Source organism: Zea mays, chromosome 6 (genome assembly GCF_902167145.1).
Source record: "Zea mays cultivar B73 chromosome 6, Zm-B73-REFERENCE-NAM-5.0, whole genome shotgun sequence".
In the NCBI taxonomy this organism is placed as follows: Eukaryota; Viridiplantae; Streptophyta; class Magnoliopsida; order Poales; family Poaceae; genus Zea; species Zea mays.
The window spans coordinates 174439597-174509590 of NC_050101.1; the positions used below are offsets into that span (position 1 = coordinate 174439597).

Sequence of the window (69994 nt, forward strand, 5' to 3'; positions counted from 1 at the left end):
TCATCACAATCAACAACTTGCTCTCTTGGAGAGCCATTAGTCTCATCAAATACAACGTCGCTAGAGACTTCAACCAAACCCGATGATTTGTTGAAGACTCTATACGCCTTTGTATTTGAGTCATAACCTAACAAAAACCCTTCTACAGCTTTGGGAGCAAATTTAGAATTTCTACCCTTCTTCACTAGAATGTAGCATTTACTCCCAAATACACGAAAGTACGATACATTGGGTTTGTTACCGGTTAGTAGCTCATACGAAGTCTTCTTGAGGAGGCGATGAAGGTAGACCCTGTTGATGGCGTGGCAAGCCGTGTTCACGGCTTCCGACCAAAAACGCTCGGGGATCTTGAATTCTCCAAGCATCGTCCTCGCCATATCGATTAGCGTCCTGTTCTTCCTCTCTACCACACCATTTTGCTGTGGTGTGTAGGGAGCGGAGAACTCGTGCTTGATCCCTTCTGAAAGGGAATTAGGCTTACACCTAGTCCCTAATTAATTTTGGTGGTTGAATTGCCCAACACAAATAATTAGACTAACTAGTTTGCCCAAGTGTATGGATTACACAGGTGTAAAAGGTTCACACTCAGCCAATAAAAAGACCAAGTGTTGGATTCATCAAAAGAGCAAAGGGCCAACCGAAGGCACCTCTGGTCTGGAGCACCAGACTGTCCGGTGCACCACCGGACATGTCCGGTGCACCAGAGGACTCCAACGCAAACTCGCTACCTTCGGGAATTTCCAGAGGCACTCGCGCTATAATTCACCGGACTATCCGGTGTACACTGGACAGTGTCCGGTGCGCCAAGGAGGAGCGGCCTCAGGAACTCGCCAGCTTCGGGAAACACCAACGGCTAGTCCGCTATAATTCACCGGACTGTCCGGTGTGCACCGGACTGTCCGGTGCGACTCCGGAGCAACGGTCGTCTCCGCGCCAACGGCTACCTGTGGCGCATTAAATGCGCGCGCAGCACGCGCAGGTGTCAGGCGCGCCCACTCCGGCACACCGGACAAGGAACAGTGCATGTCCGGTGTGCACCGGACACCCAGGCGGGCCCACAAGTCAGAAGCTCCAACGGTCAGAATCCAACGACAGTGATGACGTGGCAGGGGGCACCGGACTGTCCGGTGTGCACCGGACTGTCCGGTGCGCCATCGGGCAGACAGCCTCCCAACGGCCACTTTTGGTGGTTGGGGCTATAAATACCCCAACCACCCCACCATTCATTGCATCCAAGTTTTCCACTTCCCAACTACTACAAGAGCTCTAGCATTCAATTCTAGACACTCCAAAGAGATCAAATCCTCTCCAATTCCACTCAAGCCTTTAGTGACTAGCGAGAGAGATTTGCCGTGTTCTTTTGAGCTCTTGCGCTTGGATCGCTTTGTTTCTTTCTCACTTGTTCTTGTGATCAAAACTCAATTGTAACCAAGGCAAGAGGCACCAATTGTGTGGTGGCCCCTGCGGGGAAGTTTTGTTCCCGTTTGATTGAGAAGAAGAAAAGCTCACTCAGTCCGAGGGACCGTTTGAGAGAGGGAAGGGTTGAAAGATACCCGGCCTTTGTGGCCTCCTCAACGGGGAGTAGGTTTGCAAGAACCGAACCTCGGTAAAACAAATCTCCGTGCCTCACTTGCTTATTCGCTTGGGATTTGTTTCGCGCCCTCTCTCGCGGACTCATTTCTTTATTACTAACGCTAACCCCGGCTTGTAGTTGTGTTTATATTTGTAAATTTCAGTTTCGCCCTATTCACCCCCCCTCTAGGCGACTTTCAATTGGTATTAGAACCCGGTGCTTCATTAGAGCCTAACCGCTCGAAGTGATGTCGGGAGATCACGCCAAGAAGGAGATGGAGACCGGCGAAAAGCCCACTACAAGCCAAGGGAGCACTTCATCGGAAGAGTCCCGCACCAAGAGGAGGGAGAAGAAGAAGATCTCCTCCAACAAAGGAAAGGAGAAGAAATCTTCCTCTCACCACAAAGAGAAGAAGGAAAAATCTTCTTCCCACAAGCCGCATCGAAGTGGAGATAAGCAAAAGAGGATGAGGAAAGTGGTCTACTACGAGACCGACACTTCATCAACATCAACCTCCGGCTCCGATGCGCCCTCCGTAACTTCTAAACGCCAAGAGCGTAAGAAGTTTAGTAAGATCCCCTTACACTATCCTCGCATTTCTAAACATGCACTTCTACTTTCCGTCCCATTAGGCAAACCACCAACTTTTGATGGTGAAGATTATGCTAGGTGGAGTGATTTAATGCGATTTCATCTAACCTCACTCCACAAAAGTATATGGGATGTTGTTGAGTTTGGTGCACAGGTACCGTCGATAGGGGATAAGGATTATGATGAGGATGAGGTGGCCCAAATCGAGCACTTCAACTCTCAAGCAACAACAATACTCCTCGCCTCTCTAAGTAGAGAGGAGTACAACAAAGTACAAGGGTTGAAAAGTGCCAAGGAGGTTTGGGATGTGCTCAAAACCGCGCACGAGGGAGACGAGCTCACCAAGATCACCAAGCGGGAAACGATCGAGGGGGAGCTCGGTCGGTTCCGGCTTCGCAAAGGGGAGGAGCCACAACACATGTACAACCGGCTCAAGACCTTGGTGAACCAAGTGCGCAACCTCGGGAGCGTAAAGTGGGATGACCATAAGGTGGTTAAGGTTATTTTAAGATCTCTTATTTTCCTTAACCCCACTCAAGTTCAATTAATTCGTGGTAATCCAAGATATACTAAAATGACCCCCGAGGAAGTAATCGGGCATTTTGTAAGTTTTGAGTGCATGATCGAAGGCTCGAGGAAGATCAACGAGCTTGATGATCCATCTACATCCGAAGCTCAACCCGTCGCATTCAAGGCGATGGAAGAAAAGAAGGAGGAGTCTACACCAAGTCGGCAACCAATCGACGCCTCCAAACTTGACAATGAGGAAATGGCGCTCGTCATCAAGAGCTTCCGCCAAATCCTCAAGCAAAGGAGAGGGAAAGACTACAAGTCCCGCTCCAAGAAGGTTTGCTACAAATGTGGTAAGCCCGGTCATTTTATTGCTAAATGTCCTATATCAAGTGACAGTGACCGAGGCGACGACAAGAAGGAGAGAAGAAAGGAGAAGAAGAGGTACTACAAGAAGAAGGGCGGCGATGCCCATGTTTGTCGGGAGTGGGACTCCGACGAAAGCTCAAGCGACTCCTCCGACGACGAGGACGCCGCCAACATCGCCGTCACCAAGGGACTTCTCTTCCCCAACGTCGGCCACAAGTGCCTCATGGCAAAGGACGGCAAACGGAAGAAGGTTAAATCTAACTCCTCCACTAAATATGAGTCTTCTAGTGATGATAATGCTAGTGATGAGGAGGATAATTTGCGTACCCTTTTTGCCAACCTCAACATGCAACAAAAGGAGAAACTTAATGAATTGATTAGTGCCATCCATGAAAAGGATGATCTCTTGGACACCCAAGAGGACTTCCTTATTAAAGAAAATAAGAAGCATGTTAAGGTTAAAAAGGCTTATGCTCTAGAAGTAGAAAAATGTGAAAAATTATCTAGTGAGCTAAGCACTTGCCGTGAGATGATTGACAACCTTAGGAATGAAAATGCTAGTTTAAATACTAAGATTGATTCACATGTTTGCATTGTTTCAACTTCCAATCCTAGAGATAATGATGATGATTTGCTTGCTAGGATTGAAGAATTGAACATTTCTCTTGCTAGCCTTAGAGTAGAAAATGAAAATTTAATTGCTAAGGCTAAAGATTTTGATGTTTGCAAAATTACAATTTCCGATCTTAGAGATAAAAATGATATTCTTCATGCTAAGATTGTTGAACTTAATTCTTGCAAACCATCTACATCTACCATTGAGCATGTCACTATTTGTACTAGATGTAGAAATGTTGATGTTAATGCTATTCATGATCATGTGGCTTTAATTAAACAACAAAATGATCATATAGCAAAACTGGATGCTAAAATTGTCGAGCACAACTTAGAAAATGAGAAATTTAAATTTGCTCGTAGCATGCTTTATAATGGGAGACGCCCGGGCATCAAGGATGGCATTGGCTTCCAAAGGGGAGACAATGTCAAACTTAGTGCCCCTCTTAAAAGATTGTCTAACTTTGTTAAGGGCAAGACTCCCATGCCTCAGGATAACGAGGGTTACATTTTATACCCTGCCGGTTATCCCGAGGATAAAATTAGGAAAATTCATTCTAGGAAGTCTCACTCTGGTTCTAACCATGCTTTTATGTATAAGAGTGAGACATCTAGCTCTAGGCAACCAACCCGTGCCAAGTTGTCTAAGAAGAAAATTCCAATTGCATCAAATGAACATAGTATTTCATTTAAGACTTTTGATGCATCTTATGTTTTAACTAACAAATCCGGCAAAGTAGTTGCCAAATATGTTGGGGGCAAGCACAAGGGCTCCAAGACTTGTGTTTGGGTACCCAAAGTTCTTGTGTCTAATGCCAAAGGACCCAAAACCATTTGGGTACCTAAAGTCAAGAACTAAACTTGTTTTGTAGGTTTATGCATCCGGGGGCTCAAGTTGGATACTCGACAGCGGGTGCACAAACCACATGACTGGGGAGAAAAAGATGTTCTCCTCATATGAGAAAAACCAAGATCCCCAAAGAGCAATCACATTCGGGGATGGAAACCATGGTTTGGTCAAAGGATTGGGTAAAATTGCTATATCTCCTGACCATTCCATTTCAAATGTTTTTCTTGTAGATTCTCTTGATTACAATTTGCTTTCTGTATCTCAATTATGTCAAATGGGCTACAACTGTCTTTTTACTGATATTGGCGTCACTGTCTTTAGAAGAAGTGATGATTCAATAGCATTTAAGGGAGTGTTAGAAGGTCAGCTATACTTGGTAGATTTTGATAGAGCTGAACTCGACACTTGCTTAATTGCTAAGACTAACATGGGTTGGCTCTGGCACCGCCGACTAGCTCATGTTGGGATGAAGAATCTTCATAAGCTTCTAAAGGGAGAACACATTTTAGGACTAACAAATGTTCATTTTGAGAAAGACAGGATTTGTAGCGCATGCCAAGCAGGAAAGCAAGTTGGCACTCATCATCCGCATAAGAACATAATGACGACCGACAGGCCACTGGAGCTCCTACACATGGACCTATTCAGCCCGATTGCTTACATAAGCATCGGCGGGAGTAAGTACTGTCTAGTTATTGTGGATGATTATTCTCGCTTCACTTGGGTATTCTTTTTACAGGAAAAATCTCAAACCCAAGAGACCTTAAAGGGATTCTTGAGACGGGCTCAAAATGAGTTCGGCTTAAGGATCAAGAAAATAAGAAGCGACAACGGGACGGAGTTCAAGAACTCTCAAATCGAAAGCTTCCTTGAGGAGGAGGGCATCAAGCATGAGTTCTCTTCTCCCTACACACCTCAACAAAATGGTGTAGTGGAGAGGAAGAATCGAACTCTATTAGACATGGCAAGGACCATGCTTGATGAGTACAAGACTTCGGATCGGTTTTGGGCCGAGGCGGTCAACACCGCTTGCTACGCCATCAACCGGTTATATCTTCACCGAATCCTCAAGAAGACATCCTATGAACTCATAACCGGTAAAAAGCCCAACATTTCATATTTTAGAGTTTTTGGTAGCAAATGCTTTATTCTTGTTAAGAGAAGTAGAAAATCTAAATTTGCTCCTAAAACTGTAGAAGGCTTTTTACTTGGTTATGACTCAAACACAAGTGCATATAGGGTCTTTAACAAGTCCACTGGACTAGTTGAAGTCTCATGTGACGTTGTGTTTGATGAGACTAATGGCTCTCAAGTAGAGCAAGTTGATCTTGATGAGATAGGTGAAGAAGAGGCTCCATGCATCGCGCTAAGGAACATGTCCATTGGGGATGTGTGTCCTAAGGAATCCGAAGAGTCTCCAAATGCACAAGATCAACCATCCTCCTCCATACAAGCGTCTCCACCAACTCAAAATGAGGAAGAGGCTCAAGTTGATGAAGAAGAAGATCAATTAAATAAGCCACCTCAAGATGACGGCATAGATCAAGGGGGAGATGCAAATGATCAAGACAAGGAGGATGAAGAGCAAAGGCCGCCACACCCAAGAGTCCACCAAGCAATCCAACGAGATCACCCCGTCGACACCATCCTCGGCGACATTCATAAGGGGGTAACCACTAGATCTCGTGTTGCTCATTTTTGTGAACATTACTCTTTTGTTTCCTCTATTGAGCCACACAGGGTAGAGGAAGCACTTCAAGATTCGGATTGGGTGGTGGCGATGCAAGAGGAGCTCAACAACTTCACGAGGAATGAGGTATGGCATTTAGTTCCACGTCCTAATCAAAATGTTGTAGGAACCAAATGGGTCTTCCGCAACAAGCAAGACGAGCATGGTGTGGTGACAAGGAACAAAGCTCGACTTGTGGCCAAGGGATACTCCCAAGTCGAAGGTTTGGATTTCGGTGAAACCTATGCACCCGTAGCTAGGCTTGAGTCAATTCGCATATTATTGGCCTATGCTACTTACCATGGCTTTAAGCTTTATCAAATGGACGTGAAAAGTGCCTTCCTCAATGGACCAATCAAAGAAGAGGTCTATGTTGAGCAACCTCCCGGCTTTGAAGACAGTGAGTATCCTAACCATGTCTATAAGCTCTCTAAGGCGCTTTATGGGCTCAAGCAAGCCCCGAGAGCATGGTATGAATGCCTTAGGGATTTTCTTATTGCAAATGGATTCAAAGTCGGAAAAGCAGATCCTACACTCTTTACTAAAACTCTTGAAAATGACTTGTTTGTATGCCAAATTTATGTTGATGATATTATATTTGGGTCTACTAACGAGTCTACATGTGAAGAGTTTAGTAGGATTATGACACAGAAGTTCGAGATGTCTATGATGGGGGAGTTGAAGTATTTCTTAGGATTTCAAGTGAAGCAACTCCAAGAGGGCACCTTCATTAGCCAAACAAAGTACACTCAAGATATTCTAAGCAAGTTTGGGATGAAGGATGCCAAGCCCATCAAGACACCCATGGGAACTAATGGGCATCTCGACCTCGACACGGGAGGTAAGTCCGTGGATCAAAAGGTATACCGGTCGATGATAGGTTCTTTACTCTATTTATGTGCATCTCGACCGGATATTATGCTTTCCGTATGCATGTGTGCAAGATTCCAAGCCGACCCTAAGGAAGCTCACCTTACGACCGTAAAACGAATCTTGAGATATTTGGCTTATACTCCTAAGTTTGGGCTTTGGTATCCTAGGGGATCCACATTTGATTTGATTGGATATTCGGATGCTGATTGGGCGGGGTGTAAAATCAATAGGAAGAGCACATCGGGGACTTGCCAGTTCTTGGGAAGATCCTTGGTGTCTTGGGCTTCAAAGAAGCAAAATTCGGTTGCTCTTTCCACCGCCGAAGCCGAGTATATTGCCGCAGGCCATTGTTGCGCGCAATTGCTTTGGATGAGGCAAACCCTGCGGGACTACGGTTACAAATTAACCAAAGTCCCTTTGCTATGTGATAATGAGAGTGCAATCAAAATGGCCGACAATCCCGTCGAGCATAGCCGCACTAAGCACATAGCCATTCGGTATCACTTTCTTAGGGATCACCAACAAAAGGGAGATATCGAGATTTCTTACATTAACACTAAAGATCAATTAGCCGATATCTTTACCAAGCCTCTTGATGAACAATCCTTTAACAAACTTAGGCATGAGCTCAATATTCTTGATTCTAGGAACTTCTTTTAAAATTGCACACATTGCTCTTTTATATACCTTTGATCATGTCTCTTTTATATGCTATGACTAATGTGTTTTCAAGTCTATTTCCAACCAAGTCATAGGTATATTGAAAGGGAATTGGAGTCTTCGGCGAAGACAAAGGCTTCCACTCCGTAACTCATACTTCGCCATCACTCCAAGCAACTCTCTAATCCTTGGGGAGAAATGAGCATCAAGGAAAAGGACTTCGTCTTTGGTATACTCTTAACTCATTCATTTATGACCAAAGGGGAAGAAAGCACTTCGAGGGCTCTAATGGTTCCATTTTTGGCGATTCATGCCAAAAAGGGGGAGAAATGAGCCCAAAGCAAAAGGACCGCACCACCACCAATTTCAAAAACTTAGTGTTGAATATTTTTCAATTGGTATCCTATTGTGTTCAAAAGGGGGAGAAAGTAGTATTTCAAAAATGATATATCAAAACCCTCTTGAACACTAAGAGGTGGATCTCTTCTAGGGGGAGTTTTGTTTAGTCAAAGAAGAAGCATTTGAAACAGGGGGAGAAAAAGTCAAATCTTGAAAATGCTTTGCAAAAATCTTATTCATTTACCTTTGACTATTTGCAAAAGAACTTTGAAAAGGATTTACAAAGGAATTTGCAAAAACAAAACTCGTGGTGCAAATGTGGTCCAAAATATTATATAAGAAAGAAAACAATCCATGCATATCTTGTAAGTATTAATATTGGCTCAATTCTAAGCAACCTTTACACTTACATTATGCAAACTAGTTCAATTATGCACTTCTATATTTGCTTTGGTTTGTGTTGGCATCAATCACCAAAAAGGGGGAGATTGAAAGGGAATTAGGCTTACACCTAGTCCCTAATTAATTTTGGTGGTTGAATTGCCCAACACAAATAATTGGACTAACTAGTTTGCCCAAGTGTATGGATTACACAGGTGTAAAAGGTTCACACTCAGCCAATAAAAAGACCAAGTGTTGGATTCATCAAAAGAGCAAAGGGCCAACTGAAGGCACCTCTGGTCTGGAGCACCGGACTGTCCGGTGTGCCACCGGACAGTGTCCGGTGCACCACCGGACATGTCCGGTGCACCACCGGACATGTCCGGTGCACCAGAGGACTCCAACGCAAACTCGCTACCTTCGGGAATTTCCAGAGGCACTCGCGCTATAATTCACCGGACTGTCCGGTGTACACTGGACAGTGTCCGGTGCGCCAAGGAGGAGCGGCCTCAGGAACTCGCCAGCTTCGGGAAACGCCAACGGCTAGTCCGCTATAATTCACCGGACTGTCCGGTGTGCACCGGACTGTCCGGTGCGACTCCGGAGCAACGGTCGTCTCCGCGCCAACGGCTACCTGTGGCGCATTAAATGCGCGCGCAGCGCGCGCAGGTGTCAGGCGCGCCCACTCCGGCACACCGGACAAGGAACAGTGCATGTCTGGTGTGCACCGGACACCCAGGCGGGCCCACAAGTCAGAAGCTCTAACGGTCAGAATCCAACGGCAGTGATGACGTGGCAGGGGGCACCGGACTGTCCGGTGTGCACCGGACTGTCCGGTGCGCCATCGGGCAGACAGCCTCCCAACGACCACTTTTGGTGGTTGGGGCTATAAATACCCCAACCACCCCACCATTCATTGCATCCAAGTTTTCCACTTCCCAACTACTACAAGAGCTCTAGCATTCAATTCTAGACACTCCAAAGAGATCAAATCCTCTCCAATTCCACTCAAGCCTTTAGTGACTAGCGAGAGAGATTTGCCGTGTTCTTTTGAGCTCTTGCGCTTGGATCGCTTTGTTTCTTTCTCACTTGTTCTTGTGATCAAAACTCAATTGTAACCAAGGCAAGAGGCACCAATTGTGTGGTGGCCCCTGCGGGGAAGTTTTGTTCCCGTTTGATTGAGAAGAAGAAAAGCTCACTCGGTCCGAGGGACCGTTTGAGAGAGGGAAGGGTTGAAAGAGACCCGGCCTTTGTGGCCTCCTCAACGGGGAGTAGGTTTGCAAGAACCGAACCTCGGTAAAACAAATCTCCGTGCCTCACTTGCTTATTCGCTTGGGATTTGTTTCGCGCCCTCTCTCGCGGACTCGTTTCTTTATTACTAACGCTAACCCCGGCTTGTAGTTGTGTTTATATTTGTAAATTTCAGTTTCGCCCTATTCACCCCCCCTCTAGGCGACTTTCACCTTCCTCCTCAAGGAACTCCTCCACTTGAAGGTTCTTGAACTCGGACCCGTTGTCGCTCCTTATCTTCTTTACTTTGAGCTCAAACTCATTTTGAGCTCTCCTGAGGAAGCGCTTGAGGGTCCCTTGGGTTTCAGACTTATCCTGCAAAAAGAACACCCAAGTGAAGCGGGAAAAGTCATCAACAATAACTAAACCATACTTACTTCCTCCTATACTCAGATAGGCGACGGGTCCGAAGAGGTCCATATGCAGCAGTTCCAGAGGTCTTGAGGTGGTCATCATATTCTTGCTGTGATGTGCTCCTCCCACTTGTTTACCTGCTTGACAAGCTGCACAAGGTCTATCTTTTTCGAATTGCACGTTAGTCAAACCTATCACGTGTTCTCCCTTTAGAAGCTTGTGAAGGTTCTTCATCCCCACATGTGCTAAGCGGCGATGCCACAGCCAGCCCATGCTAGTCTTAGCTATTAAGCATGCATCTAGACCGGCCTCTTCTTTTGCAAAATCAACTAAATAAAGTTTGCCGTCTAATACACCCTTAAAAGCTAGTGAACCATCACTTCTTCTAAAGACAGACACATCTACATCTGTAAATAGACAGTTATATCCCATATTGCATAATTGACTAACCGATAGCAAATTATATCCAAGAGACTCTACTAAAAACACATTAGAGATAGAGTGCTCATTAGAAATTGTAATTTTACCTAACCCTTTTACCTTGCCTTGATTCCCATCACCGAATATAATTGAATCTTGGGAATCCTTATTCTTGACGTAGGAGGTGAACATCTTCTTCTCCCCCGTCATATGGTTTGTGCATCCGCTGTCGATAATCCAGCTTGAACCCCCGGATGCATAAACCTGCAAGGCAAATTTAGGCTTGGGACTTAGGTACCCAACTCTTGTTGGGTCCTACAAGGTTAGTCACAATTGTCTTAGGGACCCAAATGCAAGTTTTATCTCCCTTGCATTTTGCCCCTAATTTCCTAGCAATCACCTTTCTATCCTTTCTACAAATTGCAAAGGAAGCATTTAAAGCATGATATATTGTGGAAGGTTCAATAACTTTCCTAGGAACATTAACAACATTTTTCCTAGGCATATTATGAACAACATTTCTCCTACCAACATTTCTATCATGCACATAGAAGGAACTAGAAGCAAACATGTCATGAGAATCAAAATCATCATAAGCATTGTAACTCCTATAAGCATTTCTAGGTTGTCTCTTATCATGGTACATAAAAGCATGGTTCTTTTTAGCACTACTTGCCATAGGGGCCTTCCCTTTCTCCTTGGCGGAGATGGGAGCCTTATGGCTTGTTAAGTTCTTGGCTTCCCTCTTGAAGCCAAGTCCATCCTTAATTGAGGGGTGTCTACCAATCGTGTAGGCATCCCTTGCAAATTTTAGCTTATCGAAATCATTCTTGTTAGTCTTAAGTTGAGCATTAAGACTAGCCAATTCATCATTAAGCTTGGAAATTGAAACTAGGTGTTCACTACAAGCATCAATGTCAAAATCTTTACACCTAGTACAAATTGCAACATGTTCTACACAAGAATTAGATTTATTTGCTACTTCTAATTTAGCATTTAAATCATTGTTGTCACCTTCTAAAGTGGAAATGGTTTTATGACAAGTAGATAATTCACCTGAGAGCATTTCATTTCTCTTAATCTCTAATGCAAGTGATTTTTGTGCTTCTACAAATTTGTCATGTTCTTCATACAACAAATCCTCTTGCTTTTCTAAAAGCCTATTCTTGTCATTCAAGGCATCAATCAATTCATTAATTTTATCTATCTTAGATCTATCTAAGCCCTTGAATAAGCATGAATAGTCTATGTCATCATCATCACTAGATTCATTATCACTAGAAGAAGCATAAGTGGAGTCTCGAGTACTCACCTTCTTATCCCTTGCCATAAGGCATGTGTGACGCTCGTTTGGGAAGAGGGATGACTTGTTGAAGGCAGTGGCGGCGAGTCCTTCATTGTCGGAGTCGGAGGAGGAGCAGTCCGAGTCCCACTCCTTGCCTAGATGCGCCTCGCCCTTTGCCTTCTTATAGTGTTTCTTCTTCTCCCTCTTGTTCCCTTGATCCTGATCACTATCATTGTCGGGACAGTTAGCAATAAAATGACCAAGCTTACCACATTTGAAGCATGAGCGCTTCCCCTTTGTCTTGGTCTTGCTTGGCTGCCCCTTGCGGCCTTTTAGCGCCGTCTTGAATCTCTTGATGATGAGAGCCATCTCTTCATCATTAAGTCCGACCGCCTCAATTTGTGCCACCTTGCTAGGTAGCATCTCCTTGCTTCTTGTTGCCTTGAGAGCAAGAGGTTGAGGCTCATTAATTGGACCGTTTAGAGCGTCGTCGACGTATCTCGCCTCCTTGATCATCATCCGCCCGCTTACGAATTTTCCGAGTACCTCCTCGGGCGTCATCATCGTGTACCTGGGATTCTCACGAATATTGTTTACGAGATGAGGATCAAGAATGGTAAAGGACCTTAGCATTAGGCGGACGACGTCGTGGTCCGTCCATCGCGTGCTTCCGTAGCTCCTTATTTTGTTGATAAGGGTCTTGAGCCGGTTGTAAGTTTGGGTTGGCTCCTCTCCCCTTATCATTGCGAATCGTCCAAGCTCGCCCTCCACCAACTCCATTTTGGTGAGCATGGTGATGTCGTTCCCCTCGTGAGAGATCTTGAGGGTGTCCCATATCTGCTTGGCGTTGTCCAAGCCGCTCACCTTATTGTACTCTTCCCTGCACAAAGATGCTAATAGAACAGTAGTAGCTTGTGCATTTCTATGGATTTGTTCATTTATAAGCATAGGGCTATCCGAGCTATCAAATTTCATTCCATTCTCTACAATCTCCCATATGCTTGGATGGAGAGAGAATAAGTGACTACGCATTTTGTGACTCCAAAATCCATAGTCCTCCCCATCGAAGTGTGGAGGTTTGCCAAGAGGAATGGAAAGCAAATGCGAATTCGAACTATGTGGAATACGAGAATAATCAAATGAAAAGTTCGAATTGACCGTCTTCCTGTAGTCGTTGTCGTCGTCCTTTTGGGAAGAAGTAGACTCATCGCTATCGTCGTAGTAGACGATCTCCTTGATGCGCCTTGTCTTCTTCTTCTTCCCATCCTTGCGCTTGTGGCCCGAGCCCGAGTCAGTAGGCTTGTCATCCTTCGGCTCATTGACGAAGGACTCCTTCTCCTTGTCGTTGATCACGATTCCCTTCCCCTTAGGATCCATCTCTTCGGGCGATTAGTCCCTTCTTGAAGAGAACGGCTCTGATACCAATTGAGAGCACCTAGAGGGGGGGTGAATAGGTGATCCTGTGAAACTTAAACTTATAGCCACAAAAACTTGGTTAATCGTTAGCACAATAATTGCCAAGTGGCTAGAGAGGAGTCAAAACACAATAACCACAAGAAATCAATCACAGAGATGGCACGGTGGTTATCCCGTGGTTCGGCCAAGTACAAAACTTGCCTACTCCACGTTGTGGCGTCCCAACGGACGAGAGTTGCACTCAACTCCTCTCAAGTGATCCAATGATCAACTTGAATACCACGGTGTTCTTCTTTACTTTGATCTTTTCCCGTTTGCGAGGAATCTCCACAACTTGGAGTCTCTCGCCCTTACAATTGAATTTCACAAAGAAGTACGGAGTAAGGGAGGAAAGCAACACACACAAATCCACAGCAAAATGCGCACACACACGGCCAAGAATCGAGCTCAAAAGACTATCTCAAAGTTCTCACTAGAACGGAGCTCGAATCACTGAGAATGACAAACGAATGCGCAAAGACTGAGTGTGGATGATCAAGAATGCTCTAAGGTTGCTTGGTTTTCTTCTCCATGCGCCTAGGGGTCCCTTTTATAGCCCCAAGGCAGCTAGGAGCCGTTGAGAGCAAATCTGGAAGGCCAATCTTGCCTTCTGTCGTCGGGTGCACCGGACAGTCCGGTGCACACCGGACACTGTCCGGTGCCCGATTTCTTTCCTCAAACGGCGTAGCCGACCGTTGCAGATCTGGGAGCCGTTGGCGCACCGGACATGTCCGGTGCACACCGGACAGTCCGGTGCCCCCTTCCGACCGTTGGCTTGGCCACGTGTCTCGCGCAGATCGCGCGGCCGACCGTTGGCCCGGCCGACCGTTGGCTCACCGGACAGTCCGGTGCACACCGGACAGTCCGGTGAATTTTAGCCGTACGCCGTCGGCGAATTCCCGAGAGCGTCCACTTCACGCCGAGTCAGCCTGGCGCACCGGACACTGTCCGGTGCACCACCGGACAGTCCGGTGTGCCGGACTGAGCTGAGTCTTGGCTGTACACAGCCAAGCCTTTTTCACCTCTTTTCTTTTCTTCTTCTTTCTGTTTCTAACACTTAGACAAGTATATTAGTACACAAAACCAATGTACTAAGGCTTAGAAACATACCTTTACTCTTGATTTGCACTTTGTTCATCCATGGGCATAAATTCACATTTAAGCACTTGTGTTTGCACTCAATCACCAAAATACTTAGAAATGGCCCAAAGGCACATTTTCCTTTCAATCTCCCCCTTTTTGGTGATTTATGCCAACACAACATAAAGCATCTAGAACAAGTGCACTATCACTTCAAATTAAACTCAAATTTATTTTGATTCAATTTTGGCATATATGAATCATCCTTTGCCACCACTTGGTTTGTTTTTGCAAATCAAACTCACATCTCTATCTCTAAGTCAAACACACATGTTGAAGCATAAAGAGAGTCATTCCAAAAGAGATTGATCAAAGATTTCAAAAACTCCCCCTATTTCCCATAATCAACACTTCTCCCCACAAGAAACCAACTTTTTACAAAAGAGACATGAAAGAGTTTTGACAAACCAAAAGCTCTACTCTACTATTTTCAAATCTCAAGTGGTAGCTGATCCATTTATTGCTTTGGCCTTTATTTTCTCCCCCTTTGGCATCAAGCACCAAAACGGGATCAATCTTGGCCCTATAACCCCATTGCCTCACCAAAATCTTCAATTAAGAGCAAATGGCAATAAGAGTTCATGAGATGAACTTGGAATAAGTTACCCTTTCATCGGAGTGCAGTGGAAGTCTTTCTTGGTCCAAGTCCACCTTTTCCCTTTCGATTCTCCTTCGAGACTAAATCAAGCAAACTCAAGCATATGGTTAGTCTCAAAGGGTCAAGTTGTAACACAACTCCCCCTAAATATGTGCATCACTTACACAAGGACTTGTGAGGTCCGGGGAATGTTTGTACAACTTGAGCACCACAATAAGCAACAAAATTGCAAAAAGGAACATGATCAAAAGCATAAATACATATATGCTACAATTCAATCCAAGTTCCGCGAATCTAAGACATTTAGCTCACTACGCAGCCTGCAAAAGGTCTTCTCATCTAGAGGCTTGGTAAAGATATCGGCTAGCTGGTTCTCGGTGCTAACATGGAACACTTCGATATCTCCCTTTTGCTGGTGGTCTCTCAAAAAGTGATGCCGGATGTCTATGTGCTTTGTGCGGCTGTGCTCAACAGGATTTTCCGCCATGCGGATAGCACTCTCATTATTGAAAGTCGCCTAGAGGGGGGTGAATAGGCGAAACCTGAAAAATAAAACTTTATCCCCCAACTAGATCCCTTGATTAGAGGTTAGAACAAGATATACAAATATAGGAGTATACAAACTAAGTTCTTGCTTGAAAAGAGTATTGCTAAATAATGTGGGAGAGATAAATCAATACAACTAATAAGTTATAGAATAACAAAGCAAGAAGCCTTAGATGAGAAGAGCACTAGGACAAGTTCTTTCTTGCAACGTGTTGCTTCACTAAATGGGAATTTAGCTTGAAGCAACACCAAATGACATTAGCAAATAATGGTGCAAGAAAACTTAGAGCAAGGGAAAACAAACAAATCACAAGCAATAAACACAATGGACACGGGTGATTTGTTTTACCGAGGTTCGGCCCTCGAAGGCCTAGTCCCCGTTGAGGAGTCCACTTAAGGATGGGTCTTTTTCAACCCTTTCCCTCTCTCCCGATCACACAAGGATCGGCGAGCTCTTCTTCTTCTCAAGGATCACTCTCGATCCCACAAGGACCACCACACTCTTTGGTGTCTCTTGCTAGCTTTTACAAGCCTCCAAAACTTTGGAGGAAGTTCGATGGGAGTCAATACTCCACGCGCAAATGAACATAAAGATGTCGCACACACTATCTCTCAAGGAATCTCACAAGGCACTAGGGCTAAACTCAATTGAGTAGCTCTCAATTGCTTGCTCTCTCTTTTGTGGCACTTGTGTTGGTTGTAGTGGTCTAAATCTTGTGTATAGGATGGATCAATGAATATATGTGGTTGGGAGGGCTTGAGTATGTCAACTAGATGACTTGGAATGTTGCTTGGGCTCCCACACATTGAAGTGGCCGGTTGGAGTGGTATTTATAGCCCTCAACCACCCATATAGCCGTTGGGGCGTATCTGCCAGAAATTGCACTGGCGGACGGTCCGCGGCTGGGGCCCGGACGGTCCGCGACCCTCCAACGGTCGATTCTGACATCTTCAACGGATACTTCTGACAGATCAACGGTTAGATCAACGACTATCTGCCTCGGTGACACCACGCGGACGGTCCGCCCTTGGTCCCGGACGGTCCGCGCCAGCTATATAATTCCTTTTGATCAACTTGTCACCTTCGGGCTGAACCAGGTCTTCACCTGCGGACTGTCCGCGAATTATAGCCGGACGGTCCGCGCATTGTAGCTGGACGGTCCGCGGTTTAGTCGGACTGTCCCTGATTTGTAGTTCCTGGTCGAAGTCAACTCGGTGTCGCGGACTGTCCGCCGCAAGGGCCCGGACGGTCCGCGCTTGGTCTGATTTTCCAAAAAGCTTCTCCTGTCCGGAATAATCTACGGTATTCCGGACAGTCGATTTAGTATAGTTGTAGATGAACCTTTGACACCTGTAGAACATATAATCTAGAGCAAACTAGTTAGTCCAATTATTTGTGTTGGGCAATTCAACCACCAAAATCATTTAGGAAAAGGTTTGACCCTATTTCCCTTTCAATTATCACATAGGAGTGGGACTTCGCTCAAATTGTAGCCAAAGTCCCTGAGGGTTTGCCTCATCCAAGCCTTTTTCACCTCTTTTCTTTTCTTCTTCTTTCTGTTTCTAACACTTAGACAAGTATATTAGTACACAAAACCAATGTACTAAGGCTTAGAAACATACCTTTACTCTTGATTTGCACTTTGTTCATCCATGGGCATAAATTCACATTTAAGCACTTGTGTTTGCACTCAATCACCAAAATACTTAGAAATGGCCCAAAGGCACATTTTCCTTTCACAAAGTAGCATGTTAGGTTGAGTTAGGTGACTAAACGAGGCACGAGTGTGTGTGATATATCTCTTGGCATATGGTGCATATGTGTGAAGTCTCGAGGAGATCAACAATGAAGATAAAGGTTATGCAGATTCATATCGATAGTTTGAGAGCGGTGAAGGATGAACGTTTAGAATTGATCTAGAAACTAGAGAAACTAAATGTCTAGGTGCAGTGGCTATCGTCTAGGTCATCGACAGGTATGAGGACATGTCAGAGTGGATCATGTCACCGGCATGGTCAAGACTCAAGAATGGCAAGGCACGTGTCCCAAACGTGGCAGACACATATAGAGTATGCTACTTTCGATGTTTTGGTGGTTGAGCCTTAAAACCACCCACCGACTATTTCATGGGTTTGGGCTCAAAACCTGAGATGTGGTTTCAATGGAAATCAGAGACGGTACATGGAGCCATCGCGAAGGTTACATTGAGGCAAAGCAAACCATGTGTGAAGGGAGCGTAGCCGTCAGATCTACGATTTGGAAGTTGGGCCACTATGTCCTGGCTAAGTGGTTTAGTTATATAATATCCATGATTGTGTTTGAAATGTAATGACATCTCTAAATGAGAGAGTTTGTCGCTAACCAACGATCTCGCTGACATCTCTTTAGTGGTTTAGTTTTTAGCCTCTCTCTCATGTTTATAGGGATTTAACATCCAGATGTCCAACCCAAAGTATCCCGAAGGTCTCGAAGACCCCCTAGGTACTTATATTGTTAGGGCTACTGTGGGAACCCTAATTTTCCAAGGGATTTTCATTTTCCCAAGGGGAAATCAGTTCATTTTTTCATGGGAAAATAGAAATAGCTTGGGAAATTGGTGTTCTCAAACTAGCCCTTAATGTTTATTTCAATCAATAAAATATGAGTTGTGTTCATATCAAATATAACGTTACTGAGTAATTAATATGCTGATATAATGTTGTAATTGAGTTTTTTTGTTTGTTTTCGTTTTGATATTTCGAATCTCGAGTGATGCCTAATCGACCATCGTGGTCTTGCAGTCTGATGTCAGCCAAAACCAAGTGACGCTGTTCCGATAAAAAAAAAGCTATTACGAACCGAAAATTTGGGAAGGACAAACTTGACACTTGAGTGACGGAATTTTATTTTACTTTTTGCATCCGAGATGCAAAGAAACACTTTTATAGTCCCACACATAACATATCCACCACCTGGTGGTCTATATAAATAAAAAATAAATTATTAAAAGATTAAGTTGTAAAATTTGATCTATTTTTTTAGGTATTCAAATGTTAGATGTGTAAAAAAAGACGTTTGCATCGGAGATGTACAGAACGTAGCGACGTGATGGCAAGGAAGAGGAAGGGGAAAAGGAAAAAAGAAAAGTCAAGCCGGCACACTGCACCACACGAATCTACGATATAGTGGGCCTCAGCGAGCAAAGGGGCCGATGTCGAATGCATTTGAGCCGTTACGCAAATCAGCTACTGCGAACGAAGGCTGGCTGGCTGGCCAGAGAGGAGCAGCTGAGCTGAAACAGTGCGGCGGTAGGAATCCACGCACCCCGTGGCCACCCCGAGCGGATCGGATCGGTTCGGATCAGGATGACGAAGCAGCGCTCGAGGCACGGCAATCGGCAGACATGAGGGGGCGGCGACGGCGACGGGGACGGGGACACGGCGCGGCGGCTGTAGCGTCGCCACCTCGCGATGAATGCCAACAGCTAGCTGGGTGGGTAGGCCGCCGAGGCCTAGCGCCTAGCGCGGCGGAAACACACGCGGCCTCGTGCAGACGTGCAGCAGGCCCTCTCGATCGGCGACCTGAGGATCGCGACGGCGCGCGCTGCGGCCACCGGGCGTGTCGCTCGGGCCAGTCCGCGAGCCGTGGTGGGCGCGTAGTCATGTGCCGACGATGCACTTCATCAGTTGATTAGTAACGAAGATTCGTGTTTCTCTCGTCCTGATGTCGACCCGTGGCGTGTAGAGCTAAGCCTGACCTGATGTGAAGAGATAAAATATGAGTTCCACGTCCACGATACGGTCCACAGACAACAGGACCCATCCCACCCACGTCCGTCTCCTGAGATATTTTCCGCTCCCGATCGGCCGTACGCTCCCCATCCGACGACTACGCTGCCGCCACCGCGCTGCCGGCGCAACCGACGGCTGCCTTTTGAGGACGTGGCCGAGGCGGGTTCGCTTTTTCATGTTCCTCCTCTCCCTTCCCCTGGCTTCCCAAGTCCCGTCCCGTCTCCTGGGCTGGCTGACCAGTGACCAGCCCTCTCCCACGTCGCACGCCTGTGGCTCCTGACCTTTCCACCACCGGAGTTAATGCCTCCGCCTCTCCGTCAGCGCCGCCTGGCCTCGCCGTCTCGCTGTGCGCGGCGTGGGTGGTAGCAGTACCACGCGTGGTGGTTGATTGAGCCATTGGATGGGCGGAATTGCCGTTGGCGAGGTGAGGCGTGGAGACTGAGGGGGAGCTGTTGTGGCGCGTGTCTCCCTGTCGCTCACAGCTTCTTTTTATTCACTCCGCGCCCGGTTCCGTTCCGGGGAATGGGTTCTGCGGAAGGATTCTGAGCCGCGGAGTCGGGGGAGGGAGGAGGCGCGACGCTGGTGCGGCCGCTGCTGCCTCGATCTCTTGCCGCCTGGGCTCTCGTACGTACGTCCTCGTAGTCGTCGCCGCGGCGCAATTTGGGTGAGTCCATGCTTACCTGCTCCTGCCATTCCGGCTTCGGAATTTTGGCTGTTTCTTCCCGCGGTTTGGGAGCGATTGCTGCGTGGGAATGAGACCTTGGCTCCTGGTTGCTCCTTGTTCCTTTTTCCGTGCTTTTACGCGGCGGTAATTCTCTGTGTTCCGCAGCGGCGTGCGCGTTCCTTGCCTAGATTGGTGCGATCCAATTTCTGAGAGGCGTAGAGGTGCGGCGCCACAGAACACGAGCGCGCGCGCCTGGTGCTTGCTGAGGTAAATCTATGCTTCACCGTTTGCTCGCTGATGACTTGCTAATAGATCCATTTGATTGATGTAATGTAGTCATTCTGGCTGGGGGGCTCTGTCTGAAAATGGAAATCGGGTTAGCATCACGCTTTCCTGTTTTTCGAAGAGTTTGAATCTTAATGTCATGCCATGCGCATGCACCAAGCAGGATTACCCACTCTTTGTGATGGAAAGCTTCTTATTAGGTTCCACTCCTAATTTTGCTAATTCTAGTGAAATCTCCAGCGTGAATAATCAGCTGGATTTAAAAGTGCACTTGTATCTAGATAACTCTAATGGAACTTCTGAACCTTATCTGTTTTCCCCGTTTACCAGTTTCTGCATGGTTTCTTCTGCCACGAATTAAAAGATCTCGTTGTCTCTGATTTTGTTGTTCTTTGCATCCTTGACAGAAGCATCTGCAACCGTCATTCCAGGCTCACGAGGAAACTCATTTACTCGAATCATGTCGGACTTTGTCAGGAGTAGATATGATAAGCAAGAAGATTTCCAAGTTTTGTTGAGCAAGAAAGATCCTGGAGAACAACCTCAGCACAAGGATTACCTGTGGATGGCTCACTGGACCAAAGCAAGCAGCGCTGCAGAACCCCGAAACAATGACAGCAATCCTTTGGAGGATACCAACAATGGCACTACTACGAAAGATAGCGAGACCTTGCCTTATGAATTCATGAAATCTACAGTTGCTGAAAGGCTCATGGTAGGAGTACGCCATGGAAGTGCCTCCATGCAGCATGTCCGACAATTCAAGTCTAGTATGCGGGGTATGCCACGACTTTCCAATGAATTGGGACCAAAGAATAGTGAACAGGTTGATGAGTCTTTTGAAAAATCTTTGAAAAACGATGCTATGAACTTGAGAACTAGGCAAGTTGTGTCAGAAACATATTCTATTCACAAGCTTTCAGAGTTACCGTTGGATTTTCAGAACCTTGGGAGCTCAGATGATCCAAGTCCAGATTGGAGCCACTTTCCAATGTTCGAAATTAATCAAAAGATTGACAGTATTGTCAACCGTAAACGAAGGTCTCCACCTCTGGATCTAAATGTGTCTGCATCCCATGTGATGGCCCTATCGTCACAAGAATACATGATGCACTCACATCAAACAGCTGATGAGAACATGGATACGTGCAAACCTGCAGAAGGCTTTGCATCTCGTGTAGAAGATCATGCTGGCTTCAATTCAGATCCTCCAGGGCCAAAGTTAAAAGGGCAATTGTTGGATACCATGTCATGTTCTTGCAGCAAGGATGACAACAACTCAGCAGATTGTCCAATAGATGAGCAGCACACAAGCCACTATTTTGCAAACTCAAAGCATGAACTACCCTCTGTATCTAACAAAAAGAAGTTCAAGTTTGCAGGAAACAACCACAATCGAATTGTTGCAAGTGCGTCCCACGATCTGAAGACAAAAAGATCTGCTGTCCATAAACAACAAAGTGCTGCAGAGGCAGTGTTCTGTGCACCAGTACTTGATAGTGAGTTTCAGAATGAACCTATAACTATTTCCAACATCGACAAGAAGGATGGTGAAAATTTTCATGATATGTATAAATGTCTTGGCAAGGCTGTTTCATGTCCTTTGTTACCTTATGAGCATCGTCATCTGAATACACAGAGAACGGAATCTGCAGAAAATTTGAAAGTCTGCACGCTTCCTGATCATCAAACTGCAAATAAATTGACAGAAAAGAGTCATGGTGAGCTGCTGACATATGGACCAAAGTCAAAGGAAATGTATACAGGTTCTTGTAACCAAAGAAGGTCTTATTTCTTTGAAAAGTTAACGATTCCTTCCAAATCACAAAGTACATATCCTAAAAATTCTGCGTCTTCAGGAAAATCTAGCGACTTTGGAGTTTGTATGTATGGCACCAATATTGGCAGTCAGTTATTCAGAGCACAGAATCAATCTTCAGCTAAGACTGAAACATTGCACAGCGATACTCTCATTGGGTCCAAATCCCCAGCAGGTGAGGTCTACCATCTCTACAATACAGTATCAGCTAAGAGCGTGTTTAAGTATTGTTGTTAGTGTTAAAAGGTGCTTCTTAGTTATGCAAAACATATATGCTAACGGAGCAGCATCACTGGACTGTTTTGTCTAATACATATCCTTTTTTTTTCTGTTGCTGATGGTAGCAATATCATTCTCAGACTCACATGTTTTCCTTTTTCTGGATTGTTGTAGGCATCGCTTCATTGTCGGCACAAAAGGTATCAGTGTACCATAATCTGCAGCAATCTTATCTCCTGTCTTGTGCATAAAGAGTGTTCCTGGACTACTTATATTGCTCGATACTAAAAACTAAACAGCAGCATATGGTTTGGAACTGTTTTTCTATTGTTTGGATGGTTTTGAAAGAAAAAAATCCTGAAAAGACTTATAAATTTTATTGTCAGAACTGCATTTTGATGCATGGGTTTTTAGTGTTAGTAGATCTTTCGTGTTTACGCTCTTTAGTTAAAATCTTGGAATTTTATCATATTTAGGTTGGTTTGGATATATGTTCACTGGTTTCACATGATAATTATTTCAAGCTCTGCTCATAGTTATGGACCCGTATCAGTTGATAGATCTATGTACTGATTCTTTCATTACCAATAAATGTACTACAGGACTATGGTTGCACGGACGAAGCAAAAAGTGAGCAGCTCGTAGCTCCGTCCAGGAGAGGAGATTCAGGATACGGTAAAGAAGATGGATTTCATAATGTCAATGAAGGTCATGATGTTTGGTCCAAAGCAACTATTGGTAGTAAGCAATCATGCATGCCCGGAACGGGAATCACGAACCTAGATCTGATACTTTCCCAGATGAGCAGAATGAGAAATCAAATTTCCATTGGTAGAATTCAACCACCAATAGGTGCCGAGCCAAGTGACAGATGGCTCAAGCGCCTACAGCCTGACATACCAGATCCTGACATCCCTGGTTCCAGGAGGCCAAACGTTGGAGGCAGCCCTCCACTCAGGCAAAGAAATCGTTCGTTTGACATGGCACTTCCTTGCAACAGGACTGACACTGGAACAACTGACTGTGTTATGGAGGACCAGAGCTTGGATAAAGTGGAAAAAACGCAAGAAAAGCAAGAAAGTACCCCAATTCCAGCGAAGAGCGTGAATAGCTGGATAGGAAGATGGTGCCAGGGAGGCACTCCTGTTTTCCATGAAGGCCCAGGCCAGGGAAGGCAAGCAACAAAGCCTGGCCGGCCATCTGAAGAACTCGAAGGTCGGTTCCCAAGCATTGCAGCGATGGCGATGATGGGGCGAGCGATGAACAAGCTTCGGCCGTGCGAGCATCAGAAGATGGGGCCACTTGTGGTGTGGAAGACAGATTGACCTCATATATATATGTTTTTGGGTGTAATATAGTGGTTTCTTTCCAAAAAAAGAAAAAAAAATGAAAAGCAACAGTGAATTTTGCCTGGTTTATTGTTTATGGTGTAATAAACCATATGATGGCTCATGGTTTATTGTTTTCTGAAGTGAAAGTAGCTAGGTGTAGTGGATACTGGTGATGTAATGGTCTGGTCTCATATACCAACAATATAATAATATTTTACTGTTTACTGTGTCGTTATGATGATGTGTTGAGGCATTGTCAAGATGAATTTGTGAATTATCCCTGAACAGAAACATCAGTCTTCGTTTTTGTTTTGATAGGGGAACCGTCATGCGCCAACATGTTGTAGAACAGCTAATGATGAAGCAAAATATATATAAAAAAAGATGATGAAATCACAATCCGTGTAACTGGGAGCAATGAACAGCTGGCAAGCAATGAACTAATTTCGTGTAATTGGGAGCAAAACACTGTTGGCTCGAAGAAGAAAAAAAACAAGTCATGCATATTACCAATGTTTAAATTTTGAAAATGTGAGCTATTATTTCCAAAACTAGGATGGCTTTTTACTGACGACCATCTCGTGAAACATGCATGACTAAGGAGGGGAGGACCCCACATATTGGTAACAAGACATGGAAACGTGTACGAAAGGTGAGACTGCAGGTATCATCAGAGCTCTAATCCATATGATGCAACACCTTTCTTTTCTTCCCTTGTCAACTTCCCCACCCCTAAACCAAACCAGAATCGCATGGTTTATGACAAACCGACAAGCGAAAGAGGATACCGGATACCAGCCTATCAGCATCAACAGGATACAAAAATGCTAATGCGATTTTGTTGTAATTCGGATACCAGAACAATGCTTGCTTGAACAACGCTTAGAGCAATGATATGGTATGGCTCCATTATTTCTCTAACTATAACTTGTTTGTGTTTTAGTGGGGAAAGAATATCTTTATTTATTAAGGCAGCAATCAACACTCGATCGGTTTGCCGCCGAATTCCCCGGCGGTGCCTTGTTCGCTGCATGCACCAACGATTTTGTTGTAAGATGTTTGAGAAGCAAGCAACTGTCAGCACTCAGCAGTGCCAAAGAGGCGCCTAGCCGCCTACTCCATCTCTTGCTTCCCTGCGGCATTCTCTCGGCGCTTCAGATATCCAAATCCCTCGCCGCAAGCCTTCCCCTTCAGCCTGCCCGCCGCTGGCGCTGCCCTTCTTCCCCGCCCCCTTCCATTCCGTCTGCATCCGTCTTCATTACCATTCTTACGCTCGGGCGGTTCGTCGTCTCGAGCTTCCTTCCCGGGATCGACGACGGCAGGCCGCTCCGCGGTGATGGCGGGCCGGTCGCTCGCGGAGCCCAGTCTTCGGTCCGCCACTGACGACGACGTCTCTGCCGTGCCCTCTACCACCACGTCGGCTGCGCGCGGTGTGTCTGCCCAAGACGAGGGGCCGGCGAGCGGTGTGCTGGTAGAGTGCAGGATCTGTCAGGAGGACGGCGACGAGGCCTGCATGGAGGCTCCTTGCTCCTGCAAGGGAAGCTTGAAGGTACAACGCGTCATCGGCCGTCATGCTTATCCGATCCTAGTCCGTTTCAGCAATTGTTTTTGGAGGAGCGAGGGGAGAAAAGTTCCAGGAATTCGAACTTCGGAGGGTTAATATAATGTGTTCTGTTGCAGTACGCCCATCGCAGATGCATTCAGCGGTGGTGTGACGAGAAGGGAGACACCGTGTGTGAGATATGCTTGCAGGTGAAATCCTAATCTAGTGCTGAGATAGTGTTTCACATCCAAAAGAAAAAAAAAAGAAAGAAAAAGGAAACTAAACTGACTGCTATCTTGTGATCCACGGCCGTGCAGCAATTTGTGCCAAACTACACTGCCTCTTCAAAGCTGTTTCAGCGCGGAAGAAACACGTTTTTCTTCAGGTAGGTGCCTTGGGACTTGGCTTGTTATCGCAAGAACGAATCTGACCGCTAACCAGGAGTGCATTGTATACCCATCCATCCATCCATCCATCTATCTCGTTTCTCAACCTGCAGTGCTCCTGGCTACATCCAAGCACGGCCGATGCAGAACGCGGATCACTCCGCTACGTCGACAGGCTACGGACACGACCAAACGCCGGATCCTACCGGCGTACTATGCTGTCGCATAATCGCCATCGCTGTAAGTACAGTTCAGTACATGGCCGGTTTCCTGTTCGTCCAAAAGAAAGAAGAGTTGACATTCTGAAACGTCCACCCTTCATTCAGCTGATGGTCCTCCTCGTCTTCCGCGACGCCGTCTCCGTCTTCCTGGGTGACCAAGACGCCTACACCGTTGCAGTGGTCACGGTAAGGCTCTGGATCACAACACATCCTTGCAAACCTAGGTGCGTCGCATGTGGATGCTTGTCTAACCTACCTAGCACAAATCATCCTCCTTGGGAAAAAAAACAGCTGCTGATGCTTAGAACCGCGGCCATCGTCATTCCGGTCTACATCATACTGGTGGCGGTTACCGAGCTGCTGCACCGACGCCGGCATCGGCAGGTTTGTCTGGATCTTTTTACGAAAGGTCATGCTGCAAGATGACCGTACATGCAGTTTCAAGCTGAGGCGTGACTGGCGGTGTGCAGGTTGTGCACGGCCAGGCTTCAGATCATGCGGCAGAGGAGCGGACGCAGCCGCAGCAGCATGTCATCAGCATTCAGTAGCAGGCTGGCCATGGCCATCCATCCTGGTGTTCTTGCTGTGCTGTCGTCCAGAATTGTGTTGATCCTTCGACGAACGACTGAGCTTCAGGTGTGACGTGACGTGCCAGCGAATATGATATGGAAGATGACTTGGCTGTAATCGTAGCTTCAGAACAGCTTTGACTGCACCTGTACATAGTAGTAGTAGCAGTACCTTATTTAACTGCTCCCAGCAGCATTCTATAGAGAGTTAGAGACCACTGTACGTGACCACCACTTTCTTCGGATGAAGTTGAATCAGAGGTAAGGCAAATTCAGAGCTCCACAGGTTTGTGCACTGGGCGTAGTCATGGGCTCATGGCCTCATGGGGCGGGTCTGAGCTATGAAACTTCCAAGAAACATATGTTGGTCACTCAACCGAGATACTCAGTTTTAGCGGCCAAGGTATATTTCATATTTGTAAATCCTGTGAAATTTCGCAAAACATCGTTCAATGTGATCTTATTCTAATTTACTTAATAATAATAATATTGTTCAAGTTAAAATTATCTCTGAAACATGTATTTTCAACATGAAAAAAATACATATACATGTTTCACCAGAACTAAGGTATTGACTGATTGACATTCTAAATTTTGATCAACTTATAGGAAACAGTAGCAACATTTGTATTTCTAAATAGATTTATCATAAAAACTAAAGTTGGTCATTTATCTAGTGTTATTTATGACGCGTCACAATTATCAATATTTTCTTACATAAAAATTTGCCAAGAAATGGCATTTACATCCTTTTTCGACTGGACGTAGTACGGCAACCATTAGGATGACAGATACAACATCGATGAAGTTTCAGCTCAGCAATAAAGTAAGGCACAGCGTTTTCACTCATTAAATTGATAATATTACATCGATAACCAGGTAAAGGTATCCGAGAAACATGTTAAGGGCAGAGTTTACACGTTCAATCTGTATTACCTGTTGCAACAAAGTTCGCGCCGTCGCGCAACACTACCACGTGACTCAGCACTACTAAATCTACTCTGTATGTTTTTCATCTGTTTTCGACTCTTTTGGGCCCATCGTCAAGATAACCGGTCCAGAAAATTTACACTCACGGAGGCTACTTCTGATGCAGACATGCAGTTTAGGGTTTGCAAGTGGTGCAAGATATTCAGTTCCAGTTCTTTCTTTGCCTGTGAAATGAACAAAGGAGACAAAAAGACCCTAATCACTTCTCTATGATATGAATCTACAAGGCTCGGATTAGTAATGGAATCCTACGAACCTAAAATGTTTAGTCAAATTTTCTTTAAAGAACGTAAATGGTAGTACTTTCTGTTCTTCTGTTGGGTCCTCCAGAAGCATGCTAGCGCCCCAAATGTACAGCTAGCAAGGGCGATACCCAGGGCAGCTCCAATAGGTACTGTTGCGGCACTGGATGCGGAAGAATCGTCAGAAATTGAGGCTACTTGAAAGGACTGCATGGAGGTCTCCCTGTAGGATGATACAAGCATCTTCCCGTAGTAGTTAACCAAGAAATTGAATACTTCATCTTCATTCCACTCAACCTGCATGGCTCCATCAGCCGTCCTACTAGAAGAACGGTAGCACAATGGACAGAGTTGCTTTGGAGGCCATATGATCTTAGGAAATGAAGGATCAGCATTGTCTAACTCCTTTTCTTCTTTCATCAACCTCTCGTTAACTTTGTTATGCGCGGTCCATAGCCAGAGGGCAAGGTCACGGGCAGATTTGAAGGGGACTGATACACTACAGGTGAACGGTAACTATTAAACATGCAGTTGATTTCTGTGGCAATATATGGCTAGAGTAGTTTTTCCAAACCTTGAACACATTTCATAGAAGTGTGTGCGGCATTCCTCACATATGAAGAAATTGTGGATGAAATCACAAATTGATGTAAATGTTGTTTGGCTCTCTCCATCTCCGATTCGGACAGTTAGTGAATGCAGCAAAACCCATAGGCCACAGCTGATACAGAAGCAAATGTAAATTTCATGTGATATTGAGCTTCTCAATGAAGTCTCAGAAAGAATATCAAATAAATTTTGCACGTTTCCAATAAAATATAGAGCGCAGAAATCACCTAAATCCTCTTGTTTCCTTTTTACTTCCTCGGCAGAAAATCTGCAACACAAGTACAAAGAAAACAAATGTAAACTCAAAGTAACAATTGCAAGGGAGAGATTTGAATTCCTTAAACATTCAACGCAAAAAGATGTAGCCAAAAGCAATTAAAGAAATGGTTCAAAATCATAGTGTGGATTATGATGTTTAAGGGTTATTGCAGAGGGGAGGGGGCGATAGCATTATTAATTATACATGCAGACTGACTGACTGAAAATTTTGGCATACCCAGTATCCACGTGGCACTCCATTTCCACATACTTTCTCTCCTGCACCTTTCAACAGTGTAGTACTGTCTTCCAAACTTAATGAGAGGTTTGTATGCCAGTGATCATCAAAGTCAATAAGTAGCTCAGCAGATCCTCTTCGACACCTAAACAATAAACAAATGATGCATAATACAGCACAGCTATGCATTGGCACTAGTATCTCAAAAATTCACCTCCATACCTCTTTGATGGATGATGAGCCACCAAAATTTGTAAAAAGCTAATAAGCGAGTCACGAGTGTCTGGTTTGATCATCTACAGTTGCAGGTAACATTAGCAATAATCATAAAAAGAGGTGCAGACAGCACATTAGTTGGAAGTTTTGATCATTTCACTCAAACCTTGTGCTCCAAAATTATCTGCAATGCATGAGATGTAGCTTCCTCAACGTCATAAATTGCTCGAACAATCTATCAGCATAAAATTATTAGTAAATAGTGCTTCATAAGGACTGAATCTTTTCGTAGATCTCATGGAAATTTACTCAAGTAAAACAGTATGCAACTGCACCTGTTCAGGATCTGAAGTATTTTTTGGGTGCATACTTTCATTCTCATACTTTTTGTCGTCTAAATTGAATGAGCTGCAAAAAAAGACGATTCGATGGCTGTATCAGTAAAAATAAAGCATGTATATAATGGTTACATGCTTACATTAAACTAAGTCCTAAAGTAATTCAAACCATAACAGAATTAGGGCCAAACCAATCCACCAGCATACTTCCAGATAAACACAGGCAATAAAAGAGAAATGCAAGAACAGATGTAAAAGCAGTTGCTGATTTGATATGAAATTGTGTACTAAAGCATAATAGGTGGCAACTAACCTTCCCATCTTCTTATTTATCCATTTCAGTAACCGATCTGCTGTTCTTCCATCATCAATTAGTTCCAATTCACTATTCTCTTGCTTTGGTTTCCACTGAGCCAAATTGAATTTTGTTGGCGGACCCCACACCAGGTAAGGATAATGGTCAACAGAGAATTTGTTGCAAAGATCCACGTTCACCTGTGCTGTCGAACATTCAAAAGAAATAAGGCATCACTGCATGCCAATGCAAACCACAACATGTTTTCATTATTTACCAGCTTCATCGTCTTCTGACATAACACTGAAACTAAACTAAATCAAATTCAGCACTAGTATGTTTGGATGGTGGCTGGAAAAGGCTGCCTGGCCAGGCAATGCCAGCCTGACAGAATTCCATTCAAACAAACCCTATTAATGCTAGAGAGAGAGAGAGAGAGAGAATTTCTTTCTATTGTTTTAGATATAATAAAAGGGGAACAGAAGATTAAATAATTCTATAAGGAATAACATTATCAAGTTAACAGTTAGATTCGATCACAGAAAAAAAACCCTTTCAAAGTTCTTAGTTGTTTAGATCAAAGAAATTGAAAACAAAAAATCACTATTCACTGGAGCTACTATACCTTTGATGCACAATCAACTCGTGCCATCACAACAGTCCCTGGATGTGCAGCATCTGGGCCATTGAAAAGTTTTGCAACCCTCTCATAGTGAGGCTGTATATAAAGAGGAAACGAGATCAGCATGAATTGCAGTTCAGATCATAGTAGAGTCTACTGCCGGTTACATACCTTGTAGTTTCTGCAGGCAGGACACCTGAGCAAACATGGCAGTCATTCAAGTTAATAGCAGTACAACAATACATTGAAATGACGTAAGCAGGAAATAGATGGAGAGAAGAAAATCTCAAGACTTTATTGCAATAAAAGTTGGCAACAAGCGGTGGTCATCGGTCGATCGAGAAACTATTGGATAATGTTAGCCCACGCCTCAATAATAAGAAAAATAAGTCCAGAAATGGCAACTGGCAGTCTAGCATTTTATTCAACTGCAAAAGTTCTTCAGTAAGTGAGAACCCTCGGGGTACAGAGAATTATATACTGTACTACTGTAGCATGGTAGAATAGACTTATAGCCAACACCACTTCACAGCCATATCTTTGATTGATGACTTCTAAATAAAACATAATAAATTGAATATATTATTTAAAAACTCAGTCGGTGGGGAAATACTACCTCACGTTATTTAACTAAGAAGAAATTCAATCAACCAGACCAAGAAAGCCTCTGAACCCCAGCTTCATCCCATAGGGCCGCATCATAACCTGGGGTGACCATGAGCTTTTGGGCTGGCGGACCACTGCAAATACCGGGTCCAAACCAACAAAAGCAGTCGGAAATGGTATCGTCTATACGAAACGATTGCCGGTCGATCGGAAATTTACCCGGCTTTGTAATTAATCTACATATTGTCGACTACAATATGATGTTGACAGATATTTGAAATTCAAATTTTAAAATACGGTATTTTTTTGGAAATGATAGTCTTTATGGAAACGGCATGGTTCCGAGGCTCTGATTTCGGGATTTTCAGTTTCGGTTTTCATCCCTAGGCCCTAGCTACAGGTGCTCTAGCACTATCAGGGAGGGGACAAATTGAATACATTATTATCCACATGAACTTAATTTCAAAGCAATTTGACAGGCAAATATAGATTCTAGAGTGTGAATTTTGGATTGAGACACAACAAGTTTGAGATCGTTCCAAGGGTTTTTTAAACGAATCAGTCAGAAGAGCTGCCGATTATATTAAAAAGAAAATCCAGACTGGATAAATACAACAGAGCAACCATGAACCCGGTAGGGTCAAGCAACCCTAACAGCCTAGCAACATAAAAACAACTAGACAACTAAATGTGGTGTCCCGTTGGATTGGAACATCAACACTGACCACTTCACACCACCTTGCCACAACTTTACCAAGCTGCACCACTCTATACCAGAAACGCACAAATGCATTCCAAGGTTGCATACACATTAAATTACCTCCTATGTAGCAGACACTTTAGTACAACTTCAGAAAGAAACGATAACGATGAAGTAAAGTAAGACTCGATGAGCACGTCACATGTGGTACAGGTCTACAGACAAGCATATGCATATAGCACATAGTTGAGGAAATTGTTTTTGACCAAACGTACAATTTAACATGTTGCTCCGGCCACATCCATAGTAGAAAATCTAAATGCCTATATCGCAGGTGTCGACATAATTACTGCAAATCTTCAATAGTTGCGGAGGCTGCAACAAGGAGGGACTACTAAGCCATAAAGTTCCTCATACCCAATAAGAGATGGTCGCAGAGATCCATTTTGTACGTCCTTTTGACTTCATATTTGCGCTTGTAGATGTCACTGCACCAGTGAAGCTCGGCAGCAACACTCTAATCGGATTGAGCCGTGCACCCAACCACCCGATAGACCTCAGCTTACACTAACAAACAATCCTAGCATTCCCAAAAAACACAAAAAATCGCTGGAGCTATATTATTCAGGTGTCGCCCACACCATAGCTGAGACGAAATAATCACTTGGATTTCGAGTCACAGATTCAAATATCTCAATTCCCACATATCGTACGATCTCAACTTCCGCGACTCGGAGACTAACGCGCCGAGAGATTTGGAACGAGGCCGGCCGCATCGAATCAACGGGAACCAAAAGGGTAAAAAAAACGAATGAACGAAGTCAGAGACGAGGGGTCGACCAGTGGGCGAAGAACTCGACGACCGCGAACGACTCCGGCGAAGTCTGGAGGAAGGCGGTGAAGTTGGACGCGTCGAGGTCCACGGCCGCGTCCCCGTCGGCCGCCTTGGCGCCCCCGACGCCGAGCGAGCGGAGCGCGACGGCCCCGTGCGGCGCCGAGCCGAGGCAGGCGGCGAGGACGGCGAGGGCGAGGAGGAGACGCCGCGCCGCCGCCGTCGAGGCGGCCATGGATCGCGGCGACGTCGGATCTCTCGGCTGCGCCGGCGGGGTTTGGTGATCCGTTTCGGACACCTGCCTACCCCGCTCGGACCTCGGAGAGTCCTCCTACTACTCCTAGTGGGGCGATTAGCAGGCTGGGTTTTACAGCGATTTGTTTCGCCGATCTCGGAAAAAGGCTTTTGCGCAATTACGTCTTCTTTTTTGATGGGCAATTATGCAATTCTCTGGGATGCAAGTGCTACTAAGGGCTCCTCTGACAGGGCTCTGGCTTCTGCAAAAACGGCTTTAGCTCTGACTCACGAGGTGAAGTCATTCTTTAGATGAGCCAAAGCCATTCTGAAAAATCATTTGGCAAAACGGCTTATAGATTGTTTTCAGAAAGACCTTTGTATAGTTTACTTTTTATAGATCTCTCTTGTACGTGGCTAGAGATTGAGGACAGGACCAAAAAAAAATTTGGACTGGTGGGAGGGCTATTGTGCAAAAATGACGTGAGCTGAAGCCGGGTGAGCCACTTTTTTGGCTCATGCCCTCTAGTTCATTTTGGAAAAGCACTTCACTGGTGAAGGCATTTGAAAAAGAGGTGTTTGGCACAACTTTTGCATGAGCCAGAGCCGAAGCTGAAAAATAAGCTCTACCAAAGGGGCCCTAAAGCTGCAGCCTGATTTGCTTGTCAAATAGTGGCGTGCTGGGATAGGCGCACCGTGGCTTCTGCGGTGTTCATTGACTGACACATGGGTCCCCAAGAATGTCTTGGGATGCGTTCACCGTGGACCAGCGGTTTTTGGTGTTGGGTTCGGTGCGAGGCAGGGAGAGGCACGCAGCGGAGCATATATGTTTTGTTTTATGTGTTTAGCCTATTTTAAAAAAGAAGCCAACTTCTAAATGTTCTACCAACTTAATCACATGAGTTAAGGCATGTTTAGTTGCATGACTAAAGTGACAATAATTGCCACACATTTTCTACCTCACTTACCTAAGGTCAAATATTCAAATTATGTGCCATATCTTAGACAAACCTAAGATAATCTTACCACACTTTATGTGTAATCAGATCAGATATGAACATATATTACTCGTTTTATATTTGTTTTCATATTTTCTCTTTGATATGGATCGGATACAGATATTATTAAATTGTATCAGATAAGGTTTGAATAGATATCAGCATCTTAAATATCCAACTTTGAGAATACGGATACAAAGATTGGATACGGATCAGATACCAAGTATTTCGGATACATATATTATTAAATTGTATCAGATAAGGTTTGAATGGATATCAGCGTCTTAAATATCCTACTTTGAGAATACAGATACAAAAATTGGATACGGATTAGATACTAAGTATTCGAACTTAGATACGGATTGGATCTCAGTCCTCTTAGATGGATCGAACTTCGAATATCGACACGTAATATTCATACCATTTGCACCTCTATGACCTACACAGAAGGAAAAAAAATCTTACTACAACTGTGGCTACAAACTAAACTCACGTCTAACTCTATTAAACAAGTCTAATCTTAGACGTGGCAAACTATGGCAAGTTATGGCAAGTGAAGCACCGAACCAAACATCACAGTCTTTCTTAAAAACGTTTTCTCAAGGGTTTCTCTCCTTTTTGCAACGCTACTCAATCTCCCTGCCTCGCACAGGGTTGACCCACAAAGAAAGTAAAGATAGCGTTGCACCGAACCCAACACCAAAAACTTGGACGGCCATCAATCCAAATACAAGTATTTTTCAAAGTAAAAGCTCGTCTAGTCAGATTCATGCGTTACTCGCTTTGCATCCTTTGACAGTGCTGGATGTTTAGCAAAACACAAGCGAAAACAGGCTCGTTTAATAGCATACCGATATTTACCCATTTTCTCTCAGGAAAGCATCTAGGGGATACAAAGAGCCGCCGGTGGAACCAGATTTTAATATCCTCGCTTCGACAACAACAAAGCTGCTTTTTAGCACACTACAAGTTAGGATATGCTAGAATTAAAATCTAACATTAAGCCACAAATCAAGATTCATGCATAAGTCAGGAATCAAGATTCACGCATAAGGCAAGTGGCCTCGATCCACTCCAGCCAAACAGCATGCTTCCTTGGTGAATCGCGACGACGTTTCTCTCTAAAAAACTAGATTCGCCACACTAGCTTCTTGACTTTAGAGGCGACTGATCTAGTGCCCGAGGCTCCCACAGTCCCACCTGAGTGAGAACTCCTAGGAGGAGAAATCGGGGCAAACCTTTCTCTCTAAAAAATGGAGATGCTGCTTCGAACCCGACCTGGTGATTGAGATGCTCTCACCACACTAGCTCCTTGACTTGAGTCCCAAAGTATCCATGATACACTGCCGTTTAGATTGTCTCTTGTCGAACCATTTTCTATATTTAAACTTCTTAAACTTTTGGAGTTGCTTCAAGGCATTTGAATAATCTTTTCCTTCTTCACATTCAACATAATCCAGTATATCAGCCCACGACTTTCGTGAATATTCAGGATGACACTCAAAAAACCTTTGACCGGCAGGCTTTCCAACTCTGGAATTGCATTCCTCAGGAGCGCCCAAACTGCAACGAGATAACATAATTCAAACTAAACAATTATTAGAAGCTAATAGGCACGTGAACAAGAGGTCAAGGGACGCATGAAACTAGTATTAGTCTGACATGTTAAAAAAGTGTCTGGATGAGAACGATAGAACAGTCCACCATCATCAATTTGATCTATAGGAACTCACTCTGATCAAATTTGGTAGCAGGATTTAAATTGGTCTTGACTACATATCACAAGATGGAAATAATAGTGGTAAGCAACTGATGCATACTACCATCTTCTACTTGTCCTTTTGACATTCCTATAGTCAGTTTCTTCAAAAAAAATTATAATATACATTTCAATGGAATTTATCCAGCATTCTGGTCTTAATATCAATGTTGCATCTTTTATCGATTAAAATTGCTATACACCCACCAATAGTCACCAGGAATTCGTTAACTACTGGTCAAAGGGGGGAAGAAATGAGACATGCGCAATTGTTTTTAATATTATTAATAGGGTATTAACTTACTCCCTCTGTCCTAAATATTTGCAATTCTATAATTCAAATTTTGTCCCAAAATAAAAGGTCACATAGTAGGTGATATAGGTTTGGGAGATCCAACGTGCAGCACTACTACTCTTGCCTCCCACCAGTCCATCAGCATGAGACCAACAAAATATGTAAAAAAAATTAACTTCTCTCTCAAAAAATAACCAACAGTCTTATCCCTCCGTCCAGGGGAGTACAGAAAGCTCCCATGCACTCTGTTCATGAGTTCTGCACCGCAACTTCCAAGCCGCTGCTGTTGCACCTGTGCAGGCATGTCAAAGCCTTTTTATAGGGGCAGTATCGTAATTTGGCGGCTACACATATCTGCTCAGCATCATCCTAGATGGGCGTGCAAATATTTTGGGAGAGAAAATATGCAAAAATATAATGTCATGGGTCTACAAGATTTAAATCTAGTAATGTGCTTCCATTGAATAGATGTAACTTTGCAAGAACTGGAAAGCACCGCAAATCTCTAAGAGAAGACCTCTTTCCCTCATACCCACATCCAACTAAGACTTAGCCAAACTGCAAGGTTATGAGATGGATGATGTGGAACCATTGTGCATGCACTTAGCATATATCACTGGTCAAAATTTTCAGTTTCAATAAATAATACAGTTTAGTAACAGATGGAGCATGTATTATCTTTGCCATCAAAGTTTCTTTAACCTGTTAATATTCTATTATCTACAAAGTTTTCTGTTCAAGCGCATCCATGCCATTTTTTTATATCAAAGCATTACTAATGCAACCTCAAAAAGATATCTTTTCCCTAAGGATTAACTTCCAGTTCACACAAAAAAGTAAAAACTTACATGTAACAGAAATGCCAATAGAAAGAAGCTAAGGTAAATACTACTACTCCATTCCAAATTATAAGACTTTATTGCCTTTTCTATATACAATGCTTCTATTATGTATCTAGACATGGTGTATATCTAAGTGCATATTAAAAGTTATGTAGCTAGAAAAGCCAAGATATCTTATATTTTGGAATGGAGAAAGTAGAAGATATTGTTCCTGATTTCATTTCCAAATTAAGACATAAAACAAAGACAGGTTTCTCAATTGTGGACCTAAAGCTACAATAACTGAAAATGTAGTTGCACAGCCTACCTGATTCCATCATCATAAAAGCGCCTGCCTTTATTATGAGATTTATGTATGCTTTTATACCGTAATATTATCTCTTTAGTTCGAGCAGAAACCTGCATACATGGTACTCAAATTGAATGGAATTGTAGAAATAAAATAATGCAAAAAGAAAAAAAGGAAAATAAATATGAACCAGGAAGAATCAATATATGATATAGGCAAGCGCTACCTCTACAATCCCCTTTTCGGTATTGCAGAAAACTGGAGAATATTTGGAGACATCCATAGGGAGATGAAATGTACCCCAACTTTGCTCTTCAGCAATAAGATTTGTGGCGATCATCATCATGATAATACAACCTTTCCACAGAAAGCCAAGCCTTCTTCTTAAACAACAAGTTGATAAGCTAGCAAAATGAGCCAACATTAGCATTGAGGCACTTTCACTTTCCACTGACTCCCCAATAATAGCCAGGAGGTCATATCTATGAAGCTCATCTGTTCCATATTGCCCAAGCAAACTGATAATTTCACATATAACATTGTATTCCTTGCAGTTTGCTTCATAATTTTTATTGTGCAGGATGTATAGAATTGAGGAGCCCATTACCCTAGTTGCTGCAGCAAGGCAAATAATCTCATCTGATACCTCAGTATCAGGTTCACTCACCTCCTTTTGCTTTGCACAGCACAGGATACTAGACAATATACCCTTCACAAACACAATACATTCTTGCCTGAACTTTTCAAGAAACATATGCTGGTTCATTTCAATTATGCAACCAATATCACTCTCATTGACAGGAAGATCATCACCACAGTGCAATTCACAAAACGAAAGCAGACGATAGATCTGACTTCTGAGTTTCTGATCAGTGCTATCTTTGATACAACTAAAAGATCTTTTCTTGCCCAAATAATTCAGTGGGGGTATTGCACTGCGGGTTATGTTGAAAACACGCAATGCCGGTAAATATCTGACATAAAGATTCATGGCATATCTAAACGCTAGCATATGCGAGTTAAGATTTTGACCACTGGTGCATCTTGACATGAGCAGTAAAAGATGTGCTTGTACAACAGCCGGCAAAGAGAGGTAGGTCCTTTGAACCAGCACAAAAGCCCCCTGAAAGCTGATTTCTGGAGTCCGCTGCAATGCCCTCCCCGACCAAGAAAGTGCACTCAGAAACACCTCAAATGCCCCCTCGTCCAGTAATGATGAAATGAAGTGGCGGCACACAAGTTCAAGCATTATGTGCTCATCCTCGTATGGGTCAGCCTCAGCGAACATCCTTGATCCTTCACGTGCAGCACAGTTGGCTATAATCAAGCAGCTCCTCAAATGGTCACTAGAAACAACACTCTCAGTGAAGACCTGCACGAACCGGAAGAAAGTTTAACTATCCAAACCAATCCGCCCACAGTACATTTCAGTGGAACGGGAAATCAGCACTTGAAACTAGTTCATAAACAATTGGTAAAGAAATTGACGCAACCGAGTGAAGAGAGGGTGCTGTAACGGGTACCTCGATTGCAGGGAGGAGGGAGGGCGAGAGGTCCCGAGAGAGGATGGCGCCAACGGAAGCGAGGAGGCCGCGGCAGCATCGAGCGGCTAGTTTTGGATCGCCAGCGTTGAGAAGAGGCAGCAACTGGAGGCAGCGGCGAAAGAGCGCCGGGAGGTTGGAGCGAGGAGGCAACGTCGAAGAGGAGATAGAGAGCTCCGCCAAGGTGAAGGTCGCCACGCGCCGGGCGGCTTCCAGCTCATTGGCGTCAGGCATCGGCCGCGGATTGGAGGCAGAAACCCTAGGATTTATTTTTCTTGCCTCGAGGGAGAAATGGGAGCGGCAGAGAAGGTGATGCAAAGCTGTCATTCACCAACGGCGCGCATGTCTTCCGCTCCCTGACGCAATGTTGCTTCGACTGGCGCAGGTCGCTGTTCCTAGCTGCCGCCGGCCACACCTCAGCCCCAGCCGGCGAGGAGCAAGTGGCCAGCCCAACCCAGGGAACCGGCGTTGGGCGTTGGGCGTTGGTGAGAGGCTCCGTCGGCCGTGAGCCCCGCCTCCACCTACTGTCGATTCGCCGAACTCCAGTCGTGGTCTCGTGGAGCCGAGTAGCCGACAGCAGCCCCGCCGCCCTCCTGTGATAAGAGGGGCGTCGATCGGGGAATTGGGGAACGGGGTTTTGTGGTGCGTGTGACCGTTAGCTATAACTCAAACGATTCACTCTCTCAAATTTCTCCTTTTCTTATTTTCTATTCCTATATATAAATACCTCCTTTTTTTCTTTATTTCATCTTCTCTCCGACTACTTTTCCTGTTCAGCCTCTTATATACTTTTTCTATACACTTTAACTGAGATATTTAACTTTTATATATCTGTTTTTAGGGTTTTAAAAAATATATAATATTTATAGTACAATAGACACATTGTTATAAGATAATTAAACTAGAAAATAATTAATTTCACAGTTAAAACAGTAATTAAAAAATAGGGGATATTAAGCTCCCCTACACAGGTGGTTTCACTCTATCTCCGTTAGAGCATCTCCAATAGCTCTCTAGAAAATGACTTCTCAAAATCAGTTTTAAGGGCATTTAAAAAATAGTGGGAATAGATTTTAATCCTTTCTCTAACAGATCCTTTAAAACGGTATATTGTTTCTGGTAAACACAAAAACCACTCATTTGTAACTACAAATAAGGAAGTTTTAAGGACTATGAAAAAATTGGTAGCGTTTTAGGGAAAATGTTGGAGACATGTTTTTGTATTTTTTTTCTAAAAAACTTAATTTAGGAGAGACTTCTGAAAGCTTTTAGAGATGCTCTTAGTCCCACCAAGGGTGGACGGGGATGCCTTCGAGACTTGTTGGAGTCTGTCTTATAATTATTTCAACTATTTTCTTTCTCATCTATCTCTATCTGTACTATCTATTCAGTTTTAAATGCATCACACTCTTTCATTTCTCCTCCTATTTTAGCTCATGTCCAACCATTTTCCCTATTCAGTTTCCTTTTTACACTTTAACTGAGTTAATTGACTTTTATTCATCAGTTTTTAAAGTATTAAAAATATTATAGTATTTATATTACTGTAATACACATTTAGAGGGGGTTTCTTTCTTTCCCCTAAAAGAGAGGGAAGCAAAGGGGAGCCATTTGGAGGAATAAGTGACTAAAAGTACACTAAGAATCCAAGGAAGGGGAGCATCACGGGAGCCGTCGGAGGCCGGCTTAGGAGATCATTGCTATTTTAGCATGGTGGTCTAAGACGTAGGCTAAATACTGATATGAACAAGGGAGAACAGAAGAGAGAGGATAAACAGACAATGCATTATACTGGTGGTCTAAGATGCTTGCAACCAATAGTTGTCTATATTATCCATTCTGTTCTAATTTATAATTTGTTTGACTTTTTTACATCAAATTTGACATATTCATCTTATTTAAGAAAACATAATAATTATTGGCTTTTACTGTGCTATCATTCAGCATATAATATACTTTAAGTATGACTTTCATTTTTTCATTTTTTCAAAAAAAATGTATAACACAAGCTGGTTAGACTTGTTAAAAAGTCAAATAAATTATAAATTAGGACGGATGGAGTATTAATGTTGATCTTTAGTGTGGCTTAAGTATTCTTCCACAAAATAATTGTGTTCCCCATTATGACAATGGAATGACTCAGGTCCATACTTAGAAAATAGAATGACTTCGTTCTATTCCTTGAGTGAAAATGCTCGAAGGCAGCTACGGTTGGGCTAAACTTGAATATAGAAGTATTCTTTCGTTTAGGGCTAGTTTGAAGCTAACCAATGGAGAGAAAACATCTCATTAAAAACTAAATATTGTATTTAAATCACACCCCCTCTATTGCTCTCCCTGAAAAAGATAGGAATCTTAAAACAATTTGAGTTTCCAAACTAGTTCTAATCTCATGATCATATTATTCTAGATCATGCTATATTATTCTAGATCCAAATGAATTAGATGATAGTGATAGCATCTCCTTTATAACATCTCCATGCCTCCTATGGGGCACCGGGATGTCAAAAGAAAGGAGTGGAGTTTTTTCCCTCCTTCGATTTATTGGTTGGATTCGTATCTACGAAGGTTTACTCTCTGCATGTTTGGTTAGTCGCATTAAGAGATCGAGACTCTTATGCATTGACTATAGCCTGACGAGTGTTTAGTTAGCTACATCTAAAAGGCTGGACTCACACACATGGATACATCCAAATCTTATTTGTCTGTCTCCATAGATATGATACATTCTAATCTTATATGTCTGCCTCCATAGATATGTACTCATCCAGTGTTCTATTAGTTGTCGTTTTAGACAAGATTTAAATCAAATTTATAAATTTTTAACAAGTATTTTTATAAAAATATAAATACATTAAAAGTGTATTTATATTTTAACAAAAACTATTGGTTAAAATTATATTTTAGAAATTATGTCGATATTGTAAACAACAACTAATAGTTCAAGAGTAGAAAATAGTCCTAAGTGACAGGCCAAGCTAGCCTGAGTCTGTATGCATGCTCACAGCCACCCAATCGGACGATTTCTTTCTGTCGCCAGTATTAGCACGCATTGTTCTCTATCACGAAACGTTAGGTCATCGAAAAAATACTAGTCCAACAATTCCTTTTTATTTATCACGTTTTAGTTAAAAATGAACTAAGGGACGATAAATATTCGAGAACAATAAATATTCAAGAACATAGATAATAGGAATCAGCTCTTATACGGGTGACCTTCCAAGAATATATTTATGTTTTGCACACTTAAATCTACTCTTTTTTACTCACATACGGTTTCATACAGATGCAGTGATGGGTAACCAATTAACCACGCCTTCGATATTTCCTTACGCCTGCAATTGCTTAATCATTGGCACTGCATATGATGAACAGGCTAATCAATGAGCCAAAAAATATTACTTTATGTTGTATTTTCCTTTACTGGTATGCTACTTCAGTTGCTCCTTGATGAAACAACTGATAGCAAGCTGCCAGCCTGAAATCATCTGTTCTGCAAGATATCATATCAATACCAATTGCTTCGCTTAGTTTTTGGGCTGGTCTGAAAACTAAAATCCCCTCCTGATTAGAGAGGATTAAATCTTTAGGGCTTGTTCGGTTATTTTCAATCCATATGGATTGGAGGGGATTGATACGGATTGGAGGAGATTTTGACTTACTAGGGATTGAAACCCCCTCAATCCCCCTCAATCCATATGGATTGGGGTAGAACCAAACTAGCCCTTAGAGGGAAATAAGGCTTTGTTTAGATACACTCGTATTCACCTTAATCCACGTGTATTAAGGTAGATACACGTGAATTGAGGTGAATACAAGAGCATCCAAACAAACAACACAGAAGGGGGAAACTAGCCCTAAATGGGTAACGATGAAAAGCATTATATCCCACGTGATTTTAAGTGAATCAAAAGGATAGTATTTTCAGCCATCTACCACTCAGCTCATCAAAGGAAAACTATGAATAAAGGTGTATTTGATTAAGGAGCTAACTGGGATAGAGCGGCTTCATTCCAATTTCTAGAAATTGAGCCATTTCATTCTGTATTTGGCGAGCAGAACGGAGCCACTCCATTCATTGTTTAGTTGAAGAGCTATATAAGTGTGGAGTGGAAGAAAGGGAGGAAAGCATTCGCGTCGACGAGAGCACTCGAATCTAGTCGTTCTGATGAAGCGAGAACATCCCAAATATTTACCATATATAGACTCCAGAAGCCACTCCATTCTCCTCCGTTGGAAACCAAACATAAAAAAAAAATAAGAATGAAACCATTCCATTCCTCTCCGCTCCTCAACCAAACACACCATAAGTTATGAAATCAACTCCAACGAAAGTGGATAACCTTTGAAATGACTCCGAAACAGTTGCACGCACAATCATTAGCCTGAGTCCAGAACAAGATACCTCCAGAATGCAACCACTCAACCGAACAGGGAGGAACCATAATTTGCCACAACCAGAAGCCATAACTTTGGCGTTCTGATGGATTCGCGTTACACAGGCCACAAGTTTCTTCAGTCATGTAGTTTGGGTGCAGCCAAAACCAACGTCACTGCAGTTGCTTATTTGGGTGTAAGGTGGAGGAAGCAAAGAAGGGTAAAACAAACATCTCTCAGCAGGAGATGGACTCTCCAGCTCGTCATGCCTAACTGGGAAAAGCATAAATAAACGCTTAAAATCCAAAAATGGAACTTGTACAGGGTTGAACAAGCAAGAAGCCTCCTTATGAAGCAGACTCCTTGGCAATTTTCTCAGCCTTAGCAATGACTTCCTCAATGCCACCAACCATGTAGAATGACTGCTCAGGGAGGTCATCATACTTCCCATCCAAAACACCCTGCACAATATAAGATTCCATAGAAAAGCAGATCGTGAAACAGAAACATCATACTGCAACATGTATAGAATGCACGAGTGTTGTCTGACAAAACTAAACATGAGGGCCTCAAACAACAAAAATGGTAAAGCAAAGCAAGGACCCAGTGATGTCTACAGATGCATATCTAAACATTATGAGAAAGCATAGTAAGGAATACAATATTTCCAAGCAGCAGTTTCTGAGCAAAAAAAAAAACAGTTCAAACTGTACCTGGAAACTCTTCACGCTTTCCTTCAGCTCCACATACTTTCCTGGAGCACCCGTGAAAACTTCAGCGACATGGAAAGGCTGGCTCAGGAAACGCTGAATCTTTCTTGCACGGGCGACTGTCAGCTTGTCATCCTCACTGAGCTCATCCATACCCAAGATAGCAATAATATCCTGAAGATTTTTGTAGTTCTGAAGAACCTTCTGCACACCACGAGCAGTGTTGTAGTGATCCTCACCCAGCACGTGGGGAGAAAGCATTCTTGATGTGGAATCCAGTGGATCAACAGCAGGATAAATACCAAGCTCAGAGATCTGCACACGAAGCTCCCACCATCACAATGAGCACATCATGTACAACACAGTTGTAGCAAATGAACACAAACCTGTCGTGACAACACAGTTGTAGCATCAAGATGGGCAAAGGTAGTAGCAGGAGCAGGATCCGTCAAGTCATCGGCAGGCACGTAGATGGCCTGCACAGATGTAATAGAACCCTTCTTTGTTGTCGTAATACGCTCTTGCAGTCCTCCAAGATCAGTGGCAAGGGTTGGCTGGTATCCCACAGCAGATGGGATACGTCCAAGAAGAGCAGACACCTCAGAGTTTGCCTGATATCAAGAGCGCAACAATGCCAACAGATTTAACATGGACACAATATTCAAACAGGAAACTAGAAAGATAATCTCTTCAAAAGTTGTATCGTTTTCAGGCAAAAGAAATCCCTGCAAAACTAACCTGAGTAAAACGGAAAATGTTGTCAATAAACAGAAGCACATCTTGTCCTTCAGCATCACGGAAATGTTCAGCAACAGTCAAACCAGTCAACCCAACACGAGCACGAGCACCCGGGGGCTCATTCATCTGCCCGTAAACAAGAGCACACTTGCTTTCGCTCTGCCACAAAAGCCAATATATGAAAGAAGGGGTCAGCCCTGACATGCTGAGTTCACAATGAAATTACGACATCACAATAATTACCTGCTTGTCATCTAGCTTAATGACACCACTTTCAATCATTTCCCTGTACAGATCATTACCTTCACGGGTACGTTCTCCAACACCAGCAAACACAGAGAAACCACCTACAAAGAAACAAAGCAGCTATCACAATCAGCAGATCCAACAAGAAACTGAGCCAAATTGACAGAAAAACTAGGTACAGTACCAACCATGGGCCTTAGCAACATTGTTGATCAACTCCATAATGAGCACAGTTTTACCCACTCCTGCACCACCGAAGAGACCAATCTTTCCACCCCTTTGGTAGGGTGCAAGAAGATCCACGACCTGTATGTCAAAGAAACATTATACTATAATGTATAATCACCATTCAGGCAATGACCGCATAGGTGCTACTAAATTAGAGGACTCAAAGTAATTCTAGCACGAAAAATGAACAAGACTACCTTGATTCCAGTAACAAGAATTTGCTGCTCAGTGGCCTGCTCAACAAAAGCAGGGGCTTCACGATGAATAGGGAGGAAGTGGTTTGTCTCTGAAATATAGAAAGGCATAAGATTTATGAAAGCTATTCCACAAACACCTTCAAGCAAAATAAACCATAAGCCCAGACTCTTACTTATGTCACCCTTCTCATCAATCGGTTCACCAATAACATTTATGATGCGTCCAAGGGTAGCCCTGCCAACAGGCACCTACAAGCAGGAAACTTTGGAAATGAGAAAACATGGTTGGCAGTGGTAGAAATGTGAGGTCCTGAAATCATAAGCACCGGCACACAGCAAGTATTCATGCAAATAACACTGACAACTTAAATATTCTACATCGCACTAGCCAATGGCACCAAAAACAATCAAGAAAGAGCAGTATTTGAATATCTATGAACAGAAAGTATGTCATAACAATAAAAGACATAAGTTGTTGACATCATTAAACCAGAAACTGTCACAGTTAACCTAACAATGTTCAGACTAGAGCAGACGATCTAAAATGTAATCACTGGCCACGCAGATCAAAAATCAAAACTATCAGATCTACATTTCATCAGATCGATCCGTACCGTCACGAAATAAAAAGCACAATCATAACCAAGGAAGAAACGGAGGGTGTCCCTACGGTGATGGGGGAGCCAGTGTTGAGGACGCGCTGGCCGCGGACGAGCCCCTCCGTGCCGTCCATAGCGATGGTGCGCACCATGTTCTCGCCAAGGTGCTGCGCCACCTCGAGCACGAGGCGGATGTTGTTGTCGAGCACCTCGAGCGCCGTGAGGATGGGCGGGAGGCCCTCATCGAAGCGCACGTCAACGACGGCGCCGATCACCTGGCACACCTGGCCGATGGCGCCAGCGCCGGTGAACTCGTCGGTGATCTTGCCGCCCCCGGTCTTCCCGGTGGCCGGCGGCGGGGTGGCAGGTGCCGCCTGGGCCGCGGCGGAAGAGGCGTAGGCGGCAGCGCGGTTGAAGAGGTACCCGGCCGGGGACGGGCGGTGCGGTGGCGCGCGCGGTCGTGGAGCAGCGGGCGAGGCGGCCCGCAGGCGGGACGCGGAGCGGAGGAGCGAGGAGACGACCCGGCGGGACGCCATGGCCGGTCCGGATCTAGGGTTAGACTTCGGGGGACGCTGGGTTGCGGCGGCTCCGCGACAGAGAGGACTGAGGCCTGGCCGCGGTGGGAGGGGAAATAAGTGGGTGGAGATCTCGGAGAGGGATCGGCGAGTGGACTTGGTCTACGGGGACCGCCAAGCGTGGGGGAGCAGCCATCTCTTTGGTGGCATCCCTCTCTGGGAGCTCTGGTGCATGAGCCCGGTCCAGTGAACGAGTGAGAGCGCGGGTTGGGCTTTCCGAGGATGAATTTGTTGCTTTGTTTTGCAGCAGCTGGAATATATTCTGTTTATTATTTTTTTTTGTGCTGGCATTTTATCATATAACAACAATCATCTACGAGTAACAACAATCTCTATTACTCTATGGACCTAATGTGAGCGTCCACGTTGCTTCACCATATGCCCCCGCCCACGCTCGTCCGCGTGCCCCCCTGTGCCCGCACGCAGCGCTCGCCGTGCCCACGCCCCGATGCACGCCTACGGCCCTAGCTCCCGTACTTTTCGTGCCTCCTCCCTCCCACCCCTGTTGCGACACCGCCCCATCCTCCCTCGATCACCGCCAGGCAAACCCGACAGTGGTCCTCCTCCTCGGCTGCCCCTTCCATCCGCTCGGTCGCCCGCTCCGGTCCTTCCCCTTTCTCTCCCTAACATTGTGCTCATCGCGCTCGCCACCTGCTCCCGTCTCCGTAGATCTCACCAGCCCCTCCCCACTCGTGATAGCCTCTCTCCCGCACAAGGAGCCAGACCGATGAGCGGGTGGCAAGGGGGTCGTGACGGGCTTGGTGGCGCAGGAGGGCACAGCGTGGACGTGTGGCGATGTGGGCCACAGGCGGCGCTACCGGAGCTCAAGGGGCGGTAGCACGCGGGGAGCGCGCCTGCGCAAGATCGACGACGCGATGGGATTGTGTCCAGAGGGTGGCGACTGCGCATAGATGATGCTCCTCACTCTCCCACCTGCAGCTATCCATGAGCGTCCATAATCGCAATGGGATTGCATCGGGAAGGTGAATAGGGACTAGCTATAGGTCGGCCGCGTGTTGCTGTGCGTACAGAGCACTGTCCAGGGGCCCTAGCTTCAGGTGGGAGGCATCGCGATCATCACTTCAGATGAGGTTAACTTCACTGCTTACTATTTCCTCCTTTCGATTATTTAGCTGCTAGGAGTCAGGGATGTCAAAACAAGCTGATTAGTCACGGATCTCTGCATGCAGGTTCTAGACCTGAAACTAGATTGTAGGTTTCTTCATACTAGAAAAGTGTGAAGCAGCATGATGTATACCCCATTTCTGTGTGTTGTGCAAAGGTAGTAATTTGCACAGGATTTGAGATATAAATCTACATAATGGTTTAGAAAGTCACATTGTATACCTAAGTGATCCCCGTAATGGCTTAACCAAATAAGCTCACTTTCTACTCTGCCACTAGGCTAGATGAGATATTTATGTGAACGTTTTTCATTTCCATCTAATCATAGAATATGTGTGAAGCGTCCCGATCCTTTGGGACTCAAATGTGATACAATTACTAGTCCTAGGAGGCTAGTAACCACATTCCTTACTTCAAATAATACATAGTTCGAATAATAGTTATTACAATACCAGAGTACAAGCTCGAGAGAGCCAGAATTACAAAGCGCAGTACAAGATAAACTAGCCCAAGCCACAGGCAAAACTAGGTGCAGACATAGCCCCCTCAATCAATCATAGCAGAAAAGAAGTCTTCAGCTACTGAAAACATAAATAAATCTGGGTGAATACACTAGGTATTCCGCAAGCCCATCCTGCTCCCGTAAAGAGAAAGGGACTTATATAATACATGCTTTATATGGTGGAGTTGAAATCACTCTTCTTTTTCCCAGAGAAAGGCAATACTTTGATGGTTTTTCCCAAAGAAGGAAATAGCACTTTTTCACACTCAACCACCACTGAGCTTCCCGCTCCCGTGGCATCGTTTCATTTCCAAAAACACACCCACTCGCACATTTCCTTGTTCCCGGAGGTTGTAAAACACTAATTATCATACCACACCAGACTCGTCCATTCCAGTGGACATGAACTATTCGAATAGGTTTGAACTCTGCGCAGAGGGGTACACTTTACCCACTAGTCCGGTTTCTGCGATCTCACCGTCGTGAGACCCGAATGTCGAATCTCTTTCTTTTCTTGCACGTCCTTACCTTAACGGTTATACCAGAAGGAGTCAGGCCACCGCTATGTCCAAACCGGACAAAACATTCCTCCTCCTTATCCTCCCGGTGCTCCCCAACCTTCATAACCCTGGGGTTTGGACCGTACGAGTTCAGATTGAGTGATTTCCCATACAGTCTCGAGTGATTGTACTTATCATGAGTACAGGTAGTGAAGGATGACAAACCGGTCCTTATATGAGGGGACAATCCTTTTGCTCACACCTAAACTGGCTGAGCCATCACCTTAGGCCCTCCCCTAAACCAGGGAGTCCCTGATCATCCCACTCATAAGGTGATGAGGGTGAATACCCTTCATCATACACTTTTCGTAAACATCGTTTAGAAGAAACACTGTCCTTTTCCCATTCCACATTTGGTACTCAAAAGATGTTTGTTAATGCGGGCTATCTCTCTACTCACAATGCAAAAGATCAATCCCTTAATCCCGGCTTAGGTAGTGGTAGAAAGAATAGGTAATTTATGCATCAAGGGAAGAATAGACTTGCCTTCATCGAAGCTCTCCTGGCACAAAAGATCTATCTCGGAGGGGTCGGGTTCTTGTCCTTCTTCCGGAGCTACAAATTCCGGAGGATCGGATCCCTCTTCTTCTAGCAAAAATAGATAATGAACATTACATCAATCATGGTGACTTGGTGGGGTGTGCCAATTTTTAGACATTATTATTTTGTGCCTTAAAATTTATTTAGACTATTTTTGGTGCATAAAATATCAATATATAAATACATATATATAAAAGTAGGAAAGGAAAAAGGAAAAAGAAAAAGAAAAAGAAAAGGGTTTTCTCTGCTAGCTAGGTCGGGGGGGATTTTGGCCCAGCCGGGCGCGGGGGCGCGACGTCGCGGCCAAATGGGCCCAGACGACCCACGAAGAGAGGGGACGGCGCGGCGGACACCGTGGGTGCGGGCCCACACGACAGAGAGAGGAGGGGGGCGGCGTCATGGGGGAGGAGGAGGGCGGTCCGCGGCGGTGAGAACCGGTCGCCGGTGAACCCGACGACGGTTCCTCGCCGGTGGTCCGGTTCTGTGTGGACAGAATGGTGGCAAAGCACGAGCGGAGGTAGGGGGTCACGGAGGTAGAGTCAATTTGGCCGGTGGACGCCCAGGATGGCCGGTCCACGGCGGGTGGCGGGCTCCGCGGCGGTGAGACTGCCGGCAAGGCCAACGGGTGAAATAGGCGAGGGGGGAAAGGTGTGTCATGCTCGCAGTGAAGTGGCGGAGGTCAAGAGCTACACTAATTTGACTAGAACCCAACAGAGAGGGGAAGGGGGGAGCTCACCGGAGATGAAGATGACGGCGGCGCTGGCTCAATTGAGCTCGGGGAAGGGGGAAGAGATGGCCGAGGCCGGGGTGAGGAATTTGGGGAGCTCGGGGCAGTCCTTTTATAGGCGCCCGGGGCTAGGAAGGGGGCGAGAGGTGGCGAGCACCGGCGATCTCGCCACGACGGGGATGGTGGCGCACAGTGGTGACGACGGGATGGCTCGGGCAGACGGGGCGACGGGATAGCTCGGGCAGACGCAAGGTGCCAAACCGAGTTGGTGAGCGCGATAATGGCGAGGCGATGGGGCGGGCATTGGCCGGCGGCGATCGCGTCGCTAGCCCAGTCACGGGCGCGAGGAAGGCGCTGACAAGCGGGACCCACTTGCTAGAGAGAGAGAGATCGCGAGAGAGCGAGGGTGAGTGCGGCTGGCAGGTGGGGCCGGGCTGGCAGCAGCGGAGGGGAGCGCGGGCGCGCGGGCGATGGGCCGCTTGGGCCACGAGGGAGAAAGGGTGGCGCGGGCGTGCGGGAGAGAGAGGGGGTTTGGGCCGGAAACGGCCCAGCCGGGGGGGTTTGTTTTCCTTTTTCTTTTTTCTAATTTATATTTCATATTTCTATTTCTTATTTCTATTTCTTTTATCTCTTTTTCTTTTGAACAAATAATTAGCTAAATAATCTTAGGTGCTAAAAAATATTCTATGTGAGGTGCTTCTAACAATCATAGTGTATGCAAATGATGAGATGTCCTATGAGGTGGAGTCTAGGGAGCAATTAGGGGGGTTAGGAGATTAGGGTTCAAACCTTGGGGTTAAATTTTGGGATGTTACAAACCTACCCCACTTAAAGGAATCTCGCCCTCGAGATTCAGACTGGGCTTGAGAAAAGGTAAGGGTATTCCCTCCTCAAGGAGTCCTCACTCTCCCATGTAGCTTCCTCTTCTCCTTCTCTGCTCCACTGAACTTTATAGAGTCTCACTTCTGAGTTGCGGATCTTTCGGACTGTCGAGTCAAGAATCTTTACTGGCTTTTCTCGATACTGAAGATCCTTCTGAATCTAGATTGTCTCTTCTTCGATGTGATTTTCTGGTACTTACAGGCATTTGCGGAGCTGGGTCACGTGAAACACATTGTGGATATCTGACATAGATTCTGGCAATTCAAGGTGGTATGTTGCGGGTCCTACTCTTCCAATGATAGGATAGGGGCCGACGAACCACGGGGCTAGCTTCCCTTTCACTTGAAACCTTTTGACTCCGCGCATCGGGGAGACCTTGAGGTAGACGAAGTCTCCTTCCTCGAATTTGAGTTCTCTTCGCCTGTTGTCTGCATAACTTTTCTGCCGACTCTGAGCTTCAAGTAATCTTTTGCAGATCAGGGCGACTTTCTCTTCTGTCTCTTTAATAAAGGCAGGTCCTTCTAGTGTCTTTTCCCCTATGTTGGACCACATTAGAGGGGTCTGGCACTTCCGTCCATACAATGTTTCGAACGGTGACATCTTGATACTGGCCTGGTAGTTGTTGTTATACGAGAACTCTACATAAGGCAAACTAGACTCCCAATTTCTGGCATATGTCAACACACATGCTCTTAATAAATCCTCGAGGACCTTGTTGACCCTTTCTGTCTGACCATCTGACTGGGGTGATAGGCGGTGCTGAAGTCTAGCTTGGTGCCTATAGCTTGCTGAAGGCTCATCCAAAATTTTGAAGTGAACAGTGTTCCCCTGTCTGACACTATCTTCCATGGAATACCATGGAGTCTGACTATCTCTTTAAGATATATCCAGGCAAGGGTGGCTCCTCCGAAGGTAGTTTTTACTGGGATGAAGTGGGCTACCTTGGTAAGACGGTCTATTATCACCCAGATAGATCGTTCTCTTTTTGGGTCCGGGGCAGTCCGGTTACAAAATCCATGCCTATTTCCTCCCACTTCCATTCGGGCACTGGAAGGGGTTGCAATAGGCCAGCATGTTTTTGATGCTCGGCCTTAGTTCATCGGCAAGTGTCGCACCGGACCACATACTGTGCTATCTCGTTCTTCATTCCTCTCCACCAGTATCTAGTTTTGAGGTCTAGGTACATCTTGGTGGTCCCTAGGTGGATAGAGTAGGCTGAGTTGTGAGCTTCGTCAAGCAGAACTTCTCGTGCCTCTTCTTTTGGTACACACAGACGATTCTTGAACCAAAGGACTCCTTCCTCATCTGTCCTGAAGTCTGGAAGTGGTTCCTTGCGAGCTTTTTCCATAAGACCTATTGTCTCAGTGTCCAGGTGTTGAGCCTTGCATATGAGGTCTTCTAGCATTGGCTTGACTTCTAGGCTGCCATTGTCTCCTAGATATGCATTCAGCTGAGTTGATTATTTCTTCCAATCTTCTAAGAAGTTGGTTCCTTTCTTCCAGAAAGGTTTTCGGTTGAGGGCATCTGCTACCACGTTGGCCTTCCCGGGGTGGTAGTGGATCTCAAGTTCATAATCTTTGATCAATTCCAGCCATCTTCGCTGACGGAGGTTGAGGTCTGGCTGAGTGAAGATATACTTCAGACTCTTGTGATCGGTGAAGATGTGACATTTGTTCCCAATTAGGTAGTGCCTCCGTATTTTTAGGGCATGCACTATGGCTGCTAACTCCAAATCGTGTGTGGGATAATTCTGCTCGTGCGGCTTCAGTAAGCGCGATGCATATGCAATGTGAAAGGGAAATAGGCTCACACCTTTTCCTAAATAATTTTGGTGGTTGAATTGTCCAACACAAATAATTGGACTAACTAGTTTGCTCTAGATTATAAGTTCTACAGGTGCCAAAGGTTCAACACAAACCAATAAAAAGTCCAAGAAAGGGTTCTGTCGGGGACCATAATTAGGGGTACCCCCAAGACTCCTAATCTCAGATGGTAACCCCCATCAGCACAAAGCTGCAAAGGCCTGATGGGTGTGATTAAGTCAAGGCTCGGTCCACTCAAGGGACACGATCTCGCCTCGCCCGAGCCCAGCCTCGGGCAAGGGCAGCTGACCCCGGAGGATTCACGTCTCGCCCGAGGGCCCCCTCAAGCAACGGACACACCTTCGGCTCGCCCGCGGCCCAGTCTTCGCTAAGAAGCAACCTTGGCCAGATCGCCACGCCGACCGACCGTATCGTAGGAGCATTTAATGCAAGGATGGCCTGACACCTTATCCTGACGCGCGCTCGTCAGTCGATAGAGCCGAAGTGACCGCAGTCACTTCGCCGCTCCATTGATCGGCCTGACGAAAGGACAGCGCCGCCTGCGCCGCTCCGACTGCTGTGCCACTCAACAGAGTGAGGCTGACAGCAGCCAAGTCTGGCCTCGGGCGCCATAGGAAGCTCCGCCTCGCCTGACCCCAGGGCTCGGACTCGGCCTCGGCCCCGGAAGACGACGAACTCCGCCTCGCCCGACCCCAAGGCTCGGACTCGGCCTCGACCCCGGAAGACGACGAACTCCGCCTCGCCCGACCCCAGGGCTCGGACTCGGCCTGAGCCCCGAAAGATGACGAACTCCGCCTCGCCCGACCCCAGGGCTCAGACTCAGCCCTGGCCTCAGCCGACGATCTCCGCCTCACCCGACCCGGGGCTCGGACTCGACCTCGACCACGGAAGACAGACTCGACCTCAACCTCGGAGGAGCCTCCGCCTCGCCCGACCCAGGGCTCGGACCGACCACGTCACAGGGGGGGCCATCATTACCCTACCCCTAGCTAGCTCAGGCTACAGGGAACAAGACCGGCGTCCCATCTGGCTCGCCCCGGTAAACAAGTAATGATGGTGCCCCGCGTGCTCCATGACGACGGCGGCTCTCAGCCCCTTACGGAAGCAAGGAGACGTCAGCAAGGACTCGACAGCCCCGACAGTTGTCCTTCCGCCAGGCTCCAGCGCTCCTCCGACGGCCACGACATCTCATGAACAGGGTGCCAAAACCTCTCCGACTACCACGACGACATGTACTTAGGGCGCTAGCTCCTCTCTGCTAGACACGTTAGCACACTGCTACACCTCCCATTGTACATTTGGGCCCTCTCCTTGCGCCTATAAAAGGAAGGGCCAGGGCACTCGTACGAGAGGTTGGCCGCGCGGGGAGGACGGGACGACGCGTGCAGGCCTCTCGCTCCCTCCCACGCGGACGCTTGTAACCCCCTACTGCAAGTGCACCCGACCTGGGCGCGGGATAAACACGAAGGCCGCGGGTTTCCCCTTTTACGCCTGTCTCCCTCTAGTTTCCCCCTTCGCGCTCCATCTCGCGCCGACCCATCTGGGTTGGGGCACGCGGCGACAATTTACTCGTCGGTCCAGGGACCCCCCGGGGTCGAAACGCCGACATGTTCAAATAAAAAGAGCAAAAGACAACCAAAGGCTGCCCTGGTCTGGCGCACCGGACTATCTGGTGTGCCACCGAACAGTATCTGGTGCACCACTAGACAGTGTCCGGTGCACCATGGAGATCAACTCCGAACTTGCCACCTTCGGGTTTCTGGAATTTCCCTCCGCTATAATTCACCGGACTGTCCGATGTAGCACCGAACTGTCTGGTGTCCCATGCGGAGTAACGACTACAACGCCAACGGTCGTCTGCAAAAGGTGAATAGTGAGCTACAGTGCGCGGACTGCGCGCGCAGAAGTCAGAGCAGGCGCAGATGGCGCACCGGATAGTGAATAGTGACTGTCCGGTGCACCACTGGACTGTCCGGTGGCCCCACATGTCAGAGCTCCAACGGTCGAACCCTAACGGTGGTGGATGGCTCCGGCATTGCTTGGAGCAGTATTGCCGCTGCAGCTAGATTCTGGCCGACCCCGCTGGAAGCCGGGGGCAGCCTTGCCCTGGCATCGTCGACGATACGGCGCTGGACGTCCCGGGCCTGATGACGCGCTTCTCCGGCGAGTGCTCGACCTGCCCACTACTGCTCGATGTTTTGCCGGAGCTGCACAAGTTGCCCTGCTTCCTCGTCGAGCTTGGCCTGCATCTCGTGGATTTGCTCGAGCTCTGTGTCCTGACCCCCCGTAGGGACTGGGACCACAGCTAGCTCCCGCAGGATGTCAACGCGAGGTGCAGGCCCAGGGGGATCATCATCCTCCGTCATACCGAGGTGGTTGCCTTTGTCGTGACCCCCTAGATCGACGTGGAAACATTCGCGACTTGGGCCACAACCCTCGTCGTCAAGGCTGTGGCCATCATCGAAGCAATCAGACAGGCAGTAGTCACATGCGGTCATGAAGTCTCGCATGGCACGGGGATTACCGAGCCCGGAGAAATCCCAACCAGAGTCGGGCTCGTCTTCTTCCTCGGAACCCGGGGGCCCGTAGGTTGAGACGGTCGTCAGTCGGTCCCAAGATGACCACATATGGTACCCTGGAAGGTTAGGGTATGCCTTTATGAAAGCGCTCACCGAAGCGGGGTCGCTTGGCGGATCGAAGCTGAATCTAAAAGGCACAGGGTGGAAAACGGACAATACCTCTCGATCGATGGACGGTGACGAGGTCTGAAAGTAGCCTAGAGGGGGGGTGAATAGGCTAATCTGAAAATTTTCACAACAAACTTTGAAAGATTGTTAGATACACAGTTCGACTGGTGCATGCCGGTTCAACAGCTACGTGCGCAAGTTGAACCACTCTGAACCAATCCAACTGTTTTAAAAACTTTAGACTAAAATCTACTCGAAAAGTGTTTCGCAAGTTCTTGAGAGAAGTAAGATATAGCTAAGTGAGGATGAAAAGATGAATATGTAAAGATTATTTTACTTCTAGATAAACTCTACGGAGAAATCTTTATGTCAATCTTGCAAGTAAAAATATCTCAAGTTGAAACAAGCAAGAACACAAGACACAAGATTTAATCCGAGGTTCGGCCACACCACAAAGGTGTCCTACTCCCCGTTGAGGAGCCCAAAAAGGGACGGGTCTTTTTCAACCCTAATCCTCCAAAAGCCGACCACAAAGGTCAAGGCAATCTCTTCTTATCTTAGCTCAAAGAGCGGGTGATACAAACTTCTTAGGGTCGTCCACAAATTTGGAGACTCCCAAGCAACCTCAAAGATCTTGAAACCTAGGGTTTCAAGAACACCAAGAACGCACAAGAGGGGTTTGCACAAGCTCAAGTCTTTGAAAGAGAGATGGGAGAGGAAAACCAAATCGTGAGCACAAGCACAAACCTCACACCCAAGAGCTCCTCCAACAAGGTTGAATCTTGAGGAAGATTTAAGTGTGAGAGAGATGGAGAGATGAGTGCTTTGTCTCAAGTTAGGTGAGCAATAAATGAGTGAGTGTTCAGCCGTATTGAAGAAGAGAGAGAGGGGGGTCTATTTATAGTCACGACTCAAAAACTAGCTGTTTGACCAAAAACCCCGTTGAAAACCGGTTGAACCGCCCCCTAGGGCGGTTGAACCGCCCCCTGACAGGTCAGCAGACTGTTTGCCAGTCTGACTGGCAGACTGCAGATCAGAGGTCAGAGGGTCAGAGACCACTTGAGCTGCCCCCCAGGACCAGTTCAGCTGGTCTAGACCAGAGAGTTTTGGAGAGAAAACCCCAGCTCAGCTGCCCTGGGGCAAGTTCAGCTGGGTATGGTCAGAGAGGTCCACATCTGAAGTTGAAGTTCAGCTGGAGTTGAAAGTTCAACTCAGCTGAAGTCTAGCTCAGCTGAAAAGCTCAGCTGCAGCTGAAGAAGCTCATCACAGCTAAAGTTAAGTTCAGCTGGAAAGCTCAGCTGCAGTTGAAGAAGTTCAGCTGTTTTTCAGCAAGAACACTCTAGGTTTCTCAACCCAAACCATGGTCAGCCAAATAAAGTTAACGTGATTTTTGGTTTTCAAAAATAGCTTTTGAATAAGAGGACTTGAGCTATAGCAAACACCTGTACCTGTGCGGAAAAGAACAAGGAAGAATTACATCATGCAACACAAGATTTTACATAAATTTTATACGTCCGTTGCATGAAGTCCTTGGCGCTTCCTTAAGTTCCTGTTTCCTTCTAATCAAACACTGAGAACAAAAACTGTTAGTACCCTTATTTGTTTTGTCATTAAATCACCAAAACCCTCACTTGGGGTTGATTGCACTTACAATCTCCCCCTTTTTGGTGATTGATGCCAAAACAATTAAGGTCAAAAGATATATATTTGCAATAGAAAATTTCTTTTGAATGATTGTATGTAGATGGCTCCCCCTAAATGTGTGCACGATTGTGAATCCAACGTCTTGACATAATATGTCATGTGAGCAACACATTTAGATATAGTGACAACAACCATACTAAATACAATCATCCGAGGGGTGCAAAAGTGTCATAACAGGAGTTGTGATGCACATGACTATAAACACATTATTTTTACTTCATAGCAGAGTAGTCATTACAAACTGATAGGACAAAAGATGATGGCCAGAAGACCATCATATTACTTTGAATAACAATCCAACAGTTTTATTTCATACAATGGTAAAAAGGGTACAAGCCACAACAGTGGCCAAAAACAAAAATAATCCAAAAGAAAAAACGAAAGAACCACAAACTAGAAGTTGGATTTTCTCCCCCTTTTTGGCAACAAGTACCAAAAACGGAGAGAGAGACAAGGATACAAGAATCAGTATCCTCCAGGAGGAGGATATGACGGAGGATACGATGGAGGATATGAAGTGTAGTCAGGGAAAAAAGTCCTCATCGCGTCCTCCTCAAAAGTGGAGTCCCGAGGTGGCTCATCAGCCGCAGAAAAAGCAGATGTCGAAGATGTACGATGATCAGGAGGAGGTGGAGGGTGGTGGTGGTAACCAGAGCCGGATGGCCTAGGGTCACCAGGAATGGGTCCCGGACCCAGGTAAGGAGGCGGAGGGTGGGAGGATGATTGACCCGGATCCCCATGGTAGGGAGGCGGGGCAAACTCCTCGCGATCATCAACATAGACTTCTTCATCTTCATCGTCTGCAGACATAAAAGGCACCCCGTAGGCCTGCTGGTGCCACTCATTGATCTCCGGGGGAGGAGGATGGAGAGGCACATCAGGCGAACGAGGGACAAAAGGCATGCCCATGGAGGAAGCTTGACGACGAAGATTGTCGTCAGTCTCCCGCTGACGCCGTGCCACCTCATGGACATCAGCAGAAATGTTGCGGCACATGGAGAAAAATGCCGCAAGCCCATGGACCAAGCGAGCACCCATCCCGCGGCCACGACCTCGACCACGACCACGAGCACGTGGCATGGGAGAGCCGCGGCCAGGAGAGGGTGAGAGCACCTAGAGGGGGGGGTGAATAGGTGATCCTGTAAAACTTAAAGTTATAGCCACAAAAACTTGTTAAGTGTTAGCACAATAATTGCCAAGTGGCTAGAAAGGAGTCTCAACAAAACACAATACCACAAGAGATCCAACACAGAGATGACACAGTGGTTTATCCCGTGGTTCGGCCAAGACCAACGCTTGCCTACTCCACGTTGTGGCGTCCCAACGGACGAGGGTTGCAATCAACCCCTCTCAAGCGGTCCAAAGACCAACTTGAATACCACGGTGTTTTGCTTTGCCTTTCAATATCCCGTTTGCGAGGAATCTCCACAACTTGGAGTCTCTCGCCCTTACACTTGAGATTCACAAAGAAATACGGAGTAAGGGAGGGAATAAGCAATGCACACAAGACTTCAAAAGATCAGAGCAACAACACGCACACAAGCAGCAACAAGAGCTCGCAACACAACTCAAAGAGTTCACAACTCCACAAGAGCTCTATATGCTATCACAATGAAACGAATGCGCGAGATCGATGTCTTGGTGCTTAGGAATGTTGTAGGAATGCTTAGTGTTGTCCTCCATGCGCCTAGGGGTCCCTTTTATAGCCCCAAGGCAGCTAGGAGCCGTTGAGAACAAATCTGGAAGGCCATCCTTGCCTTCTGTCGTCGGGCGCACCGGACAGTCCGGTGCACACCGGACACTGTCCGGTGCCCGAATTATTTCCAAAAACAGCACAGCCGACCGTTGCCGACCGTTGAAGATCTGGGAGCCGTTGGCGCACCGGACATGTCCGATGCACACCGGACAGTCCGGTGCCCCCTTCCGACCGTTGGCTCGGCCACGTGTCTCGCGCAGATTGTGCGGCCGACCGTTGGCCCAGCCGACTGTTGGCTCACCGGACAGTCCGGTGCCCACCGGACAGTCCGGTGAATTTTAGCCGTACGCCGTCGGCAATTTCCCGAGAGCGGCCTCTTCGCCCGAGGCAGCCTGGCGCACCGGACACTGTCCGGTGCACCACCGGACAGTCCGGTGCCCCAGACCGAAACAGCCTTTTGGCTGTACACAGCCAACTCTTCTCTTATTCGTTTTCTCCTGTTTCAAGCACTTAGACACAATACATTAGTCTTCAAAACAATGTACTAAGGCTTAGAAACGTACCTTTACTGTTGATTTGCACTTTGTTCATCCGTGGGCATAGATTTACACTTAAGCACTTGTGTTTGCACTCAATCACCAAAATACTTAGAAATGGCCCAAGGGCTCATTTCCCTTTCAATCTCCCCTTTTTTGGTGATTTATGCCAACACAACATAAAGCAACTAGAACAAGTGCAAAATCACTTCAAATAAAATAAATTTGAGTTTTATTCAATTTTGGCATATTTGGATCATTCTTTGCCACCACTTGGTTTGTTTTTGCAAATCAAACTCAAATCTCTATCTCTAAGTCAAACACACATGTTGAAGCATAAAGAGAGTCATTCCAAAAGAGATTGATCAAAGATTTCAAAAACTCCCCCTTTTTTCCCATAATCAACATTTCTCCCCACAAGAAACCAACTTTTGATAAGTGAGACAATACAAGAGTTTTGACAAACCAAAAGCTCTATTCTACTATTTTCAAAATTTCTCAAGTGGTAGCTGATCCATTTATTGCTTTGGCCTTTATTTTCTCCCCCTTTGGCATCAAGCACCAAAACGGGATCAATCTTGGCCCTTTAACCCCATTGCCTCACCAAAATCTTCAATTAAGATCAAATGGCAATAAGAGTTCATGAGATGGACTTGGAATAAGTTACCCTCTCATCGGAGTGCAGTGGAAGTCTTTCATGGTCCAAGTCCACCTTTTCCCTTTCAATTCTCCTTCGAGACTAAATCAAGCAAACTCAAGCATATGTTAGTCTCAAAGGGTCAAGTTGTAACACATCTCCCCCTAAACATGTGCATCACTTTGCAACGGACTTGTGAGGTCCAGGGAGTGTTTGTACAACTTGAGCACCAAAATAAGCAACAAAATGCAGAATGAACATGATCAAAGGCATAAACACATGTATGCTACAATTCAATCCAAGTTCCGCGAATCTAAGACATTTAGCTCACTACGCAGCCTGCAAAAGGTCTTCTCATCTAGAGGCTTGGTAAAGATATCGGCTAGCTGGTTCTCGGTGCTAACATGAAACACTTCGATATCTCCCTTTTGTTGGTGGTCTCTCAAAAAGTGATGTCGGATGTCAATGTGCTTTGTGCGGCTGTGCTCAACAGGATTTTCCGCCATGCGGATAGCACTCTCATTATCACATAGGAGTGGGACTCTGCTCAGATTGTAGCCAAAGTCCCTGAGGGTTTGCCTCATCCAAAGTAGTTGCGTGCAACACTGTCCTGCGGCAACATACTCGGCCTCAGCGGTGGATAGGGCAACGGAAGTTTGTTTCTTAGAGTTCCACGACACCAGGGACCTTCCTAAGAATTGGCACGTCCCTGATGTACTCTTCCTATCGACCTTACATCCAGCATAGTCGGAATCTGAGTATCCAACCAAGTCAAAGGTAGACCCCTTTGGATACCAGAGCCCAAAGCAAGGCGTAGCAACTAAATATCTCAGAATTCGCTTCACCGCCACTAAGTGACACTCCTTAGGATCGGATTGAAATCTAGCACACATGCATACGCTAAGCATAATATCCGGTCTACTAGCACATAAATAAAGCAAAGAACCTATCATGGACCGGTATGCTTTTTGATCAACGGACTTACCTCCTTTGTTGAGGTCGGTGTGTCCGTCGGTTCCCATCGGAGTCTTTGCGGGCTTGGCGTCCTTCATCCCAAACCGCTTTAGCAGATCTTGCGTGTACTTCGTTTGGGAGATGAAGGTGCCGTCCTTGAGTTGCTTCACTTGGAACCCAAGGAAGTAGTTCAACTCGCCCATCATCGACATCTCGAATTTCTGCGTCATCACCCTGCTAAACTCTTCACAAGACTTTTGGTTAGTAGAACCAAATATTATGTCATCGACATAAATTTGGCACACAAACAAATCACCATCACATGTCTTTGTAAAAAGAGTTGGATCGGCTTTCCCAACCTTGAAAGCATTAACAATTAGAAAGTCTCTAAGGCATTCATACCATGCTCTTGGGGCTTGCTTAAGTCCATAGAGCGCCTTAGAGAGCTTACACACATGGTCGGGGTACCGTTCATCCTCGAAGCCAGGGGGTTGCTCCACGTACACCTCCTCCTTGATTGGCCCGTTGAGGAAAGCGCTCTTCACATCCATTTGGTACAACCTGAAAGAGTGATGAGCGGCATATGCTAGCAAGATACGAATTGATTCTAGCCTAGCCACAGGAGCAAAAGTCTCCTCGAAATCCAAACCTGCGACTTGGGCATAACCTTTTGCCACAAGTCGAGCCTTGTTTCTCGTCACCACCCCGTGCTCGTCCTGTTTGTTGCGGAACACCCACTTGGTTCCCACAACATTTTGCTTCGGACGAGGTACCAGCGTCCAAACTTCATTGCGCTTGAAGTTGTTTAGTTCCTCCTGCATGGCCAACACCCAGTCCGGATCTAGCAAGGCCTCTTCTACCCTGAAAGGCTCAATAGAAGAGACAAAGGAGTAATGTTCACAAAAATTAACTAATCGAGACCGAGTAGTTACTCCCTTGCTAATGTCACCCAGAATTTGGTCGACGGGATGATCCCTTTGAATCATCGCTCGAACTTGGGTTGGAGGTGCCGGTTGCGCTTCTTCCTCCATCACATGATCATCTTGTGCTCCCCCTTGATCACGCGCCTCCTGTTGATGAACCTGTTCATCGTCTTGAGTTGGGGGATGCACCGTTGTTGAGGAAGAAGGTTGATCTTGCTCCAAGTGTTCCTGTGGTCGCACATCACCAATCGCCATGGTGCGCATAGCGGCCGTTGGAACATCTTCTTCATCTACATCATCAAGATCAACAACTTGCTCTCTTGGAGAGCCATTAGTCTCATCAAATACAACGTCGCTAGAGACTTCAACCAAACCCGATGATTTGTTGAAGACTCTATACGCCTTTGTATTTGCGTCATAACCTAATAAAAACCCTTCTACAGCTTTGGGAGCAAATTTAGAATTTCTACCCTTCTTCACTAGAATGTAGCACTTGCTCCCAAATACACGAAAGTAAGATACATTGGGTTTGTTACCGGTTAGTAGCTCATACGACGTCTTCTTGAGGAGGCGATGAAGGTAGACCCTGTTGATGGCGTGGCAAGCCGTATTCACGGCTTCCGTCCAAAAGCACTCGGGGGTCTTGAACTCTCCTAGCATCGTCCTCGCCATGTCGATGAGCGTCCTGTTCTTCCTCTCAACCACACCATTTTGCTGTGGTGTGTAGGGAGCGGAGAACTCGTGCTTGATCCCTTCCTCTTCAAGGAACTCCTCCACTTGAAGGTTCTTGAATTCGGACCCGTTGTCGCTCCTTATCTTCTTCACCTTGAGCTCAAACTCATTTTGAGCTCTCCTGAGGAAGCGCTTGAGGGTCCCTTGGGTTTCAGACTTATCCTGCAAAAAGAACACCCAAGTGAAGCGGGAAAAGTCATCAACAATAACTAGACCATACTTACTCCCTCCTATGCTCAGATAGGCGACGGGTCCGAAGAGGTCCATATGCAGCAGCTCCAGAGGTCTTGAAGTGGTCATCACATTCTTGCTGTGATGAGCTCCTCCCACTTGTTTACCTGCTTGACAAGCTGCACAAGGTCTATCTTTTTCGAATTGAACGTTAGTCAAACCTATCACGTGTTCTCCCTTTAGAAGCTTGTGAAGGTTCTTCATCCCCACATGTGCTAAGCGGCGATGCCACAGCCAGCCCATGCTAGTCTTAGCTATTAAGCATGCATCTAGACCGGCTTCTTCTTTTGCAAAATCAACTAAATAAAGTTTGCCATCTAATACACCCTTAAAGGCTAGTGAACCATCACTTCTTCTAAAGACAGACACATCTACATTTGTAAATAGACAGTTATATCCCATATTGCATAATTGACTAACAGATAGTAAATTATATCCTAGAGACTCTACTAAAAACACATTAGAGATAGAGTGCTCATTAGAAATTGCAATTTTACCTAACCCTTTTACCTTGCCTTGATTCCCATCACCGAATATGATTGAATCTTGGGAATCCTGATTCTTGACGTAGGAGGTGAACATCTTCTTCTCCCCCGTCATATGGTTTGTGCATCCGCTATCAATAATCCAGCTTGAACCCCCGGATGCATAAACCTGCAAGGCAAATTTAGGCTTGGGACTTAGGTACCCAACTCATGTTGGGTCCTACAAGGTTAGTCACAATTTCCTTAGGGACCCAAATGCAAGTTTTATCACCCTTGCATTTTGCCCCTAACTTCCTAGCAATTACCTTTCTATCCTTTCTACAAATTGCAAAGGAAGCATTCAAAGCATGATATATTGTAGAAGGCTCATTAACTTTCCTAGGAATATTAACAACATTTCTCCTAGGCATATTATGAACAACATCCCTTCTACCAACATTTCTATCATGCACATATGAAGAACTAGAAGCAAACATAGCATGAGAAAAATCATCGTACGCATTATAACTCCTATAAGCATTTCTAGTTTGTGTCCTATCATGATACAAAAAGGCATGGTTCTTTTTAGCACTAGTAGCCATAGGGGCCTTCCCTTTCTCCTTAGTGGGAATGGGAGCCTTATGGCTTGTTAAGTTCTTGGCTTCCCTCTTGAAGCCAAGTCCATCCTTAATTGAGGGGTGTCTACCGATCGTGTAGGCATCCCTTGCAAATTTTAGTTTATCAAATTCATTCTTGCTAGTCTTAAGTTGGGCATTAAGACTAGCCAATTCCTCAGTTAATTTAGAAATTGAAACTAAATGATCACTACAAGCATCAACATCGAAATCTTTACACCTAGTGCAAATCTCAACATGTTCTACACAAGAATTAGATTTACTAGCTACTTTAGCATTTAAGTCATCATTAACACTCTTTAAAGTAGCAATGGTTTCATGACAAGAAGATAGTTCACTAGAAAGCACTTCATTTCTTTTAACTTCTAAAGCATAAGACTTTTGTGCCTCTACAAATTTGTCATGCTCTTCATACAAAAGGTCCTCTTGTTTTTCTAAGAGTCTATCTTTTTCATTCATGGCATCAATCAATTCATTAATTTTATCTACTTTAGTTCTATCCAATCCCTTGAACAAACTTGAGTAATCTATTTCATCATCACTAGACTCATCATCACTGGAAGAATCATAAGTGACATTGTTTTGATTACATGCCTTCTTCTCCCTTGCCATAAGGCATGTGTGACGCTCGTTGGGGAAGAGGGATGACTTGTTGAAGGCAGTGGCGGCGAGTCCTTCATTGTCGGAGTCGGAGGAGGAGCAATCTGAATCCCACTCCTTTCCGATATGTGCCTCGCCCTTGGCCTTCTTGTAATGCTTCTTCTTTTCCCTCTTGTTCCCGTGTTCCTGGTCACTATCATTGTCGGGACAGTTAGCAATAAAATGACCAAGCTTACCGCATTTGAAGCATGATCGCTTTCCCTTGGTCTTAGTCTTGCTTGGCTGTCCCTTGCGACCCTTTAGTGTCGTCTTGAATCTTTTGATGATGAGGGCCATCTCTTCATCATTAAGACCGGCTGCCTCAATTTGCGCCACCTTGCTGGGTAGCGCCTCCTTGCTCCTTGTTGCCTTGAGAGCAATGGGTTGAGGCTCATGGATTGGGCCATTCAACGCGTCGTCCACGTACCTCGCCTCCTTGATCATCATTCGCCCGCTTACAAATTTTCCAAGAATTTCTTCGGGCGACATCTTGATGTACCTAGGATTTTCACGAATATTGTTCACCAAGTGAGGATCAAGAACGGTAAATGACCTTAGCATTAGGCGGACGACGTCGTGATCCGTCCATCGCGTGCTTCCGTAGCTCCTTATTTTGTTGATAAGGATCTTGAGCCGGTTGTATGTTTGTGTTGGCTCCTCGCCCCTTATCATCGCGAATCGTCCGAGCTCGCCCTCCACCAACTCCATCTTGGTGAGTAAGGTTACATCATTCCCCTCATGAGAGATCTTGAGGGTGTCCCAAATCTGCTTGGCATTGTCCAAGCCGCTCACCTTGTGATACTCGTCCCTGCACAAAGAGGCTAGCAACACAGTAGTAGCTTGTGCATTTTTATGGATCTGTTCATTAATAAACGAAGGGCTATCCGAGCTATCAAATTTCATTCCACTTTCCACAATCTCCCAAATGCTTGGATGGAGAGAAAATAGGTGAGTACGCATTTTGTGACTCCAAAATCCGTAGTCCTCTCCATCAAAGTGAGGAGGCTTGCCAAGTGGAATGGGGAGCAAATGAGCATTTGAGCTATGCGGAATGCGCGAATAATCAAAAGAAAAGTTTGAGTTAACCGTCTTTTGTTTGTCATAGTCGATGTCGTCGTTGTCCTTTTGGGAAGATGAAGATTCGTCGCTGTCGTCGTAGTAGACGATCTCCTTGATGCGCCTTGTCTTCTTCTTTTTCCCTTCCTTCCGTCTATGGCCCGAGCCGGAGTCGGTAGGCTTGTCATCTTTGGGCTCGTTGACGAAGGACTCCTTCTCCTTATTGTTGATCACGATTCCCTTCCCCTTAGGATCCATCTCTTCGGGCGGTTAGTCCCTTTCTTGAAGAGAACTGCTCTGATACCAATTGAGAGCACCTAGAGGGGGGGGTGAATAGGTGATCCTGTAAAACTTAAAGTTATAGCCACAAAAACTTGTTAAGTGTTAGCACAATAATTGCCAAGTGGCTAGAAAGGAGTCTCAACAAAACACAATACCACAAGAGATCCAACATAGAGATGACACAATGGTTTATCCCGTGGTTCGGCCAAGACCAACGCTTGCCTACTCCACGTTGTGGCGTCCCAACGGACGAGGGTTGCAATCAACCCCTCTCAAGCGGTCCAAAGACCAACTTGAATACCACGATGTTTTGCTTTGCCTTTCAATATCCCGTTTGCGAGGAATCTCCACAACTTGGAGTCTCTCGCCCTTACACTTGAGATTCACAAAGAAATACGGAGTAAGGGAGGGAATAAGCAACGCACACAATACTTCAAAAGATCAGAGCAACAACACGCACACAAGCAGCAACAAGAGCTCGCAACACAACTCAAAGAGTTCACAACTCCACAAGAGCTCTATATGTTATCACAATGAAACGAATGCGCGAGATCGATGTCTTGGTGCTTAGGAATGTTGTAGGAATGCTTGGTGTTGTCCTCCATGCGCCTAGGGGTCCCTTTTATAGCCCCAAGGCAGCTAGGAGCCGTTGAGAACAAATCTGGAAGGCCATCCTTGCCTTCTGTCGTCGGGCGCACCGGACAGTCCGGTGCACACCGGACACTGTCCGGTGCCCGAATTATTTCCAAAAACAGCACAGCCGACCGTTGCCGACCGTTGAAGATCTGGGAGCCGTTGGCGCACCGGACATGTCCGGTGCACACCGGACAGTCCGGTGCCCCCTTCCGACCGTTGGCTCGGCCACGTGTCTCGCGCAGATTGCGCGGCCGACCGTTGGCCCAGCCGACTGTTGGCTCACCGGACAGTCCGGTGCCCACCGGACAGTCCGGTGAATTTTAGCCGTACGCCGTCGGCAATTTCCCGAGAGCGGCCTCTTCGCCCGAGGCAGCCTGGCGCACCGGACACTGTCCGGTGCACCACCGGACAGTCCGGTGCCCCAGACCGAAACAGCCTTTTGGCTGTACACAGCCAACTCTTCTCTTATTCGTTTTCTCCTGTTTCAAGCACTTAGACACAATACATTAGTCTTCAAAACAATGTACTAAGGCTTAGAAACATACCTTTACTGTTGATTTGCACTTTGTTCATCCGTGGGCATAGATTTACACTTAAGCACTTGTGTTTGCACTCAATCACCAAAATACTTAGAAATGGCTCAAGGGCTCATTTCCCTTTCAGAGGGACGCGAGGCAGCAGCGGGGGGAGAGGAGGAAGGATGGTGGGGAGGCTGGCGAGGTGGCTCAGAGGAGGAGGCAGGGCCTCCAGACCGTGAGGGAACCCGCTTCGTACAAGCAGCTGGGTTGGAGGAATCAACCCAGTAGGGTACGTAGCGGGAGTGTTTGACGGGTTTTTCGAAGTGGGTCTGGGTGACCACTTCGATCATCTTCATGATAAAGGGTGCATGAAGACACCCTCTGTGAGGAGACCAGGAAGCACGGACGATCTCTTCCCAGATCATGTCAAACACATTGATGCGGGCGAGACTGTTTGGAGCAAGGAGGAGGAGGAGGACTCGACTCTCCCCAAGGACGTTCATTTGATTACCGCCCTTTGGGAGAACGGTCATCCGGGACAAAGAATTAAGGTACCTGTAGTACCTATGCATGTTAACGGTTGTCCAGAACTCCCGCTCAGTAGAGACATGAATGAATTCCGTCTCTTCCCGCATGGGCAGCCGAATGCCATGCACTCGCATGTTGCTGCCCTGAATGTCTGCATCAGAGAAGCCCAGAATATGGGCAAAACGACGATAACTGACTTTGTGCCAGTTACCCTGGATGAAGAAATACATAACTGGGTAATCATACCCATCGGCTTCCTCATCTACTTTCTTTATCCAGAGGGTGGCATAGAACTGAGCTACCACCTCATCGTTCCAGGGGTATTCCATGGTCATAATGTTTCGGAACCCCTTTCTCTCTAAGTTTACGAGAGCTGACGACATGTCAGCATCTCCCATATTCTCACAACCCTCCCAGTCAATAAATCTATGTCGGATGACTGGGTGTTTCTTGGAAAGAATGACAGAATTGTAGAAGTCAGCCTGGAAAAGATTCCAGAACCGAGGGTCCTGGACACCAGGATGACGAGGAGTGAGAGTAGGGTTGGTAAACCTCAGACGCTGAAGGGTTTCTATTCCCTTCTGAGTGAAGTCGACGGGAGATTCATGCGGACCGCGGCTGACGTTCGCCGGATGCATGTGCAGTCCGGTGACGTAGAGAGCATCAGGCGCCGGAAGGTCGACGAAGTCGTCGAAAGCCCCACCCTCCTCTTGGCAGGGAGCATACCCTGAGGAAGACGTGCTACGACGAGGACGAGAGGCGCCAACCTTTTGGCGTCTCCCGCGAGTCGGCTGCGAGGGCATGGAAGAGCCCTCGCCAGCCATCCGACCAGAGCCACGTCCTCTCTTAGAGAGGGAGCGACGAGGCGGAGGAGAGGGGACGGGAGATTCCTCCAGAATCTCGTCGGAGTCGCTGCTAAACTCAACCACAGAGGGGTTGCGACGACGCGCCATGATTTGAAAAGGTGGTGAAACTGTGAAGCGGATGAAGTATGTGAAGGAGAGGCTCTAAAGGTTGTGAAGCGACCAAGGCGAGAGTGAATGAAGTGGGAGAAGGGAAGGGGTAGTCAAGTATATATAGGCAGTTGAGCTGGTCCTCAGGACCAGTTCAACCGCCCCCATGGGCCAGTTCAGCTGGTTCTGACTAGTGTGGTCAGAGAACCAGAAACAACAGAGGGAAGAAAAAAATTCAAATTTGCGCGCAGCTGCTGGAAGTGACTGGACAGAAAAAAATGGGCGCCCCTGACACGCATGCATGGCTAGTGCGCGGGCAGAGCAGAAATGTCCAAGAAAAATCTGCGCGCGCTGAGCAGAGAAGAGGTGACCGGTCAGAACAAAATAAAAAAAAATCTGCATGCGCACCCCTGCAGTTGACCGGACAGCACAAAAAAAAACTGTGCACGCAGACAAGAAACGACCGGACTATGAGCGGCAACAAGCAAAGAAAAAAAAATTGCGCGTCAGGGAAGTGACCGGACAAAGAAATGGCGCTGACAGACGCTGCTGTCTGCAGAGCGGCAGCAAGTAAAAAACAAAACACTGCGCGCGCCGCAGGGGAAGTGACCGGACAATGAGCGGCAGCAAGCAGAGAAAAAAAATACACTGCGCGCCAGGGAAGTGACCGGACAAGGCGTGTCTGCATGCAAAAGAAAACTGCGCGCGCGGCAGGGGAAAGTGACTGCACAGGGGAAAAGTGGCGCGCCTGACACGCAAACAAACAAAAAAAATGGCGCGCCCAGCAGAGTGAATGACCGGTCAGAAAAAAAATAAAAAAAAGTACTGGCGCGCTGGCAAGGCAGAGGCGAAGCGACCGGACACAAAAATGCTGCGCGACAAAAGAAAAAGGTGCAGCGCGACAAAAAAGGGCAGGTGACAGACCTGCGACCGGTCAAAAAGGTGCTGCGCGACTGAAAAAATTGCAGGTGACAGACCTGCGCGGACAGGCCGCTCAGAGACCGGTTCAACCGGTTTTAACCAGGATGGTCCTGGTAAAAACTGATTAAAAACAGCTGAGCTGAAGTTCAGCTGCTAAGTTCAGCTGGCCTCCTCCAGCTGAACTAGAAAGTTCAGCTGGTCAAGCCAGTTGAGCACAAAAAAAATCTTAGCACTAAAATGCATTCAAATTTTAACATTTTTACCAAGTTTTTGAAAGATAATCACATAGCTTTAAAGCTTATCAATCAAAAATAGTGAATCAAACAATTTTTGTGACCGTTTTTCAAGTTAAGTTACGAGAATCCAAGATATTTAATTCACTCCTAAGAAAGCAAAACCTAGTCTCATCGAGGGGTTTTGTGAAGATATCGGCTAGTTGATTTTCGGTGCTCACATGAAACAATTCGATATCTCTTTTGGCTTCATGGTCTCTCAAGAAATGATGTCTGATGTCAATATGTTTAGTTCTAGAGTGTTGCACAGGGTTGTTTGCAAGTTTTATGGCACTCTCATTGTCACACAAAAGTGGAATTTTGTTAAACTCACAACCAAAATCTCGAAGGGTTTGCTTCATCCATAACAACTGTGCACAACATGCCCCAGCTGCTATGTACTCAGCTTCTGCAGTGGAAAGTGCAACACAATTTTGTTTCTTGGAACTCCATGATACTAAGGATCGCCCAAGGAATTGGCAAGTCCCAGTAGTACTTTTTCGATCTACTTTGCAACCGGCATAATCTGAGTCAGAATAGCCAAGTAAATCGAAAAGGGAGCCTTTGGGATACCATAATCCTAGGTTTTGGGTGTGAACTAAGTATCTTAGAATTCTCTTAACTGCTATAAGATGGCAATCTTTAAGATTTGCTTGAAAACGTGCACACATGCAAACACTCAACATAATATCAGGTCTAGATGCACATAAGTAAAGCAGTGATCCTATCATTGATCTATATAATGTTTGATCTACGGGTTTACCTTCCTCATTTAGGTCGAGATGTCCATTTGATGACATTGGAGTCTTGGCGTGCTTTGCCTTTTCCATGCCAAATTTCTTGAGCATATCTTGTGTATATTTGGTTTGGC

At 45.8% G+C, this 69994-nt stretch overlaps 5 protein-coding genes across 10 annotated transcripts; 2 read left to right on the forward strand and 3 right to left on the reverse strand.

The window, feature by feature from the left end:
- The first annotated feature begins 19315 nt into the window (after nt 1-19315).
- LOC103630699 (uncharacterized) lies at nt 19316-23902 on the forward strand. Of its 3 annotated transcripts, XM_008651754.3 has the most exons (6): nt 19341-20013; nt 20179-20280; nt 20706-22064; nt 22158-22292; nt 22511-22536; nt 22939-23902. In XM_008651754.3, the coding sequence occupies exons 3-6, from the start codon at nt 20759-20761 to the stop codon at nt 23659-23661; spliced, it is 2190 nt and encodes a 729-aa protein (XP_008649976.1). In that variant the 5' UTR covers nt 19341-20013; nt 20179-20280; nt 20706-20758; the 3' UTR covers nt 23662-23902. The 3 variants fall into 3 exon arrangements, with proteins under 3 accessions (XP_020395233.1, XP_008649976.1, XP_008649975.1); XM_008651753.3 differs by having other exon boundaries at nt 20706-22292; XM_020539644.2 differs by lacking the exon at nt 20179-20280 and having other exon boundaries at nt 19316-20013; nt 20706-22292.
- A 906-nt stretch (nt 23903-24808) lies between these two features.
- On the forward strand, nt 24809-26791 carry LOC100193856 (RING/FYVE/PHD zinc finger superfamily protein). Its single transcript, NM_001138937.1, has 7 exons — nt 24809-25216; nt 25348-25419; nt 25528-25595; nt 25710-25836; nt 25923-26003; nt 26109-26201; nt 26288-26791. The coding sequence occupies exons 1-7, from the start codon at nt 25004-25006 to the stop codon at nt 26363-26365; spliced, it is 732 nt and encodes a 243-aa protein (NP_001132409.1). The 5' UTR covers nt 24809-25003; the 3' UTR covers nt 26366-26791.
- Nucleotides 26792-27208: 417 nt separating this feature from the next.
- LOC606424 (thiol oxidoreductase 1) lies at nt 27209-32784 on the reverse strand. Of its 2 annotated transcripts, none has more exons than XM_008650101.3 (12): nt 32341-32784; nt 30366-30390; nt 30198-30290; nt 29591-29772; nt 29275-29347; nt 29106-29174; nt 28946-29019; nt 28724-28868; nt 28455-28495; nt 28193-28339; nt 27633-28117; nt 27209-27540 (listed from the first exon to the last, which is right to left on the reverse strand). In XM_008650101.3, exons 1-11 carry the CDS (start codon nt 32565-32567, stop codon nt 27646-27648), a joined length of 1548 nt encoding a protein of 515 aa, XP_008648323.1. In that variant the 5' UTR covers nt 32568-32784; the 3' UTR covers nt 27209-27540; nt 27633-27645.
- Nucleotides 32785-34372: 1588 nt separating this feature from the next.
- Nucleotides 34373-39007, reverse strand: LOC103630700 (uncharacterized). 3 transcript variants are annotated; one of them, XM_020539645.3, is made up of 4 exons: nt 38273-38975; nt 36976-38121; nt 36768-36859; nt 34373-35152 (listed from the first exon to the last, which is right to left on the reverse strand). In XM_020539645.3, the coding sequence occupies exons 1-4, from the start codon at nt 38615-38617 to the stop codon at nt 35113-35115; spliced, it is 1623 nt and encodes a 540-aa protein (XP_020395234.1). In that variant the 5' UTR covers nt 38618-38975; the 3' UTR covers nt 34373-35112. The 3 variants fall into 3 exon arrangements, with proteins under 3 accessions (XP_020395234.1, XP_008649979.1, XP_008649977.1); XM_008651757.4 differs by having other exon boundaries at nt 34373-35910; XM_008651755.4 differs by having other exon boundaries at nt 34379-35127; nt 38273-39007.
- A 3619-nt stretch (nt 39008-42626) lies between these two features.
- On the reverse strand, nt 42627-45926 carry LOC542267 (ATP synthase2). Its single transcript, NM_001111870.1, is given in 9 exon segments — nt 42627-43128; nt 43381-43692; nt 43764-43988; nt 44116-44274; nt 44359-44462; nt 44550-44667; nt 44787-44875; nt 44960-45035; nt 45457-45926. Coding segments are annotated over 9 exon segments (1662 nt in total). The 5' UTR covers nt 45922-45926; the 3' UTR covers nt 42627-43014.
- Nucleotides 45927-69994: the final 24068 nt, after the last annotated feature.

What these genes read in the sequence shown, in the direction of transcription:
- LOC103630699 (XM_020539644.2), top strand. Translation starts at nt 20,759, where the DNA reads ATGTCGGACTTTGTCAGGAGTAGATATGATAAGCAAGAAGATTTCCAA. An exon ending in TGGGTCCAAATCCCCAGCAG is followed by an intron (nt 22,293 to 22,510) that starts GTGAGGTCTACC and finishes GGATTGTTGTAG; the next exon opens with GCATCGCTTCATTGTCGGCA. An exon ending in CTTCATTGTCGGCACAAAAG is followed by an intron (nt 22,537 to 22,938) that starts GTATCAGTGTAC and finishes AATGTACTACAG; the next exon opens with GACTATGGTTGCACGGACGA.
- LOC100193856 (NM_001138937.1), top strand. Translation starts at nt 25,004, where the DNA reads ATGGCGGGCCGGTCGCTCGCGGAGCCCAGTCTTCGGTCCGCCACTGAC. An exon ending in TGTGTGAGATATGCTTGCAG is followed by an intron (nt 25,420 to 25,527) that starts GTGAAATCCTAA and finishes ACGGCCGTGCAG; the next exon opens with CAATTTGTGCCAAACTACAC. An exon ending in ACCGACGCCGGCATCGGCAG is followed by an intron (nt 26,202 to 26,287) that starts GTTTGTCTGGAT and finishes GGCGGTGTGCAG; the next exon opens with GTTGTGCACGGCCAGGCTTC.
- LOC606424 (XM_008650101.3), bottom strand. Translation starts at nt 32,567, where the DNA reads ATGGCCGCCTCGACGGCGGCGGCGCGGCGTCTCCTCCTCGCCCTCGCC. An exon ending in ATAAATAAGAAGATGGGAAG is followed by an intron (nt 29,348 to 29,590) that starts GTTAGTTGCCAC and finishes CTTTTTTTGCAG; the next exon opens with CTCATTCAATTTAGACGACA. An exon ending in ATACTTCAGATCCTGAACAG is followed by an intron (nt 29,175 to 29,274) that starts GTGCAGTTGCAT and finishes TTATGCTGATAG; the next exon opens with ATTGTTCGAGCAATTTATGA.
- LOC103630700 (XM_008651755.4), bottom strand. Translation starts at nt 38,617, where the DNA reads ATGACAGCTTTGCATCACCTTCTCTGCCGCTCCCATTTCTCCCTCGAG. An exon ending in CCGAAAAGGGGATTGTAGAG is followed by an intron (nt 36,860 to 36,975) that starts GTAGCGCTTGCC and finishes CCATGTATGCAG; the next exon opens with GTTTCTGCTCGAACTAAAGA. An exon ending in TTTTATGATGATGGAATCAG is followed by an intron (nt 35,128 to 36,767) that starts GTAGGCTGTGCA and finishes ATCTCGTTGCAG; the next exon opens with TTTGGGCGCTCCTGAGGAAT.